This window comes from Lactuca sativa, chromosome 3 (genome assembly GCF_002870075.4).
Source record: "Lactuca sativa cultivar Salinas chromosome 3, Lsat_Salinas_v11, whole genome shotgun sequence".
NCBI lineage: Eukaryota > Viridiplantae > Streptophyta > Magnoliopsida > Asterales > Asteraceae > Lactuca > Lactuca sativa.
The window spans coordinates 251,300,383-251,372,471 of NC_056625.2; the positions used below are offsets into that span (position 1 = coordinate 251,300,383).

At 38.3% G+C, this 72,089-nt stretch overlaps 1 protein-coding gene and 2 long non-coding RNA genes across 4 annotated transcripts in view; all 3 read right to left on the reverse strand.

Annotated features, from left to right (window-relative positions):
• Positions 1 to 1,401, reverse strand: part of LOC111898161 (inosine-5'-monophosphate dehydrogenase 2) — a 3,423-nt gene extending 2,022 nt beyond the window's left edge. Inside the window, exon 1 of the mRNA XM_023894082.3 lies at positions 293 to 1,401. Within this exon, the coding sequence (XP_023749850.1) occupies positions 293 to 1,294 (1,002 nt within the window). The 5' untranslated portion in view covers positions 1,295 to 1,401. The remainder of the gene's footprint in view (positions 1 to 292) is intronic.
• A 20,955-nt stretch (positions 1,402 to 22,356) lies between these two features.
• Positions 22,357 to 24,372, reverse strand: LOC122197206 (uncharacterized). 2 transcript variants are annotated; one of them, XR_006189921.1, is made up of 8 exons: positions 24,301 to 24,372; positions 24,154 to 24,222; positions 24,007 to 24,080; positions 23,812 to 23,881; positions 23,580 to 23,711; positions 23,376 to 23,489; positions 22,716 to 22,774; positions 22,357 to 22,611 (listed from the first exon to the last, which is right to left on the reverse strand). It is a non-coding gene; the product is annotated as an uncharacterized LOC122197206 (long non-coding RNA). The 2 variants fall into 2 exon arrangements; XR_006189919.1 differs by having other exon boundaries at positions 22,716 to 23,489.
• Positions 24,373 to 24,475: 103 nt separating this feature from the next.
• Positions 24,476 to 27,377, reverse strand: LOC122197207 (uncharacterized). The gene is made up of 4 exons (XR_006189922.2): positions 26,603 to 27,377; positions 26,275 to 26,466; positions 26,022 to 26,200; positions 24,476 to 25,841 (listed from the first exon to the last, which is right to left on the reverse strand). It is a non-coding gene; the product is annotated as an uncharacterized LOC122197207 (long non-coding RNA).
• Between the last annotated feature and the right edge of the window lie 44,712 nt (positions 27,378 to 72,089).

Sequence of the window (72,089 nt, forward strand, 5' to 3'; positions counted from 1 at the left end):
AGAATTGTACTTTGAAAATTCTACCCAATTATAGCAATGTCATTCAAATACAAAGCAAATTTACTGCTATAATGGGGTAGATTCTTCAGAGTACAATGCCTTAACAAAAAAAAAACAATCAAAGTATAATGTTGTTGATGCTATAATAAAGAAATAAACAGAAGAATGTGGCTATTTCTTCCATTTAGGCATTTAGCCCAAAAGGTACCGGTTTGGAAGAGCAAATTACAAGTGAAAGGTGAAGAAAAACAATAAAAGCACCAAATTTAAGCTGATAGTTTTCAAACAATACCTGTCCCCTGCCAACAGCACAAACTTCTTGAGTAGTACAAATCGAACCAGACCCCATTCCAACTCTTAAACCATCAACTCCAGCCTGAATCAAGTTCTGGGCTTGATTCATCGTAACCACATTTCCACCAATCACATCCAAATCAGGGAACATCTTTTTAGCATACTTAATCATCTCAATCTGATAAATCGAGTTTCCTTGTGAACTATCGATCACAATCACATTAGCACCAGCTTTAACAAGATGTTCTAACCTCTGTTTATCACTCTCCCTCGTCCCAATGGAAGCTCCGACCAAAAACTCGCCATTTTCTCCAACAGAAGGAAGACCGGACTTTGGGAACCCTTTAATCCTCTCTACATCCCACTTACTCACCACATCTATCACCTCCCCTTCTCCGCTCACCAAAGGCACAAAATCCATCTCCTTCGTAGCTAAATACCCAGCAACATCTTCGAACTTATACGTATTCGGCAACGTTACCACGTTCTTCTGCATATAACTTGAAATCCTAGCTTCCTTATCAGCTAAACCCTCCCAAGTTAACTTATCAACAACGCCTAACAGCTTCTTATCACTTTTGGATCCGTTTGTGGTTATAAAAACGCAAGGGGAGGAATCGAAAATAGAACCAGATGAAATGGAATCATCCGGTGACAAAAATGGGATATCGGATGATGCAAAAGGGATACGGTGGGATTTGGCGGATCGGATTAAGGATGACTGCTCAGAAGCGGTGTTATTGGAGTGGATGATTCCTATACCACCTAAAGCCGCCATAGAAACAGCCATGGATGCTTCGGTGACGGTGTCCATCGGAGAAGAAACACATGGTACAGAGAGGTTTATGTTACGAGAGAGTTTCGTGTTTAGCTGAACGGCGTCGGTTGGGAAGTCGATATAGTGAGGGAGGAAGATAACGTCGTCGTAGGTGTAAGAATATCCTTGGTTGAAGAGCCTGGTTGCCGGAAAGCCATCCTCCATATCTCCGGCGGTGGTCATGGTTGCCTGCGGTGGCGTTGTTAGGGTTTTAGATATGACCAATAGACGAAATACAGATGGGTTTTGAAGGTTAGTTGCTATCTTATGGAACCGGATTTTATCAATTTATAGAACTAGGGCTTCTTTTTTGGCGTGACATATATACAAGCGCTAAAAAGCCTTTAAGCAACACGGAACAATCACACGTTTCTTTCCGGTCAACAACAAAGCTCGATTTCGAATTTTTACACTTTTCTCCATCAACGCTTTCCATAATGGCATAAATCACTCTCAAAACAATTTCTTTTTTATTTTAAGTTATGATTTTAACACTTTTAATCCGTCCTTTGAACTATAATATACTAGATGTAAAACCCGTGTATTACACAGGTTGATTAAATAAAATAAACTATTAAATTATAAATAATAAGTATTTTTTAAAATAAAATTTTGAAAGAAGGAATAAAGAAACATTAATTGCAATTTATTATAATATTTATTACATTTAATACTTTTTATATTTTTAATCTTAAATTATATGGTTTTTTAATTTTAAAAATTGAAAAAACCATAAATTGACATGTGGATATTATTTATTTAAAAAATATCACAAAATGACAAGTGTGAAAACTTATTAAAAATTTACATGTGACAAAATTATTTTCATTTATTATAGCAGATGTTAGGTCTAACATTATTATAAATAAGTTTTACTATTAATATTAGATAGTGTAGCTACCCATGCTTCGCATGGGTCGATGTATTTCATTTTTTTGCATGGGCAAGTGAGTTTATTGTGATATTCTATCATACCTTATGAAATACACTCAAGCAAACAAATTAAATTCCAGAGCTAATCTTGAAACTTGTTCATGAGATAATGAGTTAGCATTTGACAAACATCTTAGGCCCTAAGGTATAACCCGTTAACTTTTTTTAGTTTTACCCTTAGATATTGCACATGGCAGCGAATGAAACCATCAAAACAACATGAAAAACATGAAATTTTATTAAGTGTTCAGAAAAATTGAGAATAAAAAGACAAAGGATTCCCATAACATCCACTGTTTTGATTACATGAAAAAGAGTGGATGTTGTAGGGTCCCAAATGAATTGGCTTACCAGCCACTTCAACAACGTCCTTATCAACAACAGTGTCAACGTAGAAAGCAAATTTGAATGCGATAACCCGTACATTCTTCAAAATAAAATACAAAGAATTGCATATTTAGCAAACTTAAAAAAAAAAGGAGTTGTTTTCTTTACCTGGGAGGTTTTATTATCACTTTGTTGACTCTTTACATCCAATTTCTGTCTCATTCATCTTTTCAATCTCATTTTCCTTTTCTTTGATGTAATCTCTATTGTTTTTAACTTTCACTATCTATAAAAGTCAAATAATAACAAAGATAAAGAAACAGAATTTAAAAAAAATACAAATCAAAGATAGATATCATAGAACAGTCATGGTTTCCAATAAACCGAAATCCAAACTAAAAGATTAAAATTTCAAGGAGTCCCTACTCCCTATAACCTACTCAACCATTGCCCAGATTGCCAAATGTAGATTACCTCATCAGTCATGCAATTGTGTTTCACAGTTTTATATAACTGTAGTACTTACCCAAATTTTAGACGTTATGACTTTTGACAGCCTTGAATTTCGTGTACTCATTTTTCCCTTCTTCTACAATCGTTTAAAAATTGGTTGGGAACCTAAAAAAATATGAAAAATGTTTACTATATTTATTACAAAAATTTTTACTATATTTATTAAAAAAATATGAAAGATGTAAAACCCAAATAAAACATGATAGTAGTTTCTGGAAGCGATAACACCCAAATAAAACATGATATATACCTGATAAAATCGAGAAGGGATTATGTAGTTTGAGAAAATGCCATTAGCTTCAAATGGTGGAAAAGACACGGTCATTGTCTTCATAGTGCTCCTCTTCACCGACCAAACCGACGGAATTCATCTGAAATTGATGAATTAGAGGTAGGTTAAAAAGACGAGAGAAGAAGAAGAAAACATAACATTGTAAAGGAACCAACATAGAAAACCCAAACACACACAAAAAAACGGAAAAATTAACAAAAAAACTTTGAACGGACCTTGTGTTTGAAGTGGGTCTTTGAAGTAGGTATTTGGAACATGTTCCTGGGATAACATTTCACACCAAGAATCGTTGGAGGAAATGTATTTTAGCAAACTCTTTCATTGCTTCATTCACGTTATCAAATCAAAAACGACATCAACAAACGGTCGATAAGAGGCGGTGGAACCACCTCCGTCGCACACCCCGAAGACCATAATAGCCATACATAATCGATTTAGAAGACGGTGGTGAACGATCGCCTGTAGGGTGGTGGTGGTGAGAAGAAGAATCGAGAAGTGACGAAATAAGAACAGAGTTGAGCCAACTCTTAGGTTTCCAAGCGGGCGGCGGTGAGGGAGCAGAGGGTAGAAGATGAGCGGTGGTGGAAGGATCGGGAAGTTGAGGAAGAAAGAACATTTCGGGAGCAAAGAAAGGTTCGAGAAGCAAGCGGTGGGGGATTAAACTATAACCATGGTACACTAACTAACCCTATGAACAGTGGGGGGTAAGGTACTGTAGCTAAGGAAGGAGAATTTTAATATATATATATATATATATATATATATATATATATATATATATATATATATATATATATATATATATATATATATATATAAATTACTATTTTATATACTTAACTAATTTAGTTTATATAACCAGTTTATAATTATTTTTATTACATTATTTTATTCTATTTATTTATTTATTTCGTATAAATCTACTTTTATTAATAATTTGTCATATTTTTCCAAGGTCTTTTTTTTTTTTAATTTAAGGTGAATTACAGATGTTATTATCTTTTTATTAATTAATCACTTAAAATTTATATAATGATTAAACTATTTCTAAAATTAATATGTTACTTATAAAAATAAACAAAATGAACATTATCTATTTAATTATTACGTATCATATGAAAAAATAAATATTAAAACTATTTTAACAAATCAACACATAACAAGAGGTTCGTGACTAGTTTATATGCATCATATACACACACTTTTATATATATATATATATATATATATATATATATATATATATATATATATATATATATACACTCAAAATTATATAAAACAATATTTTGTTTTTCTAAGAGAACTTTGATGACAAAATATGCATGTAAATTTTTGTCATGTAAAATAACAATTATAAATATGTCATAGAAAATATGATCAACATATACACAAAATAATATACAGAATAATTCACAATACAGAATGCATGATATCTCATATCTCAGTATAAGCACATAAGATCAACATATACACAGAATAATACAAAATCATAAGTCGCAGAGACAGTATGCACGATAACACATATCACCGTATCAACAAATAAGACCCTCCTATCAATAATGTACTAAGACCCTCCGGTCAATAATGTACTAAGACCCTCCGGTCAATAATGTAAATAAGACCCTCCGATCAATAACACGAATAAGACCCTCCGGTCACACATAAATTACCACACAGGTAAGTATAGTGAAAAGACTCACCTCACAGAGTAAAACAATGTATTCCACACTCGAGTTGTTGGTCTAATCTGTGCCCCTCCATAGCCTCTAAAATCCACAGTTGACCAAGACCCTAAAATCCACGGAAGTCAACACTCAAGACTAACCCAACTCTAAAAGTCAACGGAAGTCAACACTCAAGTTAACAACCCATGTTGACTCAACTTGCCGAGTGCAGCTCATGAACTCGTCGAGTTCCTCTGAACTCAATAGACCGCAAAAACCCGAGTCGACTAGCCAAGTTGCTAGCCAACTCATCGAGTCCATGCAACATCTAGAAGATCAGGAAAAACCCTAACAACTCGTCGAGTTGTCCCACCAACTCACCGAGTTCACTCTAAATCCAAGGACGGTTAAAACCCTCTCAACTCATCGAGTTGTCTCATCAACTACCAGAGTCTGTAACGTGTCCAGACCATCGGGGTAAAACCCTAACCGAATCGTCGAGTCAGTTCACCGACTCGCTGAGTCCCTTCAGTCCAATATCTCATTCAGACGATTTTAGGCAGAAATGATGTCTCATCCTCTGGATCTAACCTTCTAGGGCCCTCTTATCACGTAAAGTTGCAAGCTTTACGTTCTTGCATGGCATATAGGGCTCAAAATGCCAAAACAAGCTCCATAAAAGGCTTTCATGCATGGAGACTTGTTCAAAGCTTGTTAAAGCTCGAATCTTTGGGCTCATGGGGTCCCAAAATGTCCAGATTTGGAGTCTTAACTCCAGAACAAGCTCGTAACACTCTAGGACTCCAAGAAAGGTGGGATAAATGTTCTAATTTCTCTAAGAACGAGATCTAATCAAAACAATAAGTAAGTTGTGGACTTTTTACCATCAAACAGAAGCTATGGACAAATGCACACCAGATCCAAAAGCTTCTTCCCACCCAAGGTCTTTTGCTCTTCAACTTTCCTCCAAGAGACTAGCCAAGAAGTTGTATGACCATGGCAATAAGAAGAGTGACAATGCAGGAGAAACTGAAGTCAAAAGGGAGGGTGATAACAAGAAGGGTAAGAGCAACAAGCGAAAAGGACGACAACACTCAGAGGCATCAAAGAAACAACAAACAGTGGCAGTTCATGCTGCTACTGCTCAGGTCCCCTCAACACCACATGCTCCAGCCTCATCCACACCAAATGCTCCCAAATAGTACTCCGGAACCCTACCCAAGTGAAACAAATGCAATTTCCACCACCATGGAGAATGCAGGGAGATGTATTGCACAAGTTGCAATCGAAAGGGTCATATTGCAAGGTACTGTAGAACTCATCCTCAACAGAACCAGCAACTAAATAGCAAGAACAACAACAACAACAACAACAACAACAACAACAATGTTGGGGCCAGTCACACCTGCTATGGGTGTGGGAGAATCGGTCATTTCAGATACAACTGCCCCAATGCTAACAACCAAGGAACTGGAGGATCAGGAAGGGTTCTGACCCTGGGTCAAGGTGAAGCAGTCCAAGACCCAACCGTTGTTACCTATACGTTCCTACTTAAAAACACATACACATGCATCTTATTTGATAGTGGAGCGGAGCGAAGTATTGTTAATCATAAATTCAAACACTTACTAAATCAACAACCCCAAAAGCTCAATGAAGCCTTCACGGTGGAAGTGGCTAATGGGAAAACCAAAACAACCAAAGACGTCTATGTAGGGTACACGTTAACACTAAACAATCACTCTTTTCAAATAGATTTGATTCCAGTAAATATTAGGAGTTTTCATGTGATCATTGGCATGGATTGGTTAATCCCCCATCATGATGATATTTTGTGTCGCGAAAAGGCCGTTTGCCTTCATATTCCAAATCATGAAACCCTAATAATCTATGGTGATAAACCTGACACCAATCTTCGCCTTATCTTGTGCATCAAGGCACAGAAGTGCCTACACAAGAAGAACTACGATTTTCTCGCTCACGTGGTGAATAAGACTAAGGGAGAGGTTAACATTCAAGATATCCTAGTGGCATGCGACTTCCCAGACGTATTTCCTAAAGATCTTCCAGGAATACCCTAGGAAAGGCAAGTTGAATTTCAGATCGACCTCGTACTAGGAGCCACTCCAATTGCAAAATCACCCTATAGGTTGGCTCCCACGGAAATGCAAGAATTATCAAGCCAACTAAGCGAACTCTTGGATAAGGGATTCATCAGGCCAAGATTCTCGCCATGGGGAGCTCCGGTTCTTTTCGTCAAAAAGAAAGACGGATCCTTCAGGATGTGCATTGACTATAGGGAACTGAATAAGCTCATTATAAGGAATCGGTACCCACTCCCTCGAATCGATGATCTATTTGACCAGCTCCAAGGAGCTAGCTATTTTTCAAAAATAGATCTGAGATCCGGTTATCATCAACTCAGAGTCCGAGAAGAGGACATGCCGAAAACTGCCTTCCGAACTCGGTACGGTCATTACGAATTTGTCGTGATCCCCTTCGGTCTAACAAATGCCCTCGCTGCATTTATGGACCTCATGAATCGAGTTTGCCGCCCATTCCTTGACAACTTCGTAATCATTTTCATCGATGACATTCTCGTATACTCTCGAAGTAAAGAAGAGCATGGTCAACATCTCTGTCAAATCTTGGAAACCCTGCGAGCTGAAAGGTTGTATGTGAAACTCTCCAAATGTGAGTTTTGGCTCCACAGTGTGAACTTCTTGGGTCATGTTGTCAGCAAAGAAGGGATTCATGTAGATCCTTCCAAGATCAAGGCCATTGAGGGCTGGCCAATCCCAATAACACCAACAGAAATTCGCCAATTCTTGGGTCTCGCGGGCTACTACCGCCGGTTTATTCAAAAAATTTCCAAGATAGCCAAACCTCTCACCGTACTGACGCAAAAAGGTGTGGCTTTCAACTGGACCAAGAAGCAAGAGGTTGACTTCCAAACCTTGAAGCAAGCCCTCTGTATTGCACCAGTGCTATCCTTACTAGAGGGAACCGAAGATTTCGTAGTCTACCGCGACGCTTCAAATCAGGGTTTAGGCTGTGTACTCATGCAACGTGGAAAAGTTATAGCGTATGCATCTAGGCAATTGAAAACGCATAAAGTAAATTACACCACTCATGGTATCAAGCTGGGAGCTGTGGTCTTTGCCTTGAAGATTTGGAGGCACTACCTTTATGGTACAAAGTGCACCATCTTCACCGACCACAAAAGTCTCTAGTATATTCTGAATAAAAATGAATTAAACATGAGGCAGCGAGGATGGGTTGAGCTGCTAAATGATTATGAGTGCGAAATAAAGTACTACCTGGGCAAGGCTAACATGGTAGCCAATTCCCTGAGCCAAAAAGAATACTCAAGTTGCCGGGTAAGAACTCTATCAATAACCATCAAATCCCACCTAACTTCACATATCAAGGAAGCCCAATTAGATGCATTGAAGCCAGAGAATGTCACCAGTGAAACACTACGCAGGATGGATAAGAACTTGGAAGAGAAGTAGGAAAGAACTCACTACTTCATGAATAGAATCTGGGTCCCTAAGTTTGGGGGATTCAGAGAAGTAGTCATGAACAAGGCTCACAAGACGCGATATTCCATCCATCCGGGTTCAGATAAGATGTATCTAGATATCAAGCAACATTATTGGTGGCCAAATATGAAGGCAGAGATCGCCACTTACGTGGGCAAGTGTCTCACTTGCGCAAAGGTGAAACTGGAATATCAAAAGCCCTCGGGATTATTACAACATCCAGTGATACCCGAGTGGAAATAGGAAAGGATTACTATGGACTTCATAACCAAATTACCCAAGACAACTGATGGGCTGGATGCTATATGGGTAATTGTCGATAGACTAACTAAATCCGTTCATTTCCTGCCAATAAAAGGAATCTTACAAGATGGAAAGATTGACCCGAATCTACATCAAGGAGATTATAAGACTTCATGGGGTGCCAGTGTCTATTATCTCGGACCGAGATAGTAGATTTACTTCATGATTTTGTGTGACAACCATCACTTTCTGGTAAACCCAAAGTCAAATAAAGTCGACAAGTCAAACCGGTCAACTCAATTAACCCTTCTATATTAGGGTTTACATTATGTTTACTATTGTACAACACACCATCCTAATACAAAGTATCACTTAGAGTTTTCACGTGTTCAGAAAAATCTAAACCCTAATCAGGGTAAGTGATGGAACTACTCGATAAAACATTATTACATACCCTCCGGGGGTGTATAACTCTCATAACGAGGCTTAATGGGGTTTACAAACATTGCATTAGGAGGCTAAACACTAATAAAAGCCACAAAAAAAGTCTACCTCAATCTCTCTCGCTATATATATATATATATATATATATATATATATATATATATATATATCCCAAATCTCTTTCAAAGTCTCTTTCAACTTTTCATGAACACTCGGGGCATCCCGACCCTTAACTTAGTCAAAAACCACTCAAAACGGGAAGATTATTTGAAAAACAACCGTATAGGGCCGAACCCTCTTAGAACCGCACCTCTTATAATCGAACCTCTTAGAGCCGAACCTCTCAGGACCGAACCTACTTAAGAACCGAACTCCCCCTTAAAGACCGAACGTACCCTTCGGCCCGAAACCTACTTCGATTCATCCCACCTTCGGTTCGAATTATTCACTTCGGTTCGGATCAAAACCCTTTGGACGAAAGCTTCACCTTCGCTTCCAATACACCTTTGCCTACGAGCTTCTTGGACCAAACCTACTTTCGGTCCTCAGCAGCATGAACCGAACCCTCGCAGATTCGCTTCTTTTTTCCCGATTTTCGAGTAGTTTCGCGTTTTAGCCCCGTTCATAACTTTAACGTGGGATTTTCACCCAAATCCATATTTTATCATTTTCAACCCTCTAACATCATGATTTATCCATATCTTGGAGATTTCTAAGATATAATCCATAATATTGATTAGGATAAAGTGCAAGTACAAGAAGGTACTTTTTACTTTCCCCATAAAACTATGACAACAAGTCATCCCCCATACCCACTCTATGACAACCTCTAGTCACTATTCACACCTTACCATATCAAATCACTATCCTTTTATGCACCTTCCAACACTCCATATGATTCCCTAACCAAATCTTAGACAAACATTACCTTTCCCCTCTAAGACATCACTCTTTCACCAAAAAGCAAACATATCTCTCTCTTATTTCCTCTCTCTCAAAACTCAAGATTTCAAAGGCTGATCTCAAGCTTTTCATCCACTTTTGGTAATTGTCTTCATCCTACACTTGAACATTCTACACACCTTCACTCGAATCATTGTTTTCTTACACAAATATCGACATATTTAACCTTAGGATCTTCAAATCCTCAAGCTTTCTCCAAGTGTTCTTGACTTGGAAACCTCTTCTCTTCAATATCCATCTCAAGTAATCACTCAACGTGAGTTCATACCCCTACATTTTCATGTTTTCTTCAAGTTTTAGGAGGGGGGGGGGGTGGGAGGGGAATACAAGTTAAAACACCTTAACATAACTCAAACTCATACTTCAGCTTTTCACAAAAAATTTGAGTTCTATTCACAGACTGTTTTGACCATCTTAAACTTAATATCTTTCAAAACTGTTTAATATGCAAGTAGTTCAGGTTTATAACTTTCTAATGACTACTTGCACGTGTTCATACTATTTTTTTTCTACAATTTATGGCGATTTTTACAAAACTGCCTATCATTTTAGAAACAACTTCGGACCAATTTGTGAAATTGAACATTTTCACACAAGTTAGAGACTTCAAAAAATCATAATAAAATTATGAACAAACTAGACACATATTCTAAACTCTCAGAGTTTACGGAATCACTTTTCTACTTTGCATGATTTTCCTGTGATATTTCTAAAACAAGGCAGAAAAGTTAAACACTAGTTAAACAGCTTACAATATTAACAACACTTTGTAACATGTTGAGCAAAGTGTATAACAATAAGTTTCTAAACGTTGAAGGTAATTCTTGTCATGTAACATCATAAATAGAAATTAGTCATTCATGATGAGATTTTCCATTTACTACAAACATATGTAATAAACTATAATAGGTATAGTTTATGGTACTTACACACCACAAAATCACTATGAAAAGTACTATATTTACTCCACAAAAAGGGTTTTCAATTACTTCAACGATGTATAACAACTATAATAGATATAGTTAATGGCTCCTTATACTACCAATACACTAGAAAAAGCGGGCCAGTTAGAACCAGTCAGAATTATGCAGAGTCGAAGAACCAGTCAGAATTATGCACAAGGAAGTGAAGCGTACGAAACAGAGTCGCATTCTGAGTGTGAAGGTTCGATGGAACGCTAAGCGTGGACCAGAATTCACATGGGAACGCGAAGACCAAATGAAGCAGAAGTACCCTCACTTATTCTCTCATTCATATTCCTATCTTTCAAAAGAATTTCGGGACGAAACTCCCTCTAACGGGGGATAATGTCATAACTAGCATTTTAGCTAGGAAATTCTCTACTCATGTAAACATCATCTACTGTGATACTTATAACTCTAATTTGATATTATGTACTATGCTCATTCAATGACAACAAACTTAATCAAGGTTCACAAGTGAAGGTCAAAACCTTATACAAAGCATTTTAGATAGTCAACTATGGGTTGAAAACCCTAAAAGTCTCGGTTCAAGTTTAACACGAACTAGGATTCTCTTATTGGGCCTAATGGACCAATAGACCTTCAACTTGACTATTTTGGGCCTAGGAACCCTAATTGTGCACTAATTGGACCTGCATTCATGAAACTATAGCATTTTGGGCCATGCGGGCCTACAATTATGCATCTAAACCCTAATGGGGCATGTGGGCCATAAATGGTTTCCTTCGTCCTATTGAGCAGTAAACCCTTTTAATTGGGCTTCATTGGGCCGTGAACCTTCATAAGGGGCCAATGGGCCGAAAAAATATTACTAGGCTTCATAAAAATTGAACAAAACCAAGAACGGTCCCAAACCATTCCATTTCCATTTCTTCTTAGCCCATTATCGGCCCAACCTTGTAAAAAAAAGGAAAACAAATGGAAGGATATTTGAGGTGCCACCTCATAATTACCTAGTGGTTTTCTATGCTAATTACCGTTCAAATAAACAACTAGTCTCATGTCTCTAAGCAACTATCACATCTCAATCTCTCATCTCTTTTCCCTCTCTTCTTATTACACTCGGTCGAACACACCCTCCAACCACCTTCCATTTCCTTTCAAACACATTCAAGACTCTCAAGAACTCCTCTCTACTCCTCAAAATTTTGTGACCATTGGTGGGTGCTTTTAAGAAGTTTGCATCAAGTCCTCATCCATAATTGGTAATCTACTCTTACTTAAGCAAGTTTAACTTCATAATTTTGTTAAAATTTGTTACTCATTTGCTCTAACCGTGGATCATACTTCACTAGAACCATCTAAGTTCAAAAATCATCTTAAGGAGCTTGCTAGGGCCGAGAATCACATTATCTCCTTCCATCTCTTCATCAAACCGAGAACAACAAAGCAATGTGAGTTCATACCCCCTTGTTTTCGGACTTAATATGTTTCAGGGGAGAATACAAGTTGCATATGTGGTAGATCTATGTATTTATGCATGTTATGTGTGTTTTTCTTGATTTAAGTTGTGATTATGTGATGAAACACTATAGATCTCGAAAATTCTAACCAAAATTTGTGATATTTGTAAACTAAAACACTTTATACAACTTGCTATAAAGATAAATGTGTTAAACATGTGAAGATTCATAAGAAACTAAACAAAATCTTGAAAAAGGGCCATTTTTGTCAAATAAACAAAAAGATGAGACCTTTTTGACATTTACGGTTTTTACAAGGGTCAAAAGAGTCATTTTATTTTAAAAGTGGGTCTTTATGATATTCATGACATTCAAAGGGCCAAAAGTGTAATTTTCGCATAATGGGCCATATTATGGGCCTTTACGGTTATTGGGCCCAAAATGTAAAAATTATGTCTTTTGTGGACTAAAAAGTCATTCTATACAAATTTGAGCCAAAATTAAAATTTACGGTTTTATGAGCTGAAAATGACACTTTATTCAAATTTGGGCCGAAAATGTGATTTTTATCAAAAATGGGCTAAAAATGTAAACTCTTATAATAATGGGCTGAAATCAGAAATATATATATATATATATATATATATATATATATATATATATATATATTTGGGCCAAAAATGTCATTTTATTAGAATTAAGCCCATAAATGTAAACTTTTAAGTCCTAAGGGACCCAAAGTGTCAATCTTACAAAAATGTGCCTAAAACCTTATATTTTCAGCTTAATGGGTCAAAATTGTCACTATTACATAAATTAGGCCTTTTTATGTTATTTTGGTAAACCATATAGCTTAAATAAATTAAGTACGACAAACGAACTAAATACATTAATAAAACAATTATTAGGTCTAATACTCTCGTGGCATGGTTAATGGGCCTTAGTGGTCCATTTACATGTTTATCGGGCCTAATACTTCCATTACATGCTTATTGGGCCTTTGTGGTCCAATTACATGTTAAATTGGGCCTAAAGCATAGATCCCATGTGTATTGGGCCTTTGTGGTCCATATACATGCTTATTGGGCCTGGACTATACCTCACTTGCTAGTAGGCCTTTAGTGTCCTTTTTCATACCTTTTGGGCCTGGAAATAACATACATGTTTAATGGGCCATAGCTACCCTTTTTCATGTCTGTTGGGCTCATTTCATTCATATACATATTATTTCTGGGTTTTGGCAAATAATAATACATACACGAAAGCATTATACATATTGTAATACAATACTTGCAAGGAAACAATTAAGGATCGAGTGAGACATGTCGGTTGACACCTTTGAGTGTATGATCGTAGCCTGTTGTTATAACCAAAGTCTCCTGGAGGGAGAGCGAGAGTTTGTGTATAGATCTATACGGGGGTGACACCCCCACACATGGGCAGTTGGCTACTGTTAGACTCAGCCAGTCTAGGGTGACAAACCTTACCTTAAACAAATCTGCGTTTGTAAACGCCAAGACAGGCGAATTAGTCATTATCAAGCATGGTTATAACGACTCACATAGAGATCAATACCATTACAACTTTACGGAATACAAATACAAAGCGTGACAATACAAAACATACATATACTAATACATAGCCTTCGGGTTTTAAGACTAGGATACTTTAAAATCAGAAAACATCGGGTTTTCTGGGAGAAATACATTTGTACATTACATTATACTTACAACTGAAATATACATATTTCTTCTGGATTATTTAGTTAAAACTTATATCTACAACGGAAACCACACATGCATATAATAATCGATTTAATACATCGCTTTCAAACTATTTTTCAGAAAATATCGGATTTTCTGGTGTTTTACGAACAATACAAAAACAAATTATTCAATCATGCTTATGAACTCACTAACATTATATATTTTGACCGTTTTCAAAATAACTTGTATTCCCAGGGAATAGTTAAGCAGGAGAATCAACAAGATTATGTGGATTTTATTTTTATGTACCGTTAATCATCATACATTTAATGTTTTGGGATATTTAATTTAAGATAATATACTTGATGTAAACTAAGACAGTTGTTATATTGTATGTGTGGTGATGTGTATGTTATGTTTCAATTATATACATTGTGATGGTATTCCAATTTAAAGTCACTCAAACCCCCGGACGTTTTCGACGTCTGGTTCGGGGGTGTGACAGGTTGGTATCAGAGCATTGTTTATAGTGAACTGACATATCTAATCATACATGATATGCAACTATAAAACACATTTGGACTGAATAACTCTAAACAAAACAAATAAAGTACATACTTATATGTGCATTTTAGAAAATTAGCATAGTAATAAACACTATAAGTCTTTTAGAATTTGATGTGTTGCAGTTAAACCTGGGCAGACATGTAATCGTATTAGGGATGAATGTAGCCTGATCAACTACATTCCTCCATAGTGCGACCAACATATGTTCAGGAGTAATTGTGATGATCAATGAACCTAAAACTTACCCTTTCAATACCCAAAAAGGAGCATATAAAAACCAAACTTAAAATAATTAAAATCCTACGGAAATAATCTATGTGTAATTTATTTCTAGTATTTATACACTTTCGTTCAGACGTTATGGCCGAATTTCATCACCCCAGAGATCCTTATTTCCCCAATTAGGGGAATGGTGGATGAGTGGAAGAGACGAAAGAAGAAAACCCCGAAGGAGACCCTGTAATGGGTCAAGGGGTTGGGCCTAGAGTGGAGCCGGAAGAATACATGGAGATAGATTACGAGTTTTAAGACTTTGACGAAGTTATAAAGAAAGATGAAAACACCGATGAAGTTTCCAGTGATCCCCCTACTTCGGAGACAATGTAGGATCGCACCGCAATACCACAAGATCCCATCAACAGGACTCATATCTTGGAGGAGGAGGTTGCCACTCTTCGACAACAACTATTAGTAGTAGAGGCGTGAGCCGTGCAGGCAGAACATGAAAGGGATGAGGTCGTCAGAGAGATGACTGAGATGGCTAATCTTGTGGCACAACATTTTGGCATATGACTGCACCACCCCCCTGACACATCTCAGCATGACTAGGATAAACCGTATTTTCCCCTGCTGTTGTGTTTCTTTTATGTATGCTACTTTGTGTGTCATCAACCTTATGTTTAAGTGATTACACTACTCATGTGTAGCATCTTGTTTGAAATAGAGCAATTAAATAATCAACCTGGAACCCCCAAGATGTGAATTTATAATTTATAATATTTTATAATGGCCCTAAAATCAATAATAGTTAGCGGGGTGTTGGTCTCGGGGAGCCAAATAATATAAGTTGGACTTTCGAGGGCTAAAGTGTATCTCCGGGATTTATTTTCTGAAGATTTTTAGGAGTCAGGGGCTGTTTGGTAAGATTGGGATTTAAATTTAAAGGATATTGAAATGTTGAGGGCTGAATGGTAATATTTGGACTTAATTTGAAAATATTATACAAGGGAGGGACTAGTTGAGTCAATTTTGATAGAAAGTTGGGAGCATGGAGACGGGACCTTAAACCCGATAACTCCCTACCTATTGGATGGATGTGCCTTAAGAAACTCGTCACTATGCTAAAACCCTAAACCTAAGAGACCATTTTAGCCGCCACCATTGATGAAGACAAGCTCGTCCACCGCCTGCCCTGTTGAGTTCGACCGTTGCCCCTCTCCACTACTTTGTCGTCGATCACCACCACCACAACCCTGTTTTCGGTAACATTGTGAGCGGTCAAGGGGACTATCGAGATCAAAGTTGAGATGCGAACGACTAGAAGGCTCTCGGTAAGATTACTCGCCGCCCACTCTCCCTTTTCTTCGTTCATTTTGTGGGTTGAACGTGGTGTATGTCCCTACTGCCGCTGTCGGCCTTGACTACGATCCTTTTAGCTCTGACGGCCTTTCTGCCGCCATGTAGGTGGTTGAGCGAGTACATGTTTGCATGTGGGGGCTATTTTCGGAATTTATGGTGTAATATGTACATTATTATCATAGAGAATCAAGAAGACCAAGAGGACCCGACACCACCACCACCACCGTTATGGGGAGACTGTCATCTCCAACCATCGGTTGCCGCCATGAGGTTCCTGATTGAGTGCGTATTCAAGTGTTGTTGCATTTTAGGCGGGTGTGTGTGTGTGTGTCGTTGCTGGCCGGAAAACTGAGGAAAACCCCATCACCACCATGAGGTGGTGGTTGCCACCAGGTGCCACCGTCGGCCACCACAAACGTGGTTATGTGTGTGTGTTTAGCATTATTATGTGTGTCATTTTAGAGATTAACTTTGTAAAATGTAATTAGAAATGTGAATAATGAAAAAGAAAGTCTAACCACCACCGTGAGGTGGTGGCTGCCACCACCAGCCACCATGTTGGGTGGCGGTGTGTTAGTTGTAGTTGATTCATTGGGATGTTTGGACAAAGGGACTAAAACCCTAATGGGCCCAAAGAGACCCTAATGGGCCTAATGAAGCCCTAATTGACACAAAAGCCCAAACATGTGACCAAGGGGCTAGTATTGGGTTGGAAACCCTAATTAGGGTTTAGAAAACCTTAATACCATGAAACCCTAATTTTGGGGTTAATCGGGACACGCACGGGAATTATTTAATAAACTTAAAATATTAATTATCAATCATTGGCAAATTAACCTAAGGCAATATTGGACTTAATGGATTAAGTGCTTAATGGGTTAAGTAGGAACACTTAACCCTAATCGTCATTTTATGTGAAAAACCATAATTGGGTTTGGATTTTTATTGGGCCATTTATCGGACTAAGCTGCTGTGGGCCTTGGTGGGCCAATTGGGAACATATGTATGGACTAAGGAAATTATTGGGCTTTAGGATAAGACCCATTAGAGAGGCTTGGGCCCAATTTGGAAAATTGGGCCTTAAGGATTATTAGCTATTGGGCCATCAGAATGCCAATTGTTTGGACTAGAATAATTGGTTGGGCCTTAAAGTAAGTTCATGAAGAGGTTTGAGCCTAATTTGGAAAATTGGGCCATATGTTGGGCTTTGGCCCATTACTTGAATATTGGACCTTTGGGGTGTGAGTTGGACCTTAGGCTTGGAACCCAATTATTAATTAGGTATTGTTTGATGTTGGCAGTTCAGGAATCTGTCAACCAGCTGTTGGAGTTGCATCCGCGATACTTCAGCAGTGCCAAGTGAGTTTCCTCACTATACCAATGGGTTTAAGGCACCAAGGCCAACCCATTTTATGATATGTGGTACACTAGCTGAAGTTGTATTATGTGGCATGTTAGCTGGTTATGAATTATGAAGTATGTTAGTGGTTTATGTGTTATGCTTGTATGGGAGCCCATTGGAGAGCCCATGACACCTGGATGTAAGACCATGTGGAGAGCCCATGGCTTTCCTACTATGCTGTAGTGTTTATTATATATTCACTATTCATATGTTTGGTATGCATGTATATGTGGTATGCTAGTGATCATGTGGTATGCTAATTGTCTTTGTGATATTTGCATGGAAGACCATGGGAGAGCCTGTGACAACCCGATATTTCGAATCAATGTAATGACCTAAAAAGTCAAGAGTTGTAATCTCTTTTGATATAATGAAATTATCGTCAAAAAAATAAAATGTTCAAAAGTCTCTACTGGATCTTAAATGATAGATATCGTGTCAAGGGTTTCAGAAATATAAAGAACACTAAAATCCGAGTTATAACGAAGAATTTACGACCAACCTAAGATTCATAGCAAAACCGTCAATACGGTTAAACGTATAACGCGAAGTTTTAATAAAATACTTTTTAACCTTAGGTATCTAAATGAAAGTCGTAGATACCATTAAACCGTAAACAAACATAAAAAGAACGTCCAAATCTGACTTCGTATGAGGAAGTTATGATTTTTCGAAGTTTCAGAGATAGCAGTAGACAGCTAAAAACTCGAAATAGAGATCGAGCGACTTATAGCCGACGCAACCTAAACGAGAATTGAAGGTCTCATCAATAGTAGTACAATGGTAAAAAGACTGACGAAACGGACATCGTATGAAGAAGTTAGGGATTTTTAACGGACTTTTCCAGTCCCGACCTGTAAAAATATATATTAAAAATGAACTGAAAATTTGCCGACGGAGTCTAAACGAGAGTTGTAGAGTATATTCTCACATTCGCGTGCATATAAAGAACATCGAAAACGGAGCTCGTACGCGAAAGTTACGACTTTTACAAGTTCGGGGCACAACATCTGAGGCTGGTCCGCAGGGAACGCCCTGCGCTCCCTAAGGGAACGCCCCGCGTTCGTGCTCGCAGACCTGTCCCTTTTCCATCCCATCCGAGGTTTGTAAGCGATGACGTATTTCAGCTTCGTAGCACGCTGTGTTCAGGGAAACACCCTGCGTAGGGGAAACGCCTCGCGTACCCAGCAGGAATGCCTCGCATTCGCATCTTTTCCAGCCCCTATATAAAGGGTGCGAGGGTGACAGGCAAAGGTTGCTAATTCACCACCAACGCTCCCGATTTTCACGCTTCTAACCTCTCGAGATTATCCCGACATTCCGATTTCATATTCAAGCCTTGACGGAAGTTCTACGCTCCCGAGGGTCTCGAGAATTCCCGAGAAATCCGTTTTCTTAAGTTGAAGTTCTGATCGGTTTTCGTCTCACCTTCTTCAATCTATCAGGTGAGTTCATACCCCTATAACTACGTTTTTAAATGTTTTGTAAATGCTTTTATACACTTTTAGGGGGGGGGGGGATACAAGTACACACACGGTTATCCCCGTGTGAAAAGCATCAATCTTATGCTATACTTTTGTTATATAATAAATCATATGTGATTTATAACTATCATACGAAAACATTCTCATACAACATATCATGATAACACTTTGTCTTTTTGGAATGAAACATGTTGTTATATAAATATCAAACACTTTATTTATATTTTGAGTATAAATGTTCAATAATGTTATTACAAATGTTATACTTTACATACAAAGTCGACACTACACTAGGGTTTATCATACAAACGAATCACACATTTGGAAAAACTATACTAGGTATAGTTTACTAGATATTCATGAGATTTTACGTTCTATAAGTACTATATCAAGGAAATACATTCATATACAAGAATAATTGGACTTTTCATACGTAAATCTATTTGATACTAAGTTTTGTGAGACATTCAACTTCACGTACTTTCAAGTATGCAGTTAAAGTCCTATATTATATACTATAATCTCTTGTAGGGAGAGCGTGATACTTGTGTATAGATCTATACGAGATTGACAATCCCGCACCTAAACTGTTAGCTACAGTTAGACCGGCAGGTCTGGGGTGACAAACGTCATAACAATCCAATGCCTGAAGAACGTTGTTACAGGCACTCTGGGTCAATAGCATGGTTATAAAACTCACATGGAGTATTAAAAACACGTTGATTTACAGGGTTATCAAATGCATTAGTGATTTTATACATACATAAATCTACTATTCTAGGCATGAAAAACACTATTGCATTACAGTTTTGGAACTTTTAAACTACCACACACTTATGGAAAAATATTGGATTTCTAGAAGCAATCATTCAAAAACAGTCGGGTCTTGGTAGAAGACTACTTTTATACTAGTAGGAAATATGGGATTTTCTAGGAGTTTTCAAACATCTACAAACAATTTCATTCAAGTTTATACAAACATTGACATTAAATACTTATGAACTCACCAGCTTAAACGCTGATCTACTCTTTCAAATTTACTTGTATTTCTCAGGGATTCAGTAATACAGGTAAACTTCAGCTTTTGGAGAAGTGACGCTAAGGCGTCAGTTTAAAACTCATTTTGTCATCATATTGTAATTTGTTTTGAAACAAGTATCATTCAACAATGTAACTTTTAAATTATATATATGATGGTTGTTTTACTTTCTTTACTATGTATTCAACTGTTACGATACTACATGAAGTCATCCGCCCTCGAACGATTCCGCCGTGCTGGTTTGGGGGTGTGACAGAGCCCATGGCACATGGATGTAAGACTATGTGGAGAGCCCATGGCTTTCCTACTAGAAGACAATGGGAGAGCCCATGGCACTCGGATGTGAGACCATGTGGAGAGCCCATGGCTTTTCTATTAAAGACCATGGGAGAGCCCATGGCACTTAGGTGTAATACCATGTGGGGAGCTCATGGCATCCTGGAGTAAGACCCTGGGGACGAGCCCACGGCATTCATAAATGTTTATATGCATGGCTATGTGATTAATATGGATAGGTGATTGATATTTGTTTATGTAGCTGTTATAGCTGATATGGATTATGTGGTTATGTGGATTGTGTGGGGTATGCTCTAGGGAACTCACTAATCTTCGAGCTTATAGTTTTGTTTATTGTTTCAGGTATCATCGATTTGGAAAAGTAGGGCCCAAATTGATCGCAATGCACATACCCGTGTTTTCCGCATTGAATGATTTTGGGATGGACTCTGATAAATGTTTTAATTAATAATGTTTTGGATGTTTGGAAATAATGATATCTATGTTTTTACTATATTAAAAATGAAATTTTTACCCTTGATTTTTGGGTCGTTACATCATGAGGTCGTCATGCTGTCGGATTATATATGTATTGTATGCCTCTCTAGGCAGATATTCATGTATTCAAAATGGTTATTATTAAGAGGAACAATTATGTGTTTTATCATGATGTTGTTATCTGTTATGTGTTCTAATTAAATTCTTTATTTCATGCTAATATATGAAATCACTTATATGCACAAATCGAATCACCGAGATCGTGGGATTCCAAACCTAAGCTACGCTAGGTACTGACCATCTCTCTGCTCCATGATAGAAGATGCCTTGAAGGAACCCACCAACAAACAATAACGCCGATGCACCGCCACCACCACCACCGCCTACACCGAAGATTAGCTCGGCTGCGTTCCAAGCAGCAGTTTCAGCTGCAGTTGCAGCAGCACTGACACACATCCACAATGGGAATAACGGTGGAGGAAACGGGAATGGAGCTGGAAGTTCGAATCAGGGAATGAACCAAGGACCTACAAAGGTCTGTACCTACAAGGATTTCATGAACGCGAAGTGACGAACCTTCAATGGGATAGGAGGAGTAATAACTTTAAAAATATGGATAGAAAAAGTTGAGTCAGTCTTCAAAATCCGTGGGTGCCCTGAGGAGTGCAAGGTGAAGTTCACAGCCTGCACATTTGTTGATCAAGCTCTCTCCTAGTGGAACGGACATGTAGACGCCATGACACTCCCTGTGGAAAATGCTATGTCGTGGGAGGAGCTGAAAGAAATGTTAATAGCAGAATATTGTCCAAGAAGAGAAGTTCAAAAGATGGAACAGGAGTTGTGGAACCTCACGGTTCAAAACTCCAACATTGACGCTTACATCTCAAGTTTTAGTGAACTATCACTTCTGTGTCCAGGGATGATCACGTCTCACTACTAGAAAAACAACCTTTTATGACGCGCAATGCGTGTCGTAAAACGTTCAGACAACGCGCAAATGCGTGTCAAGGAAGGCCCTATCATAACGAGAGACGACACGCTTTTGCGCGTCGTCTATTTACGAGGCGCATTTACGACGCGCATTTATCACACGCATTTACGACGCGCAGTTATGACACACAATGCATACCAAGGAAGGTCGTGTCATAAAGGAAGATGACACGCATTTTCATGTCGTAACCTTACGACGCGCGTATTTATGGCATGCAATGCGTATCGAGGAAGCCCCTGTCATAAAGGAAGACGACATGCATTTTTGCGTGTCATAATTTTAACTGTTTTTAAAATTATATATTTTTGATAGATTTACTAATTTTCAAATTAAATACCAAATTAAAAGTCACATAATACAAAATAAAATACCATAAACAATAAAGATAATTTATTGCAATATTATGTCAAATGAACATTCCTTCTTTGTACAATACAATTATTGTAAATAAAGTTGTATGATAACTTAAAACTAAATTATATAAATTAACTTACATCTAAGAAATGAAAAGTCAAATGAACATTCCTTCTCCTTTTTAATGTTTGTTTTTTCATTGCTTCCTCTTCACTTTCCTTTCCCCTATAGAAGAGTATTTTCAAACCTCCCTCATCAGTGATCGTCAACTTTTGTGCCAAAGGCTCTTCACCTGTAGTCACTCAAAGTAACTTAGTCGGGTATTTTATACAGATTAATACAACAACATCAGTAACTTAAATACTTAATGGGGGAAAAAACATGACAACTACTTACATAGAACCAACCATCTACTTCGTACTCGACTTCAACTCTTCTCCATCAGTTAAACTCAACTGCAATAATATACAAACAAATATAAATAAGTAAAAAAGAAAATCTCCAATTCATGTGTTGTTTTGGTTTGACTTTCTTAATACAGAAAATGTCTACTTGTTTTTTTTCTTCAATTTTTGCCATTATTATTTTATCCATACAGGGACCACAACAGTTAATGGGAAAAGAAGAAAGAAGGTGTAACATGACAAAGGGATTGTAACTTCAACACCAACTCGTGCAATAAGGGCATAAGAGCTCAATCTCTCATCCATGGCTACCAAAAAAGAACACATGAGTCAGATAATGCCTCAAAGAGAACCACAAAATAAGTCAAAATATAAGACAAGTAAAGAGATACCAACTATAAATAGGATTTATGTTACAATAAAGCATACTTTTATAAATACACAGACTCCCAAGGTTAAGAACAATTAGTTTAGATTGTATATATTATGTAGTTATAATTAATGAGAAAGTCAAATGAGGGCAAATTTGTTCGTTTTGTATAAAAGCTAGAAAACAGAACTATGCCTCGGATAAACGTAATGGCAGAAACAACACCTACATGTCTCTTCAAAATAGAAATAGGCATCCCATTTTCACAATTTATACACGTACCTTGCTATAGGATTAATACAACTATTTGATGGTAAACGGCTTGCTATATTGGTCTTTCCAGTTGCACAATATCTTCCTGTTGCTCCTCCTTCACAAACTAGATTACTTGCAAGACTGGAAAGTAGTAGAAAAGTATTTCCATAAGAAGAAGGATAAAATGGATGGGAAGCGAATAAAAGAAGGATAAAAAGGATGTGAGCTCACTTTAAGCTCATATTATATACAGATTTTTGAGTGAAGTCAACAATTGAATTGTTTGTCAAATCAACATTCAATTCACTGCTATAGGTGTTTCTCACGTCTAGTATTCCGTTAAGACCATTGTTGCTTAGCACCCTATGAATATAGATAAAATAAGTTGATGTTCTATTGTTTGAAATGATTACAATTGCATATGCAGATTAAATTGAGTAGAAAGCATTCAGTTGATACTCACAATTTTTTCCAACTGAGGTTGGAAGAGAGTTGATGGGATTTCTCCTTGAAGTTGAGTCTTCTCCATTAATCTGTTAGTAGAAGATTAAGGATGCTTAATAATAAATCCATCAATATTTTACAAACACACAGATTGAGGAACTACTTGGACTAGTCTTTCTGGTGAAAGACATGAAATGAGTGAAAGAAAGATTACAATGTTGTTAAAGATGGAAGTTCTGTGAACCATGTTGGAATATCTGATGCATCAAACTATTATTGCTCATGTCCCTGAGAATGGCATATGTCATGTTAGAAACTAGAAGATGATGATTTATGAAGTTTAAACTTTAAATTAACTTACACATAAAAGAGGGAAACCATTCCTGTGAGATTTGGAACATGTCCACTCAGTTTGTTGTTCAACAAGTATCTAAAAATGAATAAATCTCAACCACCAAATAAAACTATTATACAAAAAAAACATTGATCGACTTCTATTATCACTTACAGCTTACTAACACTTTTGAGATTCGTGATGTTTTGAGGCACTATCCCATCCAAGGAATTTGAGTCCAGGCGTCTGTGAAATAAAGGAGGGAAAGAGTAAATACATTGAATATTTTCAGATCTAGCTATAATGTTCAAGGATTATTAATTAATGATACTTACACTGCCTTAAGAGTACTCATAAGTCCTATCAAGGAAGGAATTTTTCCAGATAATTGATTGTTATTGAATATCCTGTTTGAAAAGTGTATATATATTTGTTAACCAATTATACTTGAGATCTTTCGTCAGGTAATCTGATACTTACACATGTATTAGAGTCATATCTGATCTGAACAGTTCAGATCGAATGTCACCAGATAACTGATTATCTACTAAATGGCTGCATAATTGTCATAAGATTAAGATAACACAGGTGAGAAAAATCACTATAAAAGCTTAATAACTGACAATGTACATAAGATACAAAACTTACAAGTGTTTTGCATTCTTTAACCTGTCAAGACCAGGGGCTGTTTCATTAGACATAGGAATGGGTCCCTGAAGCTGGTTATCACTTAGATCTAACCATGAAAGATTGGATAAATTACCATTTAAATTTAGCTGAGAGAAACTGCAAAAATAATAAATAATTTTTTCTCAAAAAAACAGTTAATGAAACAAAGAAAATAAAAAGAGGGGCTATAAAGACTAAAGAAACACAACAAAAGAAAATGTGTATAAAAGAGACCGACTAATTGTACTCTCCAGCTAAAGGGGTAGAGACCGACTAATTGTACTCCATTACACCTCCCTCACCTTCCTGGCCGAATGAAATAGCCCATGGGCAATCAAATACTAGATAATCATCTTCCATGTAATTCTCCAGCTCTTCTGTTAACCACTCATCTAAATTTTCTTTAAGATGTGTAGTGAGTGAGGTTTAAGGACAAATTTACCCTTCTGTTTGGAATTACTGCATGAAAGGATGTTGTGTGTTTATGAAGTGTATAAAAGAGGGGCTATAAAGACTAAAGAAACACAACAAAAGAAAATGTGTATAAAAGAGACCAACAAAAGAAAATTGTGGGTAGTTTAAGTCCTCTAACATCTATCAAGTTAAGAGCTTGAAGATTAGGGAAGGACTTATTCAACTGGATTAGTTCCTTATCATCTAATCATATGGACTCGAGTGTAAATGACTGGTACTTAATCAATAATTACAATACCTGAGTTGATTATACACATACCATGCCAGATTTTTGGCACATTTGGACCAACTGATGACAAAAACTTTGAGCAACACTATCTGGAACAGTTCTTGAGAAGTTGATACAAGCCCAGTAATTAACAACACTTCCATTTATAACTTTCGGTGTCATGAAAATAGTATAATATTAATTATATTATAAACAATTGAAATGTTATTATCCTAAGGTTTGTACACTTCCTTTTTTATTTGATATTTGGCAGCTTCCAAGAACACCTTGCCTGATAAATAGATTAGAAGTTTACCCTCTGTGGTAATTCAAGAGCTGGCCTTGATGAACTTGATGGATTTCCCTACAAAAGACAACAAACAACTGAAACTCATGAATAAAGAATGTTAGAAACATTATCATGTGGTACAGGAGCCAGATTGTTAATTGTCATACTCATACTACTTTTAACTAATATGCACAGAACCTTCAATAAGTATTTATAGTATCCCCATACAAACAACTAACTGAATGAGAATGACACCTTCAAAACAAGTGCCATTGTTGCTATTAAAACACTCTTCCGAACAATATTTATAGTATAAACTATATACAACACCAACCACCCTTCATCACGTGCCCAATGAACAAGCATTGCAAGAGCAATACTCTTTCCACAACTTTCAGGCCCATCTAATACTATTTGCTTCTGAAAACTGAAACCTGAGATTCATGAGAAACAACAAATATAACTACTACAATCAACTTCTGAAGCAATGAGCTAAAACCACACCTACCTTTGCTGTTAGTAGATTGCAAAGGTGGATCAAAAATACACCTGCAATTATGGTGGATCAATAATACACCTGTAATTATCTCGCAGATCCAAGAAGTTGTGTCTTACTTGCAATGCATCTCTCATTGATTCATCAAACTCCTTCTCCATTCTAACTGGCAATCTCTCCGGCAACACCTCCTCCAGTTTCTTCCTATTATATGTCAAAAGAAAGCCAAGTTCCAGTATGAATCCACATCAAATTCAATGCCTAGCTTTTGGGGGATTCAATCAATGGATAAAATTTAGATTTGCAAATGTACTGGTAAAATGAAAGGAATAGACAATACCTAAACTTCATCTAAGTATAGGTGTCCTTTCTACTGAGTTCAAATAAAGAAGCAACGGAAGTAAACAACGGTCGTCCGTTGGGGCCGATGTCAAGTGACATATCGCGCTTATCTTCATCGAGGAGGCGCCTCTGGTTTCTTTCATCCGAGATGAGGTCATGAGCTGCATCATCGATAGAGGAACCAATAGCCTCTTCCTGTTTCAAATTTTTTTTCACACCGGCTTTGCATTTAGGCTGAGCTTTCTTATTGCCCGCCTTTGCACCCAAGGATTTGGCTTTCTTTGCCGCGAAGGCTCTGGAAGATGTCAACTGAGAAGATTTCAAATTTGATGCTGCAATGGAGATCGGGATGAGAGTTGATTCTCAGCCTTACAAAGGCTTTGTGCTCTAGTTCTTTTCTTAGAATATCAGCAGAATGAAAGAAGATCGACTTCAGTAGATAGCAGAATGAGTGTGGATGGGTCCGCTTTATCATCATAAAAAATCTCCGATCTTTATGATAGTATAGGATCTCCAGTCTCTTCTGAAAAAACCCTAAAAAGACAAATCACAATCAATCCAATAATTGGTGATTTTGATCAAATAATCAATGGGGAAGGATCAGTGGTCAACGACAAAGGTGGGGAATGAGATGTTTGATGAGACCGATAAGAAGGAGGTAAGGAGTAGTGGATAAGCGGATCGGATAGGAGAGATATGAACCGAGAGGGGAGAGTCGTTTGAGAAGATGAAAGATAGAAAAAAGGTAGAAGGCGGATTTTCAAAAATTTGGGGATTTCGTTTCCCCTGTCTAAACGCGTATTTCATTTTTAAAATTATAAAGCGACAGGTATAGAGGACGCGCCTTTAAGATAAAGCGCCCTTTGAGTTTTTGTTTTTTTTTTCTTTAGACACTAGTTCAATGGCACGCAATAATGCGTGACGTAAATCTATAAATTTTTTGAAGATATGGCACTATTTTAAGGTCACTCTCTTTTGCGGAACATAAATCAATGCGTGTCGTGGTTTGCGCGTCGTAAAAGGCTGTTTTTCTAGTAGATCTGAAGGCCTGAAGGAAAGAAGATTGAGAGGTTCATCTGGGGATTAACCTCCCTAATTAAAGGAAATGTGATAGCAGCGAATCCTAAAACTTTTGATAGTGCCAAGAGACTAGCCAAGAAGTTGTATGACCACGACAACAAGAAGAGTGACAAGGCAGGAGAAACTGAAGTCAAAAGAGAGGGTGATAACAAGAAGGGTAGGAGAAACAAGCGAAAAGGACGACAACACTCAAAGGCATCAAAGAAACAGCAAACAGTGGCAGTTCATGCTGCTACTGCTCAGGTCCCCTCAGCACCACATGCTCCAGCCTCATCCACACCAAATGCTCCCAAATAGTACTCCGGAACCCTACCCAAGTGAAACAAATGCAATTTCCACCACCATGGAGAATGTAGGGAGATGTATTGCACAAGTTGCAATCGAAAGGGTCATACGGTAAGGTACTGTAGAACTCATCCTCAACAGAACCAGCAACTAAACAGCAAGAACAACAACAAAAACAACCGCAACAACAACAACAACATCAACAATGTTGGGGCCAGTCACACTTGCTATGGGTGTGGGAGAACCAGTCATTTCAAATGCAACTGCCCCAATGCTAACAACCAAGGAACTGGAGGATCAGGAAGGGTTCTGACCCTGGGTCAAGGTGAAGCAGTCCAAGACCCAACCGTTGCTACCTATACGTTCCTACTTAACAACACATACACATGCATCTTATTTGATAGTGGAGCGGAGCGAAGTATTGTTAATGATAAATTCAAACACGTACTAAATCAACAACCCCAAAAGCTCAATGAAGCCTTCACGGTGGAAATGGCTAATGGGAAAACCGAAACAACCAAAGACGTCTATGTAGGGTACACGTTAACACTAAATAATCACTCTTTTCAAATATATTTGATTCCAGTAAATATTAGGAGTTTTGATGTGATCGTTGGCATGGATTGGTTAATCCCCCATCATGCTGATATTTTGTGTCGCGAAAAGGCCGTTCGCCTTCATCTTCCAAATCACGAAACCCTAATAATCTATGGTGAGAAACCTGGCACCAATCTTCGCCTTATCTTGTGCATCAAGGCACAGAAGTGCCTACTGAAGAAGAACTACGATTTTCTCGCTCACGTGGTGAATAAGACTAAGAAAGAGGTTAACATTCAAGATATCCTAGTGGCATGCGACTTCCCGGACGTATTTCCTAAAGATCTTCCAGGAATACCCCAGGAAAGGCAAATTGAATTTCGGATCGACCTCGTACTAGGAGCCACTCCAATTGCCAAATCACCCAATAGATTGGCTCCCGCGGAAATGCAAGAATTATCAAGCCAACTAAGCGAACTCCTGGATAAGGGATTCATCAGGCCAAGATTCTCGCCATGGGGAGCTCCGGTTCTTTTCGTCAAAAAGAAAGACGGATCCTTCAGGATGTGCATTGACTATAGGGAACTGAATAAGCTCACTATCAAGAATCGGTTCCCACTCCCTCGAATCGGTGATCTATTTGACCAGCTCCAAGGAGCTAGCTATTTTTCAAAAATAGATCTGAGATCCGGTTATCATCAACTCAGAGTCCGAGAAGAGGACATTCCAAAAACTGCCTTCCGAACTCGGTACGGTTATTACGAATTTGTCGTGATGCCCTTCGGTCTAACAAATGCCCCCACTGCATTTATGGACCTCATGAATCGAGTTTACCGCCCATTCCTTGAAAACTTCGTAATCGTTTTCATCGATGACATTCTCGTATACTCTCGAAGTAAAGAAGAGCATGGTCAACATCTCTGTCAAATCTTGGAAACCCTGCGAGCTGAAAGGTTGTATGCGAAACTCTCCAAATGTGAGTTTTGGCTCCGCAGTGTGAACTTCTTGGGTCATGTTGTCAGCAAAGAAGGGATTCATGTAGATCCTTCCAAGATCAAGGTCATTGAGGGCTGGCCAATCCCAACAACACCAACAGAAATTCACCAATTCTTGGGTCTCGCGGGCTACTACTGCCGGTTTATTCAAAAAATTTCCAAGATAGCCAAACCTCTCACCACACTGATGCAAAAAGGTGTGGCTTTCAACTGGACCGAGAAGCAAGAGGTTGCCTTCCAAACCTTGAAGCAGGCTCTCTGTAGTGCGCCAGTGCTATCCTTACCAGAGGGAGCCGAAGATTTCGTAGTCTACCGCGACGCTTCAAATCAGGGTTTAGGCTGTGTACTCATGCAACGTGGAAAAGTTATAGCGTATGCATCTAGGCAATTGAAAACGCATAAAGTAAATTACACCACTCATGGTCTCGAGCTGGGAGCTGTGGTCTTTGCCTTGAAGATTTGGAGGCACTACCTTTATGGTACAAAGTGCACCATCTTCACCGACCACAAAAGTCTCCAGCATATTCTGAATAAAAATGAATTAAACATGAGGCAGCGAAGATGGGTTGAGCTGCTAAATGATTATTAGTGCGAAATCAAGTACCACCCGAGCAAGGCTAACATGGTAGCCAATTCCCTAAGCCAAAAAGAATACTCAAGTCGCCGGGTGAGAACTCTATCAATAACCATCAAATCCCACCTAACTTCACAGATCAAGGAAGCCCAATTAGATGCATTGAAGCCGGAGAGTGTCACCAGTGAAACACTACGCAGAATGGATAAGAACTTGGAAGCGAAGGAGGAAATAACTCACTACTTCATGAATAGAATCTGGGTCCCTAAGCTTGGGGGATTCAGAGAAGTAGTCATGAACGAGGCTCACAAGACGCGATATTCCATCCATCCGGGGCCAGATAAGATGTATCTGGATATCAAGCAACATTATTGGTGGCCAAATATGAAGGCAGAGATTGCCACTTACGTGGGCAAGTGTCTCACTTGCGCAAAGGTGAAAGTGGAATATCAAAAGCCCTCGGGATTATTACAACATCCAGTGATACCCGAGTGGAAATGGGAAAGGATTACTATGGACTTCGTAACCAAATTACCCAAGACAACTGATGGGCTGGATGCTATATGGGTAATTGTCGATAGACTAACTAAATCCGTTCATTTCCTGCCAATAAAGGAATCTTACAAGATGGAAAGATTGACCCGAATCTACATCAAGGAGATTTTAGGACTTCATGGGGTGCCAGTGTCTATTATCTCGGACCGAGATTGTAGATTTACTTCATGATTTTGTGTGACAACCGTCACTTTCTGGTAAACTCAAAGTCAAATAAAGTTGACAAGTCAAACCGGTCAACTCAATTAACCCTTGTATATTAGGGTTTACATTATGTTTACTATTGTACAACACACCATCCTAATACAAAGTATCACTTAGAGTTTTCACGTGTTCAGAAAATCTAAACCCTAATCAGGGTAAGTGATGGAACTACTCGATAAAACATTATTACATACCCTCCGGGGGTGTATAACTCTCATAATGAGGCTTAATGGGGTTTACAAACATTGCATTAGGAGGCTAAACACTAACAAAAGCCACAAAAAAGTCTACCTCAATCTCTGTCGCTATATATCTCTCTCTCCCAAATCTCTTTCAACTTTTCATGAACACTCGGGGCATCCCGACCCTTAACTTAGTCAAAAACCACTCAAAACGGGAAGATTATTCGAAAAAGAACCGTATAGGGCCGAACCCTCTTAGAACCGAACCTCTTATAATCGAACCTCTTAGAGCCGAACATCTCAGGACCGAACCTACTTAAGAACCAAACTCCCCCTTAAAGACCGAACGCACCCTTCGGCCCGAAACCTACTTCGATTCATCCCACCTTCGGTTCAAATTATTCACTTCGGTTCGGATCAAGACCCTTCAGACCAAAGCTTCACCTTCGCTTCCAATACACCTTTGCCTACGAGCTTCTCGAACCGAACCAACTTTCGGTCCTTAGCAGCATGAACCGAACCCTCGCAGATTCGCTTCTTTTTTCCCGATTTTCGAGTAGTTTCGCGTTTTAGCCCCGTTCATAATTTTAACGTGGGGTTTTCACCCAAATCCATATTTTATCATTTTCAACCCTCTAACATCATGATTTATCCATATCTTGGAGATTTCTAAGATATAATCCATAATATTGATTAGGATAAAGTGCAAGTACAAGAAGGTACTTTTGACTTTCCCCATAAAACTATGACAACAAGTCATCCCCCATACCCACTCTATGACAACCTCTAGTCACTATTCACACCTTACCATATCAAATCACTGTCCTTTTATGCACCTTCCAACACTCCATATGATTCCCTAACCAAATCTTAGACAAACATTACCTTTCCCCTCTAAGACATCACTCTTTCACCTAAAAGCAAACATATCTCTCTCTTATTTCCTCTCTCTCAAAACTCAAGATTTCAAAGGCTGATCTCAAGCTTTTCATCCACTTTTGGTAATTGTCTTCATCCTACACTTGAACATTCTACACACCTTCACTCGAATCATGGCTTTCTTACACAAATATCGACATATTTTTCCTTAGGATCTTCAAATCCTCAAGCTTTCTCCAAGTGTTCTTGACTTGGAAACATCTTCTCTTCAATATCTATCTCAAGTAATCACTCAAGGTGAGTTCATACCCCTACATTTTCATGTTTTCTTCAAGTTTTAGGGGGGGGGGGGGGGGGGAGGGGATTACAAGTTAAAACACCTTAACATAACTCAAACTCATACTTCAGCTTTTCACAAAAAAGTTGAGTTCTATTCACGGACTGTTTTGACCATCTTAAACTTAATATCTTTCAAAACTGTTTAATATGCAAGTAGTTCAGGTTTATAACTTTCTAATAACTACTTGCATGTGTTCATACTATTTTTCTACAATTTATGGCGATTTTTACAAAACTGCCTATCATTTTAGAAACAACTTCGGACCAATTTGTGAAAATGAACATTTTCACACAAGTTAGAGACTTCTAAAAATCATAATAAAAATTATGAACAAACTAGACACATATTCTAAACTCTCAGAGTTTACGGAATCACTTTTCGACTTCGCATGATTTTCCTGTATTATTTCTAAAACAATGTAGAAAAGTTAAAAACTAGTTAAACAGCTTACAATATTAACAACACTTTGTAACATGTTGAGCAAAGTGTATAACAATAAGTTTCTAAACGTTGAAGGTAATTCTTGTCATGTAACATCATAAATGGAAATTATTCAATCATGATGAGATTTTCCATTTACTACAAACATATGTAATAAACTATAATAGGTATAGTTTATGGTACTTACACACCACAAAATCACTATGAAAAGTACTATATTTACTCCACAAAAAGGGTTTTCAATTACTACAACCATGTATAACAACTATAATAGATATAGTTAATGGCTCCTTATACTACCAATACACTAGAAAAAGGGGATCAGTTACACTGCAGAAAAGGTTTTTCATTCATTCTACACGTAAACTCGTTAACGTAAATTGTGAGACGTGTCTTCATTGTACTCTTAGAGTACGGGTTAAAATTCCTGTAAATTATAACCAGAGTCTCTTGTAGGGAGAGTGTGATAATTGTATATATATCTATATTGGGATTGACAACCCACACCCAAGCTGCTTGCAACAGCCCGACCGGCTGGTCGGGGCTGATAAATGTCATAACAGTTCTGAAGCCTGAAGAACGTCGCAGCAGGTCTACTCTGTCATAGTATGGTTATAGCGACTCACATAGGGAGATAACGACACATATAGTTTATGAGAATTTCTACTTTAAAAAGGGTTTTTATCTATTTAAAACTGCATACATCGTTACAAAGTAAGAAACACACACATACATTCGGTCTTGGGATTTAAGACTACATAACATTTTATAAGGAGAATATTGGATTTTTCTTGAGTATACATTACATTTACAAACAAAGGTTTTCAAACTCTACATCCAAAAGCTTATGAAATCACCAACTTAATTGTTAACACTCTTTCAAAATTTACTTGTATTCTCAGGTAATCAATAGAAATCGGTGACTACCAGCTTTTGAGGATGGAACGCTTCGGCGTTAATCAAAACATATTGTCATTATTTTGTAATCGATTTTGAAGCATGTAACTTTCTTGATTATATTTATAGTGGTTGTATTTACTTTGAGCACTATTATACTCGTTGTTGTGATATACATGAAGTCCTCCACCTCCATACGTTTCTGCCATCCTTGGTTTGGGGGTGTGACATTTTGGCAGTCGCTTCAGAAGGCAATGGTAACACAATTAGACATGAGCACTGCCTACCACCCCCAAACCGATGGTCAAAGCGAATGCACCATCCAGACACTTGAAGACATGCTTTGAGCCTGTGTGATTAACTTCAGTAAGTCATGGGATATTCACTTGACTTTGGTTGAATTCTCATACAACAACAGTTATCACACAAGCATCAAGGTTGCTCCTTTTGAGGCATTTTATGGTCGCAAATGCAGATCACCTCTGTGTTGGGCTGAGGTGGGTGACACCCAACTAGCAAAAGGGCAATCACCAACCAGCACTCTCATAGGACCATAAATCATGCATGAAACTACTGAAAAGATAATCCAAATCAGAGCCCGACTTCAAGCATCACGAGATAGACAGAAGAGCTATGTTGACAAACGACGAAAACCGCTGAAATTCCAAGTCGAAGATCAGGTGTTATTGAAGGTCTCTCCCTGGAAAGGGATGATTCGTTTGGGAAACTGGGGAAATTGAACCCACGATACATTGGACCATTTGAGACTCTTGCCCAAATTGGTCCAGTGGCTTATAAGCTGCAGCTACCTGCTGTGCTCAACAATGTCCACCCCGTGTTCCACGTATCGAATTTAAAGAATATTTATTAGATGAAACTCTTGCCATTCCTTTGGAAGAGATTGAAATTAACGAGAATCTCCTTTTCATCAAAGAACCAGTCAGAATTATGCACAAGGAAGTGAAGCGTACGAAACAGAGTCGCATTCTGATTGTGAAGGTTCGATGGAACGCTAAGCGTGGACCAGAATTCACATGGGAACGCGAAGACCAAATGAAGCAGAAGTACCCTCACTTATTCTCTCATTCATATTCCTATCTTTCAAAAGAACTTCGGGACGAAACTCCCTCTAACGGGGGGATAATGTCATAACTAGCATTTTAGCTAGGAAATTCTCTACTCATGTAAACATCATCTACTGTGATACTTATAACTCTAATTTGATATTATGCACTATGCTCATTCAATGACAACAAACTTAATCAAGGTTCACAAGTGAAGGTCAAAACCTTATACAAAGCATTTTTAGATAGTCAACTATGGGCTGAAAACCCTAAAAGTCTCGGTTCAAGTTTAACACGAACTAGGATTCTCTTATTGGGCCTAATGGACCAATAGACCTTCAACTTGACTATTTTGGGCCTAGGAACCCTAATTGGGCACTAATTCGACCCACATTCATGAAACTATAGCATTTTGGGCCATGTGGGCCTAAAATTATGCATCTAAACCCTAATGGGGGCATGTGGGCCATAAATGGTTTCCTTTGTCCTATTGAGCTGTAAACCCTTTTAATTGGGCTTCATTGGGCCATGAACCTTCATAAGGGGCCAATGGGCCGAAAAATATTACTAGGCTTCATAAAAATCGAACAAAACCAAGAACAGGCCCAAACCATTCCATTTCCATTTCTTCTTAGCCCATTATCGGCCCAACCTTGTAAAAAAAAGGAAAAAAATGGGAGGATATTTGATGTGCCAACTCATAATTACCTAGTGGTTTTCTATGCTAATTACCGTTCAAATAAACAACTAGTCTCATGTCTCTAAGCACCTATCACATCTCAATCTCTCATCTATTTTCCCTCTCTTCTTATTACACTCGGTCGAACACACCCTCCAACCACCTTCCATTTCCTTTCAAACACGTTCAAGACTCTCAAGAACTCCTCTGTACTCCTCAAAATTTTGTGACCATTGGTGGGTGCTTTTAAGAAGTTTGCATCAAGTCCTCATCCATAATTGCTAATCTACTCTTACTTAAGCAAGTTTAACTTCATAATTTTGTTAAAATTTGTTACTCATTTGCTTTAAACCGTGGATCATACTTCACTAGAACCATCTAAGTTCAAAAATCATCTTAAGGAGCTTGCTAGGGCCGAGAATCACATTATCTCCTTCCATCTCTTCATCAAACCGAGAACAGCAAAGCAATGTGAGTTCATACCCCCTTGTTTTTGGACTTAATATGTTTCGGGGGAGAATACAAGTTGCATATGTGGTAGATTTATGTATTTATGCATGCTATGTGTGTTTTTCTTGATTTAAGTTGTGATTATGTGATGAAACACTATAGATCTCGAAAATTCTAACCAAAATGTGTTAAACATGTGAAGATTTAAGTTGTGTTTTTCTTGATTTAAGTTGTGATTATGTGATGAAACACTATAAAGATAAATGTGTTAAACATGTGAAGATTCATAAGAAACTAAACAAAATCTTGAAAAAGGGCCATTTTTGTCAAATAAACAAAAAGATGAGACCTTTTTGACATTTACGGTTTTTACAAGGGTCATAATAGTCATTTTACTTTAAAAGTGGGTCTTTATGATATTCATGACATTAAAGGGGCCAAAAGTGTAATTTTCGCATAATGGGCCATATTATGGGCCTTTACGGTTATTGGGCCCAAAATGTAAAAATTATGTCTTTTGTGGACTAAAAAGTCATTCTATACAAATTTGAGCCAAAATTAAAATTTACGGTTTTATGAGCTGTAAATGACACTTTATTCAAATTTGGGCCTAAAATGTTATTTATACAAAATTTGGGCTGAAAATTTGATTTTTATCAAAAATGGGCTAAAAATGTAAACTCTTATAATAATGGGCTGAAAACAGATATATATATATATATATATATATATATATATATATTTGGGCCAAAAAATTCATTTTATTAGAATTAAGCCCATAAATGTAAACTTTTAAGTCCTAAGGGACCCAAAGTGTCAATCTTACAAAAATGTCCCTAAAACCTTATATTTTCAACTTAATGGGCCAAAATTGTCACTATTACATAAATTAGGCCTTTTCATGTTATTTTGGTAAACCATATATCTTAAATAAATTAAGTACGACAAACGGACTAAATACATTAATAAAACAATTATTAGGTCTAATACTCTCGTGGCATGGTTAATGGGCCTTAGTGGACTTCCATTACATGCTTATTGGGCCTTTGTGGTCCAATTACATGTTAAATTGGGCCTAAATCATAGATCCCATGTGTATTGGGCCTTTGTGGTCCATATACATGCTTATTGGGCCTGGACTATACCTCACTTGCATAGTGGGCCTTTAGAGTCCTTTTTCATACCTTTTGGGCCTGGAAATAACATACATGTTTAATGGGCGATAACTACCCTTTTTCATGTTTGTTGGGCTCATTTCATTCATATACATATTATTTTTGGGTTTTGGCAAATAATAATACATACACGAAAGCATTATACGTATTGTAATACAATACTAGCAAGGAAACAATTAAGGATCGAGTGAGACATGTCAGTTGACACCTTTGAGTGTATGATCGTAGCCTGTAGTTATAACCAGAGTCTCCTGGAGGGAGAGTGAGAGTTTGTGTATAGATCTATACGGGGGTGATACCCCCACACCTGAGCAGTTCGCTACAGTTAGACTCGACCAGTCTAGGGTAACAAACCTTACCTTAAACAAATCGGCGTTTGTAAACGCCAAGACAGGAGAATTAGTCATTATCAAGCATGGTTATAACGACACACATAGAGATCAATACCATTACAACTTTATGGAATACAAATACAAAGCATGACAATACAAAACATACATATACTAATATATGGACTTCGGGTTTTAAGACCAAGATACTTTAAAATGAGAAAACATCGGGTTTTATGGAAGAAATACATTTGTACATTACATTATACTTACAACTGAAATATACATGATTCGTCTGGATTACTTAGTTAAAACTTCTATCTACAACGGAAACCACACATGCATATAATACTCGATTTAATACATCGCTTTCAAACTATTTTTTAGAAAATATCAGGTTTTCTGGTGTTTTACGAACAATACAAAAACAAATTATTCAATCATGCTTATGAACTCACCAACATTATATATGTTGACCGTTTTCAAAATAACTTGTATTATCAGGGAATCGTTAAGCAGGAGAATCAACAAAATTATGTGGATTTTATTTTTGTGTACAGTTAATCATCATACATTTAATGTTTTGGGATATGTAATCTAAGATAATATACTTGATGTAAACTAAGACAGTTGTTATATTGTATGTGTGGTGATGTGTATGTTATGTTTCAATTATATACATTATGATGGTATTCCAATTTAATGTCACTCGAACCCCCGGACGTTTCCGCCGTCTGGTTTGGGGGTGTGACATTTTGAAAGAGTGTCAACAATTAAGTTAGTGAGTTCATAAGCGTTTGTATGAAGAGTTGAAATCCTTTCTTCATAAAAGTAGTGTTTGTTCCAAAAAAATCCAATATTTTCCTTATAATCATGAGTGGTAGTCTTAAGACCCAAAGACCGAAATGTTCAAGTATTTTCGATATTTATACTAGTATATGTAGTTTTAAAATATATAAAACCGTTTGAGTAAAAGTATGCCCATAGATTATATGATCTGTTGTTTCCCCATGTGAGTTGTTATAACTATGCTAAACGACATAGATGACCTGTTACGATGTTCTTCAGGCGTCAGAATGTTATGATATTTGTCACCTTAGACCTGCCGGTCTAGCTGTTGCAAGCAACTTAGATGCGGGATTGTCAGTCCCAATATAGATCTATACACAATTATCACGCTCTCTTAATTGAGACTCCAGTTACAATGCATGACTCTTGTAGGTACACTAAAGTTGTATGTGAAGACTTTAGCTCAAAAATTTGATTCAACAATTTTACGTGTTGTGAAAATGAAAACCTTTTTGTAAGTGGGATAATAACTTTCCAAAGTGAATTTCATAGGGAAAACGATCCATAAACTATACCTATTATAGTTTATCATAAATGTTTTGTAGTGATGAGAAACCTTTATAAGTATGATTATCACCTTTCCATGAAACAAAATAGCATGATAAATAATCAAAATACATCTCATAAATGTTATACACTTTGCTTAGCATGTTACAAAGTGTTGAAAAATCATAAACCATTCTTAAAGAGTTTATTATAGTATTTTGTTCAAGATGCTCATTTTTCTATTCTTTAACTTTTCTGTTCATGTTCTTGGAAAAATTATAGAAAATTCAACGCAAGTCAAAATTTGGATCTGTAAACTCTGATAGTGTGAAAATGAGCATTCTCACTGACTGGTCCAAAAACTGTTCTGAAATGATTGACAGTTTTGTAAAAATCACCAAAAATTGTAGAAAAATCGTATGAACGCATGCGAGTAGTCCTTAGAAAGGTATAGACCTGAACTACTTGCATATTGTACAGTTTTGAAAAAAATTAAGTTTAAGATGTGTAAAAAAGTCCGTGAAGAACAAATCATAACTTTTCTATGGAAGGCTTATGTTTAAGTTTATATTATGTTTTGGTGTTATAACTTATATCCCCCCCCCCCCTAAAACTTGAAGAAAACTTGAAAATGTAGGGGTATGAACTCACCTAATGTGATTTCTTGTTGAGTGGAAGGTTGAGGATGAAGAGTTTTAAGTCAAGAACACTTGAAGGTGCTTGGAGATTTTGATGATCCTATGAACGATAGTGTGTGAATATGTGTGTAAAAGATTCAAGATTGTTGTGGAGTTATGTAGGAATATTAGAAGTTGTAAGGAATACTTCCCAAAAAATGAGGGAATAACCTACGAACACCTCTAAAGACGTGGCTGGAATGGAGAGAAAATGGGAGCTCTCTTTTTGGAAAAGGTGGAGTTTGGAAGAATTATTGAAGTAATTTTAAACCTCCTATATGTTTCCTTTTATGGAAGGAAAGATGATGCAAGTGGATTGGTTGGTATGTGTGAAGGGATAATGATTTGACCAATGATGTTGAGTCTAAGAGGTTGCGCCATTGGGATTTAGTAGCTCGGTCCATTTGTTTTCACGGTCTGGGCTTGTCCAGCCGTGTTTTGATTTAGGGTTTAGTATATATAGTGCATGCATGCATTATATTAAATGATGCTTTTTGATTTTTTTTGATAGATCTGGTATTGTAACCATAGCACACCTCTACAGTAGCAATTTGAATTCTTCTAAGGTGGAGCATATTAATCATTCTACACACGTTTGATTCATCTTTGTGTTTATTGTTTTATGTTCTTGTCATTATCCTTTTAATATTTGTTTGAATCTATCGATCTAAGAGAATATCAATCTCATCAATTGGTATCATAGCAGGAGACTATGTAATATATACACATCTCTTTTGTTGGAAGAATATCTTTTAGGGTTTCCGATTTTATCGAATTTGTAAGAGCCGTCATCTCTTCATTGACGCTGTTTCTTGCTTTTGATAAAACCCTAATTCAATCTTTACAAGTCTGATTCTTAGCAGATATCTGAAATAGATCATTATGTCTCTCGACGATTCACAAACCAATCTGATCAATATCTCCAACAACATTGGTTCCACAACTAGAATCCCGATTCTATACACTCAAGATTATGAAGTCTGGACGCATCACTTTGAAGACTACGTTGTTGGTTCTGAAGACAACGGTTATCTTATCTGGGAAGCAACAACATTGGGTCCTTTTGTTCATTCTGAAACAAATAGAACCATTAAGACTCAAAAGGAGTACAACAAAATCTTAACTGATGTGGAAAAGATTCCTCAAGACGAGAAAGATAAGTTAATGTTAAAGCCACGAGAATGATCAGATTCGCTTTACAATCTGATACCTTTCATTTGGTAAGCCCATGCACCATGGAAAAGAGATCTGGGATAAACTTAAAGTGTTGTATTCCACTGATGAGGACCTAGAACATTCTATCCAAACTTTGTTGCTCTCTGAGTTCGGTGCTTTTCAACCAAAGCCAGATGAAAAACTTATTCAGACATTCGATCGTTTCAACCATCTCTTGAGCAAGATGATCAAGCATCGTATTGGAAGAGAAGTGATCGAATAGAAGGTCACATTTTAGAATGGTTTAAGACCCGAATGGATGGCTGTGACATCAACTGTGAAGGCTCACGAGCAATTTAAAGCCTATTCATTGGCAAAGATGGTGGGTATTTTCAAGTCTCATGAAAGTGTTTTGACAAAGGAAGCGAAAGTGGTATCTAGTATGGGATCGTTGGCCCTTCTCTCTAAGGAGAAGAATGTGGTAGAAGAAGAAGAAGAGTCAGAAATGTCAGAATGTGATCTGACAAGTGAAGAGTATGCAATGATGGTTTCTAACCCGAAGCGGTTTGCTCGCAAAATTTCCCCATTGCCATGAACCGAAACTGACAGGGAAGCTGCAGCTCAGAAAAGGAAAAAGAGGATAACAAAAGTAATCCTCCAGAAGAAGAAGAGAAGAACGAGAGCAAACTGGTGGGAGACTCCGGATACAATTGCAATTTCTGCCATGGCAAAAACCACTTTGCCAAAGATTGCATGTTAAGAAAGCTATCAGAGAAGAAGGAGGGTGAAGATGATGAAGCATACCATATGCGCAAGATGGAGGAGATAAAGAAGAAGAAAGCTACTAAAAATTCTATGAATGCTTTGATTGTGCAGGAGAATGTTGTTGATGATGAGTTCGGTGGCGTGGAGGTCTGGTCTACAGACTCAGAAGATGAAGAGGTACGTAAACCCACACATGGCAGAGCTTTTGTGGAAAAAGAAGGTAGTACTGAGTTCGCTAGGAGATGCTTGATGGTGACAGATCAAGTGTCACATATGATGGGCTACACAACCGAAGGTGAGCATGATGAGGCGAATCAGAATGAAGATAAGTGTTTTGCAGCCAAACCTGTGAGTGAAAGGATCAACGACTGTGATCAGTTGATCAGGAAGGTACAATCCATTCTCGAATCACTTAAAATACCTGTAACAAACTATGAAAAGGAATTAAAAAAATTAAATTTCAAATTTTCTATGCAAACACGCCTCACAAATGCTAACTTAACCGATCAACTTAACAGGGTGACATCCAAGAGTGAGGAGCGAAGGATGTGGATCGAGAAGACCAAGTTAGATTTAGTTAGAATGACAGATGAGTTGATATATTTACAACATGACAGTTTGAAGTTTTTAAAACAAAGGAATATTTTTTGTTTAATTGCTAAACGTATTTACACTAATATTACTCAGTTACATTTGAATTGTGACATTGGCAAAAAGGTTCACAAAATGATTTTGCCGTTCCTTGAATTTAAGGAGGATGAAGTCGATGTAGATTGCTACAATTGTGAATCTATTGTATCATCAGATGAGGTTTCAGATGCTTACAGGATTGGTCTGGACAAAATTAAGTCCTTTATCAAGTCCAAAGACCATAAGGACATGCTTAGGAATTTATTGGACGAAAATGACAAACTAAAAATAAAGACCGAAACTATGCAAACATTTGACTCATTGAGTACCAAATTAAGTTCAGAAAATAAGATGAATGTTGAAAATACTTCTGGATTTGATGAGGACAGTGATATGAGTGAAATTTCTGTAGAGGATGAGGTTGACTGTTCAGAGTTCCTCAAAAGCGAACCCAAACCGACAAAACCTTTCATATATGAAAACTCAGTTGCATTCGGTTGTATGTCCAAAGACAAGTCCAAAGTCCTTAAAGCAAAGGCGGTTGTATATAAAAAGGTGCAAACAGTACCAAATCAAGTATATGCCACCACTGGCATTACCAAGAAGCAAACAGTTGAGCTAACATCCTTGGTAGATGAAGAGAATGCTGATGGGTGTGATAATTTTTTTTGGTCAGCTCCCATTGACAATGCAGACCAAACAGTAGGTGTGTCTGAGCAAACTTCATGGCGAGTCAAGGGTAGATATGTGGCTGAACCTCTTAACAGGCCTTCAAGCTTTGATATGCCAAGTACAAGCGGTACTAAAGAAATTCAAGGTGAACCGGTAAAATCATCTAGTGAATCATCTCCAAGCGAAGCTCGTAAAGATGAACCGAAAGCAAAGGCAAATATTCACAAGTCTTAAAAACAGCTTATTGAGCAAACACATCAAGGGAACAGAAGGTATCAGAAGAATCTCAAAGAGATAAAGCACTTTTGGAATTCTCAAAACACTAATCATTTTCACAAGGTATCGAATCCATAGGCAAAAGTAAGTCCTCAGAAAAACAAAGGTCACTTTACACACTGTCAGTCTTGCAGCCAAACAAACCGAAGAAACAGTTTCGGTGCTGAATCAAACAGTAATAAGAACCGAAAGACCGGCTTCGGTTCTAAAGTCCATCAACAACCGAAGCCGAACCCAATCAAGGATATCAAAGGAAAGGGAAAACTAGTCTCTCATCCTGAAGTTCATGTCAAGAAGACGTCAGCTAACCCTAGGAATCTAAAGACTAGTTTAAATGAGAATCAAAACAAAAATAAATAGTCTGAATCAAATAAATCAAAACAAGAGAACAATAAAATCAAGGTCTTCACCATCAAAAGAAAAGATGAAACCACTTTAATAAAAAGAACATATTTGGTTGATCTTTTTGATGCAATTCCCTGTCCTGTAAAAGGCTCACGAGGACCCAAGAAACTTTGGGTTCCTAAATCTGCTTATTTTTTGCAGGTTATAAGTGACAAGAAGTTCGACGACGAATGGTACATTGATAGCGGTTGCACACGTCACATGACAAGAAGGAGGGAAGAGCTAAGGGATTTTCGGTCCCTTAAGGATGGTGGATATGTCGAATATGGGAATAAATCATATGGCACGATCAAAGGCTACAGAATGATTACAAACGGTGAATTCTCAATTCAGAAGGTAGCATGTGTAGAGGGATTGCAACACAGTCTCATCATCGTCTCTCAACTAGTCGTGGGAACCAGCTTGAAAGTTTCATTCGATGATGAAGGTTCTGAGATTGTAGAAAAGAAGTCGAAGAATGTTCTGTTAAAATCCAAGCGAAAAGGAGAGATCTATCCTCTAAATCTGAACCCAATTCGAGGAAAGTCGGGTGTATGCCTTTTATCAAAAGCACACTTAGACGAAAGTTGGCTCTAGCACCGAAGGCTCTCACATCTAAACTTTAAGGATATCAATAAGTTGGTTATCGGTGATCATGTACGAGGACTTCCCCTTCTCAAATTTGATAAGGAACACTTGTGTGCTGCATGCAAAATGGGAAAGCAAACCCACACGTGTTAACACAAAGATCATTGAACCACTTGAACTTCTACACAATGACTTGTGTGGTCCTTCAGCAATCGAAAGCATCGGTAGTAGTAAGTACATTTTGGTAATTGTTGATGACTTTTCACGTTTCACTTGGGTTTTCTTTCTCAAACAGAAATCAGAGGCAACTCCTAAACTGAAAGCATTTATAAAGCAAGTGGAACTTCAACTGCGAAAGGTGGTTAGAAATTGTGACATCCCCATTTTCTCGGCCAGAAAAGACCGATTTTGTTGATGCTTTGTTTGAAAATCAGAGTAACATTTTAAATAAAAGTGTTGCGGAATTTGTCCAAAAACAAAACATGATAAAGATTTATCAAAAGCATTTCCAAGGAAATGTATTTCATTAAAAGACTTGGGATGTCATGTTTGATACAGATCAAAAACATAAACAGTACAATATAAGCCTTACTACATTATTTCGTATCTACAGACCTATATCCATAATCCCTCATCCCAAAACATCACATCTATGCTCATGCACCACTACCTGTAATACAAGAAACTGAGCGGGTCAGACTGGGGAGCCTGGTGAGCACATAGGCTTTTCAACCCACAATAAATAAGTTTATTAATTTCATCAATCAACAATAACCCGATTACCCATTCCCATTATCCTCACTTACGTCCCTAAACACCTATCATAAGGGACCTGGCCTAAGGATCATCATCGGGATGGACACTACTGCTGAGGGGATTCCTCAGCACTAAATGTCCTAAAGGCAACCATGTGGGGGATGGAGTACACCGGTGAACACATCGTTCACAAACACCTACAGGTTGTGAGTCTGCTAGTGTTCCACTAGACTGTCTAGAAGAGTCTGTGGTCGTCACCCATACTCCGCTAGATGACAGAATCAACAACATCAACATCGAGGCCTCTCATCATTTTATCACACATCACCTATTACATCTACCCATGTTTTACCCCAACATTTTCGTAGATATAAAATACATATACAATTTAAATCATTGAAAACATGTATAACAATGTTCATCCAGCATAGATAGCAAGTATTCAGATAATATGCACACATAGCACGTAATTTATATAAAATACTTCATATCTATGTGTAAGCTGAAAGTAACTATGCACTCACCTGAAAGGTGGTGACTCAACACTCGGACAGTGCTTCAATACTCTCAAAACAATTTTCCTTCGATAAAACCTAGTACCAATACCACTAGGGTTTAGTCTAACAATAACCGCGACAATTTAATTAGTCTGACTATTATTATTATATAAGCGTTAATAACAGTCAATATAACTCATAATAATAGCATAAATAATTATTTTAAGGACCTAATAACATTCCTATAATTATTTGAAAGCTATATTAAAAATTGTGTAAGCGTAGCTCACTTACAGCGGATTTTAACGAAAACCGGAACTTTATTTGGAGTAGCGTTTCGAAACTGAAAGGCTCTTTTTCTCGGGACTCCGGGAGCCTCGGGGCTTCCTTAGGGTGCTAGCGGTTCACCTAGACTTTAGGTGACTCAAAAGGGGCTAGAGAGAGAAAGTTCTTAAAGAGAGAATGAGTTTTGGTGCAAGAAAATCGGCTGCCTTCACACCCCTTTTATAGGTGCGAGGCCTCGCAAGTACGCTGGGCGTAAGGAGGTTACGCGGGGCGTAGTCCTCGGATAAGGCTTCCAGGTCGGATCCAGCTGGCTCGCACGCGCCTACTCTCAGAGTGGATAAGAAGCGAACGTACGCGGGGCGTACTAGGCCTCGGACGCGGGGCGTAGCGAAGCGACATGTCACCATCCGAAGCGAGCACCGTGAGCCGCAAGCGACAGCTGTGATCTTGCCACGTCATCGATTGAGCAACAGGCTTCACAAATTCGAATGAAATCTTTAAAAATTCGTAACTATCACATACGAGCTCCGTTTTTGACGTTCTTTATATCCACGCAAAGGTGGGAACGTACTCTACAACTTTCGTTTAGAATCCGTCGGCTAATTTTGACTCTATTTTAAAAGTTATATTATTAACAGGCCGGGACAGGATTGGTCCGTTAAATTTTCATAACTTCTTCATCCGACGTCCGTTTTCGCCCATCTTTTTCTCGTTATACTACTCTTAACGAGATTTTCGATCCTTGTTTAGGTTGTGTCGGCTAAAAACCGCTCGATCTAATATTCGAATTTCGGGTCGTACACTGCTAATCCGAAACTTCGAAAAATTATAACTTCTTCATATGAAGTCAGATTTAGGCGTTCTTTTTATCGATGTTCTTAGTTTAACATATTCTACGACTTTTGTTTAGAGCACTAAGGCTAAATCTCGCTCTATTGTAAATTCACTATTTACGCTTCCTGGTATCTAGCCGGTTTTGTCGCGAAACTTCGACGGGTCATAACTTCTTTGTTATAACTCGGATTTTGGTGTTCTTTATATCACTGGAATCCTTTTTTCAACCACTACAACTTTATGTAGAGATATCGGGCTTATCTCACACTTTAATTTTGACGCTTATTTTTATTCTTTATTAATTATACATTTATAATTAAATAATAAGCACATAAATACACATAATTCACATAATACTCAAATATTTCATCTTTATTACTTCAAAAAGAGTTACAATAGTTTATCTAGACTATTACATCGTCAAAAATGCTTAGCCCTGAAACCCGGATGTTACAATTCTCTCCCCCTTAGGTTGATTCCGTCCCAGAATCATGCATCAGCAAACAGATGTGGATAGCGACTCATCATGTCATCCTCTGTTTCCCAAGTGAGATTTGGCCCATTCGAATGTTTCCATCGGACTAGCACCAAGTCGACCATCTTGCGTCGTAACTTCTTAGTCTTACGGTCAACAATTGCCTCGGGCTCCTCGATCAGCCTTTTGTTCTCATCCATCCTTAATTCTGAGATTGGAATTATATCGAGAACATCTCCCGTGAATTTCCTCAAATAACACACATGGAAGGTGTTATGAATACCATTGAGTTCTTGGGGAAATTCCAGCTTGTAAGCTTGGTTCCCTATCTTCTGAAGAGCTTTTAACGGTCCAATAAACCTTGGACTCAACTTTCCTCGTTTCCCAAATCATATAAGTCCCTTCCATGGTGATACTTTTAGCAAAACCAAATCCCCAACTTCGAAGATTATAGGTCGTCTTTTCTTGTCAGCATAGCTCTTCTGACGATCCTGGGCCGCTAACATTCTTTCCCTAATCACCTTCAACTTCTCAGCATTCTCATGGACTATCTCGGGGCCCATAAACTGCTTCTCTCCAGCTTCAAGCCAACAAGACGGCGTACGACACTTCTGTCCATACAAGGCTTGATAAGGTGCTATCTTGATGCTTGAGTGAAAACTATTGTTGTAGGAAAATTCCACCAAAGGTAAGTGCTCGTCCCAATTCCCTTGGAACTCAAGGGTACATGCTCTCAGCATATCTTCTAGTGTTTGAATCATTCTTTCGCTCTGACCATCAGTTTGTGGATGGTAAGCAGTACTCAAACACAACTTTGTACCTGTGACATCCCCAAAATCTCGACCAGAAAAGACCGATTTCATTTATGCTTTTTAAAATAATTTCTGAGTAAATCCTTTTGATTTAAAAGTTTTGCGGAATTTGTTCCCAAAACAAAACATGATAAAGTAATATTTATCAAAGCATTTCATCAAGAGATGCATTTTCATTATATAATCAAAACTCGGGATGTCATGTTCCGATACAGACCATAAAGCATAAACGATAACATTACAAGTCATTCAATATATATATACATATACAAACTTGTAAACAAAACAACTTGATGATTCAACCATCTTATGCCCTCGCGCCACTACCTGTAATACAAATAAAACTGAGTGGGTCAGGCTTGGGAGCCTAGTGAGCATATAGGGTTTTCAACCCATAATAAATTAATTATATTTAATTTCACCAACCAATCACTATCCCGATTACCCATTCCCGTTATCCTCACTTTACGTCCCTAAAACAACATCTATCTCAAGGGACCTAATCTAGGATTTTCATCGGGACGGACATCACTGCTAAGGGGTTTCCTCAACAATAGATATCCTAAAGGCAACCATGAGGGGTATATAGTACACCGGTGAACACATCGTTCACAACACCTACAGGTTATGAACCTGCTAGCGTTCCACTGGACTGTCTAGAAAAAGTCTGTGGTCGTTATCCATACTCCGCTGAATAACTAGATCAACAACAACAACAACATCGAGGCCTCTCATCTGTTTATTTCACACCAACTATCTACCCATGTTCTACCCAACATATTAGTAGATAAAAATATATATTTTTATACATAGTTTAAAACCTGTATATCATTTTCATTCAATATATATTCCACATAACAGATGAGGCACACCCACATAACACGTATTTCATAGAAAGCAATTCAGATCTATGAGATGGAAGAGGGTGAATATACATTCACACACATAACAACAAAATTATACACATAACACGTATTTCGTATAAAATACTTCATAATCATGCGTTAGAAGAAAGTAACTACACACTCACACATATAAACAACAATATACTTAATACACTCTAACCATGCTTGTATTATTATCGTGTTTATGAAAGGTAGTATACACTCACTTGATCAAAAGATGATCGGACAGCACTACGACTTGCAGAAGTAGTAATCCTCAGCAGATCTGGAAGATCTCTACAAAAATCGAACTTCTCGCGGGCAGAGCTTCAGCTCGGGAATCGCACTTCTCGGGATCTCGGGATCGTAAAATTTCCTTCTTAACTTGGATATGAGATCCGGGGTGTCGGGATGGCTTCGAGGGTTTACGCACAGAGCTTCGGCACAAAAACGAGGAGAAATGAGCAAATAAGCCCGGAACCCTCGCATCCTATTTATAGGAGGCTGGAGCCTCGGAGTATGCGGGGTGTACGCCTGTACGCGGGGCGTACTCGTCCGAAATCGTCATGGCGTTCGTCATCCGAAGAACTCGAGTGAGAAGGTCGTCATGCTTCGCTGTACGCAGGGCGTACAGCAGTACGCTGGGCGTACTTCAGATATGCCCGGTGACTCCCCTTCGGATAATACCGGGTTTAATAATTAAATTTAAATACAAAATATTTAATAAACTTCAGAAATTCATATCTTCTTCATACGAACTCCGTTTTTGACGTTCTTTATATCCACGCGTAGGTGAGACTACGCTCTACAACTTTCGTTTAGACTCCGTCGGCTAATTTTGAATTTATTTTTATTATTTATTTTTAATAGGCCGGGACAGAAAAACTTCGTTATAAATTCATAACTTCTTGGTTTGACGTCCGTTCTCGCCTAACTTTTCATCGCTTCGATACCAACAACGAGACCTTCGATCCTCGTTTAGATTGCTTTGGCTAAAAACCGTTCGATCTCAAATCGAGTATTTCAGGCTGCATATCGCTGAGTCGAAACTTCAGAAAATCATAACTTCCTCATACGAAGTCAGATTTGGGCGTTCTATATATATTCGGAAACCTCGTTTCAACTACTACAACATTATCCAAAGATATCAAGTTTATTTTACACTTAAATTTTGACGCTTATTTTTATTCTTAATTAATCAAACCACATAATTAAGCAATTAAGCACAAAACACATATTACTCAAATAATACACTTCTATTATTTCAAAACGGGTTACAAAGGTTAACCTAGACTATTATATCAACATTAATGACAGGCCCAGAAACACAGGCGTTACAATTCTCTCCACCTTAGAATGATTCCGTCCCCGGAATCACACATCAACAAACAAATGCGGATAGCGACCCATCATGTCACTCTCTGTCTCCCAGATGAGATTCGGCCCATTCGTGTGTTTCCATTAGACAAGCACTAACTCGACCATCTTGCGTTGCAACTTCTTAGTCTTTCGGTCAACAATTGCCTCTGGTTCTTCAATCAACCTTTTGTTCTCATTGATTCTCAACTCCGAAAGTGGAATCATGTCGGGAACTTCCCCCGTGAACTTCCTCAAATAACACACATGAAAAGTGTTATGAATTCCATTCAGTTCTTCTGGTAGTTTGAGCTTGTAAGCTTGGTTCCCAATCCTCTGAAGAACTTTAAATGGTCCAATAAAACTTGGACTCAACTTTCCCCTTTTACCATATCTTATAAGTCCCTTCCACGGCGAGACTTTAAGCAAAACCGAATCTCCAACTTCAAAAGTCATCGGTCTTCGCTTTTTGTCAGCATAGCTCTTTTGACGATCTTGAGCTGCTAACATTCTTTCCCTAATTATTTTCAACTTTTCAGCAGTTTGATGAACCATCTCCGGTCCCATAAACTGCTTTTCCCCAGCCTCAAGCCAACAAGACGGCGTACGACAATTCTGTCCATACAAAGCTTGGTAAGGTGCCATCTTAATGCTCGAGTGGAAACTATTATTGTAGGAAAATTATACCAAAGGTAAATGTTCATCCCAATTACCTAGAAATTCCAAGGTACATGCTCTCAGCATATCTTCAAGTGTTTGTATCGTTCTTTCACTCTGACCATCAGTCTGCGGATGTAAGCTGTACTTAAACATAACTTGGTACCCAATTCCTCTTGTAGACTTTTCCAAAACCTCGAGGTGAAACGGCTATCACGATCCGATACAATCGTTAACGGAACACCGTGAAGCCTCACAATTTCCTTCACATAAGAATTTGCAAGCTTCTCCATAGACCATTTTCCTTGGCTGCTATGAAATGCGCACTCTTAGTGAATCGATCAATGACCACCCAAATCATGTCGTGACCATTCTTTGTTCTGGGCAGTTTAGTGACAAAATCCATAGCAATTTCTTCCCACTTACCCATAGGCACAGGCAAAGGTTCTAAACTCCCGTACGGTTTATGATGTTGTGTCTTTACTCTCGCACAAGTCACACACTCAGCCACATACTTTGCAACATCAAGCTTCATCGTCGGCCACCAGTAGTAGGGTTTCAGGTCCCTATACATTTTAGTGCTACTAGGATGAATCGAGTACATGTTTTTGTGAGCTTCTTCCATCAGAAGATCCCTAATTCCTCCTGACTTAGGTACCCAAATACGATCTTGGAATACCTTCAGTCCATGACCGTTTGTACCAAACACCAACGTTTTACCCAAACGTTCCTCCTTTCGATCATTCTTCTCAGAAGCTTCGCTTTGAGCTCTCTTTATACTGTCCACAATTGTCGAGACAACTTCTATTCTCAACACTCTTGGCCTTTTCCTTTCAAGATTGACTTTCCGACTGAGAGCATCAGCAACAACATTAGCTTTACCGGGGTGGTAAAGTATCTCGCAGTCGTAGTCTTTAAGTAATTCTAGCCAGCGTCGTTGCCTCATATTCAATTCCTTCTGAACAAAGAGATATTGGAGACTCTTATGATCAGTGAAAAGTTTGCACTTCGTGCCATAGAGGTAATGCCTCCATATCTTTAGAGCGAAAACTACCGCTGCCAACTCCAAATCATGAGTCGGGTAGTTCTTTTCATGTTCTTTTAGCTGTCGAGACGCATATGCTATCACCTTTTCTCTTTGGGTCAAAACACAACCCAATCCAACCCCAGGCGCATAGCTATAAACAGCGAAGTCTTCAACTCCATCGGGTAGAGAAAGTATCGGTGCCTCGCATAGCTTCTTCTTTAGCTTCTCGAATGCTTCTTTATGCTTATCACTCCAAGCATAAGTAGCTCCTTTGTGGGTCAAAGCTGTCAACGGAGTAGCGATCGAAGAAAAGCCTTGGATAAACCTTCGGTAATATCTGGCTAATCCTAAAAAGCTTCGGATCTCCGTGGGACTTTTCGGTTGTTCCCACTTCATTACAGCTTCGATCTTCGCTGGATCAACCATTATCCCTTCTTGGTTGACCACGTGACCCAAGAATTGGACTTCTCGAATCCAAAAATCACATTTGGAGAACTTAGCATACAGCTTCTCCTTCTTCAAGACTTCCAACACTTCTCGCAAGTGTCTGCCATGCTCCTCCTGGCTTTTCGAGTAAATCAGAATGTCGTCTCTGAACACTATCACGGATTTATCAAGGAAAGGATTACAAACCCTATTCATTAAATCCATGAATGCTGCCGGAGCATTAGCTAGTCCAAACGACATAACCAAGAACTCGTAGTGTCCATATCTAGTTCTGAATGCAGTCTTCTCGATATCTTGCTCTCTTACCTTTAGCTGATGATATCCTGACCTTAGATCGATCTTCGAGAAATAGCTCGAACCTTGCAATTGATCAAACAAGTCATCAATCCTTGGCAACGGATATCTATTCTTTATTGTTGCCTTATTCAGCTCTCGGTAATCAATGCACATTCTCATACTTCCATCTTTCTTCTTCACGAATAACACCGGAGCTCCCCAGGGCGATGAACTAGGTCTAATGAAACCTTTGTCCAATAACTCCTGAAGTTGCATCATCAGCTCCTTCATCTCCGTCGGTGCTAATCGATAAGGTGCTTTTGCAATTGGTGTTGTTCCTGGTGACAAGTCTATTCTGAACTCCACTTGTCTATCAGGTGGTAATCCAGGAAGATCTTCGGGAAATACTTCCGGATAATCACACACCACGGGAATATTCTGCATCACCTTCTTTTCCTTCTTAGCATCAATCACGAATGCTAAATATGATGTACATCCCTTGTTCAAACATTTTCTGGCTTTCATTAGGGAAATGATTCTAGAATTCACTCTACGTTTGTCTCCATACACCATAAACGAATCTTTCCCAGGCGGGTTTACTTTCACTATCTTCTTCTTGCACAAAATTTCGGCATCATTGGCGCTAAGCCAATCCATTCCCAATACGATGTCGAAACCATTAAGCTCGATAGGCAATAATTCCTCGTGGAACTTATTCCCATTCAGATCAATTAAGATGTTTTTCATACGATGGCTAACAGGTACAAACTTGCCACTAGCAACTTCGACTAATAAGGCATTATCTAGTCTAACAACAGGCAAAACTAGTTTTCTACCAAATTCATGCGATATAAAGGAGTAGTTGGCTCCAGAATCAAATAAAATTTGGGCAGGCAATGTGTTTACGAGAAAGGTACCTGAAGCGACATCAGCTTCATCTTTAGCAGCTTCTTGTGTCATCTGGAATGCTCTCGCCTTTGGCTTTGGCGGAATGTTGGGTCTAGCTGCCTCTTTCTTCTTCGGGCAGTCCCTCGACATGTGTCCGTCCTCACCACAACCATATCAAACTTTCTTGGTGAGAGTGCACTCATTGACATAGTGCCCTGGCTTTCCACACTTGTAGCATGTGGCCACTACCTCACATTTTCCATGATGCTTCTTCTTACATTTGTCGCACCATTTCGCTTCTCCTCCACTTCCCCTCGAACCAGACTTCGAGAACTTGTTTTTCTTATTGGACCCTGAAGTTCCATCGAACTTCCTCTTTTCACCAACTTCTATCCTTTCCAGACCCTTTTCCTTCTGTTGGGCCTCCACATTCTTAGCTGCACGAACAGCCGTTTTTAGAGTAGTTGCCATCTTGACTGTCGGACCAAAATCGGCAGGCAGTCCATTAGCAAACCTCTCAATCTTGGAGAGTTCCGTTGGCACTAGGTACGGAAATAACTTCATTTTCTCAGTGAATGCAGTAGCATAGTCATCTATGCTCATTTTCCCCTTCTTCAAGTTTTGGAACTCATTGCTCAGATCTATCTCTGAACAATACTGCACCCTTAGTTGTTCCAAGAACTCCTCCCATGACATTTTCAGGGCTTCTCCTCGTGGAATAGTATCTGCCAACAACTTCCACCAACTCAAGACTCCAGTCTTCAGTTGTCTAACTGCAAAGACGGTCTTCTGTTTGTTGCTACAGTCGGAACTTTCAAATACCATCTCCATTTCGGAGATCCAATCCATTATTTCAACAGGCCTTGGGCTTCCAGAAAGACTTGGCGGCTTGGCGCCCAAGAAATTCTTGTACATTCGCCCATCCTTGTTGTTTCTCCTTTCCGGATCGTTCCTTCGTTCTCCTTGAGTCCCAACTTGACTCATAATGCGACTATTGTTCCCTTCCTCCGATTGCTCGGGAATCAATTCGGGTTCCTCAGTAGGTAGGATAGGTTCATCCCTATTATCATGCAACATCTGTCGCATCTCATCCCTTTGTTCGGCTAATATAGCCCGAATCATGGCTTGCACCGCAGCCATTGTTATCGGTTCTGGTGTTGCTGCTACAACAGGTATTTGCTCAATCACTGGCGGTTGATTCCTGTTTTCATCCACGTTTCCAACGCCACTCCTTGTTCTCACCATTTTTGATCTACACACCGAATAAGGTGAAATTTAGATCTTCATTCACGATAGATATTTAAATCATCCTTATTACTCCGAAACCTTTACATGCGAGTTCTAATAACGTAGGCATACGCTTAGAATCCTACACACATAAGGTTTCCAGATCCGGTCGGCAACAGACCGTAGATCCGAACAATTAATATCATATATGACAACATATAACATTTAGCACATAAAAGCATTTTAGGCAACTTTCCTAAAATAAACTAGTGCTCGTGTCTAAAATCCAACAGACACACATCTCAAAATTCCACTTAGCATTCTAAGTTTAAGTCTAGAAGTCCTACAAATTCCTAGTTCGCTTAAACTAATGCTCTGATACCAACTGTGACATCCCCAAAATCTCGACCAGAAAAGACCGATTTCATTTATGCTTTTTAAAATAATTTCAGAGTAAATCCTTTTGATTTAAAAGTGTTACGGAATTTGTTCCCAAAACAAAACATGATAAAGTAATATTTATCAAAGAATTTCATCAAGAGATGCATTTTCATTATATAATCAAAACTCAGGATGTCATGTTCCGATACAGACCATAAAGCATAAACGATAACATTACAAGTCATTCAATATATATACATATACAGACTTGTAAACAAAACAACTTGATGATTTAACCATCTTATGCCCTCGCGCCACTACCTGTAATACAAATAAAACTGAGTGGGTCAGGCTTGGGAGCCTGGTGAGCATATAGGGTTTTCAACCCACAATAAATTAATTATATTTAATTTCCCAACCAATCACTATCCCGATTACCCATTCCCGTTATCCTCACTTTACGTCCCTAAAACAACATCTATCTCAAGGGACCTAATCTAGGATTTTCATCGGGACGGACATCACTGCTAAGGGGTTTCCTCAACAATAGATATCCTAAAGGCAACCATGAGGGGGATAGAGTACACCGGTGAACACATCGTTCACAACACCTACAGGTTATGAACCTGCTAGCGTTCCACTAGACTGTCTAGAAAGAGTCCGTGGTCGTTATCCATACTCCGCTGAATAACTAGATCAACAACAACAACAACATCGAGGCCTCTCATCTGTTTATTTCACACCAACTATCTACCCATGTTCTACCCAACATATTAGTAGATAAAAATATATATTTTTATACATAGTTTAAAACCTGTATATCATTTTCATTCAATATATATTCCACATAACAGATGAGGCACACCCACATAACACGTATTTCATAGAAAGCAATTCAGATCTATGAGATGGAAGAGGGTGAATATACATTCACACACATAACAACAAAATTATACACATAACACGTATTTCGTATAAAATACTTCATAATCATGCGTTAGAAGAAAGTAACTACACACTCACACATATAAACAACAATATACTTAATACACTCTAACCATACTTGTATTATTATCGTGTTTATGAAAGGTAGTATACACTCACTTGATCAGAAGATGATCGGACAGCACTATGACTTGCAGAAGTAGTAATCCTCAGCAGATCTGGAAGATCTCTACAAAAATCGAACTTCTCGCGGGCAGAGCTTCAGCTCGGGAATCGCACTTCTCGGGATCTCGGGATCGTAAAATTTCCTTCTTAACTTGGATATGAGATCCGGGGTGTCGGGATGGCTTCGAGGGTTTACGCACAGAGCTTCGGCACAAAAACGAGGAGAAATGAGCAAATAAGCCCGGAACCCTCGCATCCTATTTATAGGAGGCTGGAGCCTCGGAGTACGCGGGGTGTACGCCTGTACGCGGGGCGTACTTGTCCGAAATCGTCATGGCGTTCGTCATCCGAAGAACTCGAGTGCGAAGGTCGTCATGCTTCGCTATACGCAGGGCGTACAGCAGTACGATGGGCGTACTTCGGATATGCCCGGTGACTCCCCTTCGGATAATACCGGGTTTAATAATTAAATTTAAATACAAAATATTTAATAAACTTCGGAAATTCATATCTTCTTCATACGAACTCCGTTTTCGACGTTCTTTATATCCACGCGTAGGTGAGACTACGCTCTACAACTTTCGTTTAGACTCCGTCAGCTAGTTTTGAATTTATTTTTATTATTTATTTTTAATAGGCCGGGACAGAAAAACTTCGTTATAAATTCATAACTTCTTCGTTTGACGTCCGTTCTCGCCTAACTTTTCATCGCTTCGATACCAACAACGAGACCTTCGATCCTCGTTTAGATTGCTTCGGCTAAAAACCGCTCGATCTCAAATCGAGTATTTCAGGCTGCATACCGCTAAGTCGAAACTTCAGAAAATCATAACCTCCTCATACGAAGTCAGATTTGAGCGTTCTATATATATATTCGGAAACCTCGTTTCAACTACTACAACATTATCCAAAGATATCAAGTTTATTTTACACTTAAATTTTGACTCTTATTTTTATTCTTAATTAATCAAACCACATAATTAAGCAATTAAGCACAAAACACATAATACTCAAATAATACACTTCTATTATTTCAAAACGGGTTACAAAGGTTAACCTAGACTATTATATCAACATTAATGACAGGCCCAGAAACACAGGCGTTACAGTACCCAACTCCTCTTGTAGACTCCTCCAAAACCTCGACGTGAAACGACTATCGCGATCTGATACAATTGTAAGAGGAACACCGTGAAGTCTTACAATTTCCTTCACGTAAGCATTTGCGAGCTTATCCATAGACCACTTCTCGTTGGCTGCTATAAAATGTGCACTCTTGGTGAAACGATCCACGACTACCCAAATCATGTTGTGTCCGTTCTTCGTCCTGGGCAATTTAGTCACAAAATCCATGGTGATGTCTTCCCATTTACCCATGGGTATAGGCAAAGGTTCCAAACTCCCATACGGTTTTTGATGTTGTGCCTTAACTCTCGCACATGTCACACACTCGGCCACATACTTCGCAATGTCGAGTTTCATCGTCGGCCACCAGTAGTAGGGTTTTAGGTCCCTATACATTTTAGTGCTACCGGGATGAATCGAGTACATGGTCTTGTGTGCTTCTTCCATCAGAAGGTCTCTTATTCCTCCCGTCTTAGGTACCCAAATCCGATCTTGGAATACCTTCAGTCCTCAACTGTTTGTACCGAACATTAACGTTTTGCCTAAACGTTCTTCCTTTCGGTCATTCTTCTCTAAAGCTTCTTCTTGAGCTTTCCTGATACTTTCCACAATCGTCGAGACGACTTCGATTCTCAACGCTCTTGGCCTTTTCCTTTTCAAGGTTGACTTTCCGACTGAGAGCATCAGCAACAACATTTGCTTTACCGGGGTGGTAAAGTATCTCACAGTCATAGTCCTTGAGTAACTCTAACCAGCGTCGTTGCCTCATGTTCAATTATTTTTGATTAAAGAGATACTGGAGACTCTTATGATCAGTGAACAACTTGCACTTCGTGCCGTAGAGGTAATGCCTCTATATCTTTAGAGCGAAAACTACCGCTGCCAACTCCAAATCGTGAATGGGGTAGTTCTTTTCGTGCTCTTTCAATTGTCGAGATGCGTATGCTATCACCTTTTCTCTTTGGGTCAGAACACAACCCAACCCGACTCCAGATGCATCACTATAAACCGCAAAGTCTTCAACTCCATCGGGTAGAGAAAGTATCGGTGCTTCACATAACATCTTCTTTAGCTTCTCGAATGCCTCATCGTGTTTCTCACTCCACGTATACGTAGCTGCTTTGTGAGTCAAAGCTGTCAATGGAGCAGCTATTGAAGAAAGGCCTTAGATAAATCGTCGATCATATCCGGCTAATCCTAGAAAGCTTTGAATCTCCATGGGACTCTTTAGAAATTCCCACTTCATCACAGCCTTGATCTTTGCGGGGTCAACCATTATCCCTTCTTGGTTAACCACATGACCCAAAAACTGGACTTCTCGTATCCAAAAGCCGTATTTGGACAACTTAGTGTAAAGCTTCTCCTTCTTCAATACTTCCAACACTTCTCGTAGATGCTTGCCATGCTCCTCCTGGGTTTTCGAGTAGATGAGAATGTCGTCGATGAACACTATCACGGATTTATCGAGGAATGGTTTACAAACCCATGAATTCATCAAATCCATGAATGGTGCTGGAGCATTGGTTAGTCCAAACAACATAACCAAGAACTCGTTGTGTCCATATCTCGTTCTGAATGTAGTCTTCTCAATATCCCGATCTCATACCTTCAGCTGATGATATCCTGACCTAAGATCGATCTTTGAGAAGTAGATCAAACCTTGCAGTTGATCGAATAGGTAACAATCCTCGGCAATGGATACTTATTCTTCACCGTTGCCTTATTCAGCTCTCGGTAGTCTATGCACATACTCATGCTTCCGTCCTTCTTCTTCACGAATAACACCGGAGCTCCCCAGGGTGATGAACTAGGTCGAATGAAACCGTTGTCCAACAGAAGTTGCGTCATAAGCTCCTTCATCTCTGTCGGTGCTAATCGGTAAGGTGCCTTTGTTATCGGTGTTGTGCCTGGTAACAAGTCTATACGAAACTCGACTTGTCTATCAGGTGGTAATCTGGGAAGATCTTCGGGAAAGATTTCCGGATAATCACACACAACTGGTATATTCTGCACCTCTTTCTTTTCCTTCTTAGCATCGATTACGAATGCCAAGTATGATGCACATCCTTTGGACAAACATTTCCTGGCTTTCATCAGGGAAATGATTCCAGAATTCACTCTGCGTTTGTCCCCGTACACCATAAATGATTCTTTTCCGGGTGGGTTTACCCTTACTATTTTCTTTCGACATTGAATCTCAGCATCATTGGCGCTAAGCCAATCCATACCCAAAACGATGTCGAAACCGTTTAACTCTATGGGTAATAGCTCCTCGTGGAATTTGTTTCCGTTTAGGTCGATGACGATGTTCCTAATATGATTACTAACAGGTACGAATTTGCTACTGACAACTTCTACAATCAGGGCATTATCAAGTTTTCTACAGGCAATGCTAATTTCCCACCAAATTTATGCAACACAAAGGAGTAGTTGGCTCCAGAATCAAATAGTATATTTGCAGGCAAACCATTTACAAGAAAGGTACCTGAAGCGACGTCTGCGACCTCCTTCACAGCCTCAAGCGTCATCTGCAAGGCTCTCGCCTTCGGCTTCGGTGGTACGTTGGGTCTTCCTGCCTCCTTCTTCTTCGGGCAGTCCTTCAAAATGTGCCCTTCTTCATTACACCTATAACAGGCCTTCTGGATGAGGGTTCATTCATTGGCATAGTGCCCAGGCTTTCCGCATTTGAAACAAGTGACTCCTCCATCACATTTTCCCTGGTGCTTCTTCTTGCATTTGTCGCACCATTTTGCTTCAGTTCCTCCTCCTTTCGAACCAGACTTCGAGAATTTACCCTTCTTACCAGACCTCGAGGATCCGTCAAATTTCCTTTTCTCTCCCACCTTCGCTCTCTCCAGACCCTTCTCTCGTATGTGGGTCTCCACATTTTTAGCAGCCCAGATGGCAGCTTTCGGAGTGGTATTTTGCTTGACCATTGGACCAAAGTCCGCTGGTAATCTGAGGGCAAATTTGTTAACCTTGGAGAGTTCAGTTGGGACGAGGTGAGGAACAAGCTTCATTTTCTCAGTAAAGCTTGCAGCGTATTCAGTAACACTCATTCTTCCCTTCTTCAGATTCTGGAATTCATTGTTGATCTCCAGAAGATCCTGCTCAAAGCAGTATTGCATCTTCAACTGTACCAGAAAATCCTCCCACGGCATCTTGCTTGCTTCACCTTTGGGCATTGAATCAGCTAATAGCTTCCACCAGCTTAGTACTCCAGATTTTAACAGAGGAACCATGAGAGTGGTCTTCTGCCTGTTGCTACACTCGTAACTCTCAAACATCATCTCCATTTCAGAGATCCAGTTCATGACTTCCACCGGCATCGGGCTTCCAGATAGACTCGGTGGCTTGGATGCCATGAAATCCTTGTATTTGCATCCACGTCCGTCATTTCCTCCATCCTGGTGGTTTTGCCTAATTATCGGTGGGTTGGCTTGACCAACAGACCCACTGTAGTTTCCTTCCTCAATCTGCCCTTCGTTCAACTCGGGTTGTTCGATCTGAATAGTCGCTTCCTCTTAATTTTGCTGGAGCAAACGTCTGGTTTCCTCCATTTGACAATCCAACATCGCCTGGATCATCGCTTGCACTCCGGCCATCGTTATTGGCTCAGCAGTGGCTTCCACAACCGGTATTTGCTCAATTACTAGGGTTTGGTTTCTGTTCCCATTTGCATTCACGTTTCCGCTACGGGTCCTTGCTATCTTGATCTATACACTGAATAAGGTGAATTTAGATCTTTATTTAGGATAGACGTTTAAATCGTCCTTATCACTCCGAAACGTTTACATGCTAGTTCTAATATCGTAGTCGTACATATAGAATCCTAAACACATAAGGTTTCCAAATCTGGTCGGCAACAGACCATAGATCCGAACAATTAACAACATATCAGGCACAAAGCATTTAGCACATAAAAGCATTTTAGGCATAATTCCTAAAATAAGCTAGTGCTCATACCTCACAATTAGCATTCTAAGTTTAAGTCTAGAAATCCTACAAATTCCTAGTTCGCTTAAACTAATGCGCTGATACCAACTGTGACATCCCCATTTTCTCGGCCAGAAAAGGCCGACTTTGTTTATGCTTTGTTTGAAAATCAGAGTAACATTTTAAATAAAAGTGTTGCGGAATTTGTCCCAAAACAAAATATGATAAAGATTTATCAAAAGCATTTCCAAGGAAATGTATTTCATTAAAAGACTTGGGATGTCATGTTTGATACAGATCAAAAGCATAAACAGTACAATATAAGCCTTGCTACATTATTTCGTATCTACAGGCCTACGTCCGTAATCCCTCATCCCAAAACATCACATCTATGCTCATGCGCCACTACTTGTAATACAAGAAACTGAGCGGGTCAGGCTGGGGAGCCTGGTGAGCACATAGGCTTTTCAACCCACAATAAATAAGTTTATTAATTTCATCAATCAAAAATAACCCGATTACCCGTTCCCGTTATCCTCACTTTACGTCCCTAAACACCTATCATAAGGGACCTAGCCTAAGGATCATCATCGGGATGGACACTACTACTGAGGGGATTCCTCAGCAATAAATGTCCTAAAGGCAACCATGTGGGGGATGGAGTACACCGGTGAACACATCGTTCACAAACACCTACAGGTTGCGAGCCTGCTAGTGTTCCACTGGACTGTCTAGAAGAGTCTGTGGTCGTCATCCATACTCCGCTAGATGACACAATCAACAACATCAACATCGAGGCCTCTCATCATTTTATCACACATCACCTATTACATCTACCCATGTTTTACCCCAACATTTTCGTAGATATAAAATACATATACAGTTTAAATCATTGAAAACATGTATAACAATGTTCATCCAGCATAGATAGCAAGTATTCAGATAATATGCACACATAGCACGTAATTTATATAAAATACTTCATATCTATGTGTAAGCTGAAAGTAACTATGCACTCACCTGAAAGGTGGTGACTCAGCACTCGGACAGCGCTTCAATACTCTCAACACAATTTTCCTTCGATAAAACCTAGTACCAATACCACTAGGGTTTAGTCTAACGATAACCGCGACAATTTAATTAGTCTGACTATTATTATTATTATATAAGCGTTAATAACACTCAATATAACTCATAATAATAGCCCAAATAATTATTTTAAGGACCTAATAGCATTCCTATAATTACTTGAAAGCTATATTAAAAAATGTGTAAGCGTAGCTCACTTACAACAGATTTTAACGGAAATCATAACTTTATTTGGAGCAGCGTTTCGAAACCGAAAGACTCTTTTTCTCGAGACTCTGGGAGCCTCAGGGCTTCCTTAGGGTGCTAGGGGTTCACCTAGACTTTAGGGGACTCAAAAGGGGCTAGAGAGAGAAAGTTCTTAGAGAGAGAATGAGTTTTGGTGCAAGAAAATCGGCTGCCTTCGCACCCCTTTTATAGGTGCGAGCCCTCGCAAGTACGCTGGGCATAAGGAGGTTACGTGGGGCATAGTCCTCGGATAAGGCTTCCAGGTCGGATCCAGCTGGCTTGCATGCGCCTACTCTCGGAGTTGAAAAGAAGCAAACGTACGCGGGGAGTACTAGGCCTCGGATGCGGGGCGTAGCGAAGCGACATGTCACCATGCGAAGCGAGCACCGTGAGCCACAAGCGACGGCTGTGATCTTGCCACGTCATCGATTGAGCAACATGCTTCGCAAATTCAAATGAAATCTTTAAAAATTCGTAACTATCGCATACGAGCTCTGTTTTTGACGTTCTTTATATCCACGCGAAGGTGGGAACGTACTCTACAACTTTCGTTTAGAATTCGTCGGCTAATTTTGACTCTATTTTTAAAAGTTATATTATTAACAGGCCAGGATAGGATTGGTCTGTTAAATTCTCATAACTTCTTCATCCGACGTCTGTTTTTGCCCATCTTTTTCTCGTTACGCTACTCTTAACGAGATTTTCGATCCTCGTTTAGGTTCTGTCGGCTAAAAACCGCTCGATCTAATATTCAAATTTCGGGTCGTACACTACTAATCTGAAACTTCGAAAAATCATAACTTCTTCATACGAAGTCAGATTTAGGCGTTCTTTTTATCGACGTTCTTAGTTTAACATATTCTACGACTTTTGTTTAGAGCACTAAGGCTAAATCTCGCTCTATCGTAAATTCACTATTTACGCTTCCCGGTATCTAGCCGGTTCTGTCGCGAAACTTCGATGGGTCATAACTTCTTTGTTATAACTCGGATTTCGGTGTTCTTTATATCCCCAGAATCCTTTTTTCGACCACTACAACTTTATGTAGAGATATCGGGCTTATCTCACACTTTAATTTTGATGCTTATTTTTATTCTTTATTAATTATACATTTATAATTAAATAATAAGCACGTAAATACACATAATTCACATAATACTCAAATATTTCATCTTTATTACTTCAAAAAGAGTTACAATAGTTGACCTAGACTATATGCTTAGCCCTGAAACCCGGGCGTTACAGAAATGTCTGAAGTGACAACGGGCTGGAATTCAAAAATCAAGAATTTGAATAATTTCTTGTTGATAAGGGAGTATCTCACAACTTCTCTGCTCCCTACACTCCACAATAGAACGACATAGTTGAAAGGCGAAACTGCTCCTTATGTGAAGTAGACCGAACCATGCTCAGCTTCGCCTCCTTGCCTTTATATTTCTGGGCTGATGCAATAGCTGCTGCCTGTTATACCTAGAACCGATCCTTCCTCAATAAGGGATTTTCCATCACTCCATACGAAATCTTGAATAATCGCAAGCCAAATGTCAATTTCATCCATGTGTTTGGTTCAAGATGCTTTATTTTCAACTCCAATGAAAACCGAAACAAGTTCGATGTCAAGGTAGATGAAGGGATTTTTCTTGGTTACTCACTAACCTCAAAGGCATATAGGGTTCTGAATAAGCGTTCAAAGAAAATTGAAGAAACCTGTTATGTAACCTTTGATGATGATTAAGTGAACAAACTTCAATCAAGTAAAGGACCAAAAGAGGAAATCTTTCCAGCATCCGGTCAAGTCTCGGTCCCAATTTCCAATCTATTTGAAGAATACATGTTGCTCTTTGATGAACCAGAGAGAGCAATTAATTATGAGACAAAGAAAGTTGACTACAAGATCGATAACTTGAAGAAAATTATCGATGAAACAACAAAAGAAATGGAAAACGGACATCAAGGACCAACCGAACAGCCAGGTCCAAGCGAACCTCCAAAAGAAAGATCTATATTCCAAGGGGAGGGTTCATCCACATCAGATAACCCTGGTTCGTCTTTCCAGGGAGAAACTCCATCACCAACAAAGACCCATGACATCCCATTCGAGGGGGAGCATTCTAATCCTGATGTTGAAATTGTCTCATCATTCGAGGGGGAGAATCATAATGTGAATGATGATTCAGATTTTCAATCAGAATTGGAAGAGGAAATCAATGCCGAATTGGATCCAGCCTATGATCCAAACTACCCTCCTCTCACAAAATGGACAAGAGATCATCCAAAAACTCAAGTAATCGGTGAATCATCTGAGGGAGTTCTTATTCGGTCTCAAATAAAAGCGAAGCAAACTGCTCTGTTCTCTCAAGTAGAATTTTGCATGTTTAATTCGTTCGTCTCAAAAATAGAACCGAAAACAGTTAATATTGCACTTGATCATTCAGATTGGGTACAGGCAATGCAAGACGAACTCAATGAGTTTGAATGAAACCGGGTTCGAAGGTTGATTCCCACACCTAAAGATGCATCTGTAGTCGGGTTAAAATGGATTTTTAGAAATAAGATGGACAAAGAGGGAAATGTAATTCGCTACAAAGCTAGGTTGGTTGTGAAGGGATATTGTCAGGAAGAAGGCATGTACTATGAAGAAACCTTCACTCCTGTAGCAAGGTTAGAATCATTGCGAATCTTTTTGGCATATGTTGCACACAAAAACTTTGAAGTGTTTCAAATGGATGTCAAGTGTGCCTTCCTGAATGGAGAACTAGAGGAGACTGTATATGTTGAGCAACCACCAGGTTTCGTGAATGAAAGGTATCCTGATCGCTGCTATATTTTGGATAAACTCGTCTATGGTTTAAAGCAAGCTCCTAGAGCGTGAGCACTTAATGTCCAAGTTTAAACAAGGTTCGGTTGACCCAACCTTCTTTCACAAGAGAGAGGGAGAGCACTTAATGATCGTCCAAATTTATGTTGATGACATCAACTTCGGTTCCACGAATCCTAGCCTAACAACTGAATTCAGGAAGTTGATGGAGACTAAGTTTGAGATGAGCTCAATGGGTCCGATTAATTTTACCTTGGCTTGAATATTAGACAGGGACCCGAAGGCATATTTATCAATCAGGATGCTTACACGAAGACCTTGCTGGCTATGTTTGGCATGATGGGAGATTCCAAAGTAAAAGTTCCTATGGCATTTGGAACGAAGTTAACACTATCTTTGGATAAACTGGATGTTGATATGACTCTCAATCGACAAATGATAGGGTCTCTAATGTATCTAACAGCTAGTAGACCAGACATTATGTTTTCTATTTGTTATTATGCCATGTTCCAAGCTAATCCACGCGAACCTCATATGGTGGCTATTAAGAACATCTTTAGATATTTGAAGCGAACCTATTCTCTCGGTTTGCGGTATCCTGCTAAATCAGGATTTTTCGTTTAAGCATTCTCTGATGCTGATCTTGGAGGATGTGGTTTAGACCGAAAGAGCACAACTGGAGGATGTCAATTACTAGATGGTAAACTCGTCAGCTGGCAGTCCAAGAAACAAACATGTGTTTCACTCTCAACAGCCGAAGCTGAATATATTGCTGCAGCATCTTGCACTTCCCAAGTCATTTGGATCCAAAGCCAATTAAGAGATTACGCCTAAATATGAAGAAGATTCCTCTTTATTGCGACTCTAAAAGTGCCATCAGGATCTGTCATAATCCAGTGCAGCATTCCAAGACGAAACACATATCACTGAGATATCACTTTATCAAGGATCACAAAGAAGATGGGAATGTTGAAATTCACTTCGTTCGGTCCTCTGATCAATTGGCTGACATCTTTACTAAGGCCTTTCCTGAAGCATCGTTTAATAAAATACTACAAGGCTTAGGAATGATGGAAGCTAAGTCAGTTCCAAAACCACACTCATTTCATTAAATATAACTTTCCCTTTTGATTTCCTAAAATTATCTAACAACCGAAATGAACCGAACGCTCGGTTTATTTCGGCTCCTGATTTTTTGGACACCGAAATGAATCGAAGGCTCGGTCTATTTCAGCTCCTGATTTTTCGGGAACCGAAATGAACCGAAGGCTCGGTCTATTTCGCCTCTTAAAAATTTTTCAAAGCGAGTGATTGTTTCATCTTATGGTTTGGTACTTACATATCCTTTATATTTTACTTTCTCTTCAATTCGTTACCAAAACTCAAAAATATTTTCTTTTCTGTTTTTATTTCTTTTTCAGAAAATTTATAACACTCAAAAATATTTTCTTTTCTGTTTTTATTTCTTTTTCAGAAAAATTTCATAAAATCCAAAATTATTTTCTTTTTATATTTCAGTATCACAGATGCACTTACATGATGGAGCTGGGGTAGGTATAACATTCTTTATCTATGTACTAGCTAAGTGTCCCTAGAAGCATGTTGCTGCATATCGATCGAAGCCTCCAAGACTTTGAGTGAAGCCTTACTGATTCGATATATACCAATCGTTTCTTCCCAATTTGGCTGATAAAATCACTCAAGTCATGAGCTACCTTACTCTTCTCACATTGAGTTAAGAGTTATATGTTTGGTCCATTTTAACAGCAGAGGTACTGTCGGTTCTTTAACCACCTACTCTTGTTTCTTCATTTCATTTCGATTCATAATCGTAACCCTTGAGACTCTCAGCATTTACCACCGAGGTTTATGGTTACACAACATCTGTATTGATGATCTTAGTTTCGTTTCACCACATGCTAAGTGAGACCCCAAATCCAATGCCTTAATCGAATTGACGGTGAACATTTCACAGTTCTAGTTTTTCACTCATGAATTAACGAAACCAATTTGATGGTCTGTTCCTTGAAATCTTTTTCATTTTTGCGAGATCTGTATGAATTTGTCTAACACCAAGACTTTTCTTCCAAAAAGATCCAATTTTTTTTTTATTTCAACATTGTTATCACCAAGCCACTGAATATACTATCCAACCTACTTGTTCAATAGGCCACACTCGTCTCACAAGTACTTCATCCAACTTTCGGTCTTATGTCAAGTACTGAAGTTCGGTTGAAGCAAAGCTACCCCTTAAAGCCTTAATTTGAAAAGATGCCTTTCAATGTTTCTTAATAAACATTTGATCGTATTTCAACGGGAAACCACATAGACACTTCTAAATCTCTCTTGACTTTGAAGGAATCGATTCGTGCCCGGGATCCATAATTTCATGTCTAAATAGACATCACTTAAATCCCACAAATACTTTGCTTTACTTCTTTTCTATTAGCACACTCTTGCACGAAGATCTTTATGATTTTCACAACTCTTGTTTGTGGTACTAATGGCAATTTTTCAAATTTGATGCTTCGGTTGTAAATATTGTGGTAGTACTCTGTGTTAAGGCGTGAACATTGCCAACCCTATTTGAAGCGAACGGGTTTATCATAGTTTGAAAATCGATTTGAAACGTTTTCGTAATTGGAAAGGCGGGAACAAGATAAGATTTCCAATCAAGTAATTGGATAGGAATTGCAACAGGTGCGTGAATTTGAAACGATTCCTATTTTCACGCCTGGTGACGTCTTCCTAGGGAAACATAACTGTCAAATCGTGCTTTTACAGGCGTTGATTCAGAAGATCGTATCATCATTACTAGTGATTCTTTCTCTCTCCTAGGAATGGTATATAAGATTTTTCTCATACCTCTTGTACCTTTTTACCTCTTCTGAATTCTTTCAAGAACACATCGGCGAATTTCACCTATTCATCATCTTCTTCTCACCTGCAACAATGGTTGAATCTTCGTCCGTTCATGAGCAAACTGTTGGGTTTTGAGCATTCTAACACTTCTAAGTGTACATGCAACCCTAAATACCTTGGATCTATGTTTTCTCTATTATACATGCAAATATGAGCTTTTCAAGGTATTCATCCTAACTAGCATAATAACGTTGATTCATATGAATATATCAAGTTAGAATTACATACCTCTTTGATGTAGAATGTCTTCATGAAGCTTGAGTGTCTAGTGCCCCAAGTGTGACACCTCAAATGGTTCACACAACATCATATGCACTTGGAAAGACTTGACAGAATATACACACTTCATGAAAATCGGCTAGCCCTTTCTATCACACATAGTGGCCAATTTTTCCCAAGAATATGATCTTTATATAGTGTCACAATTAGAGTAAACCCTAACTGTCATGGCTTTACATTTCCTTGGATCCATGGGTTCAAATACACCATGGATCATCCTATGGGTTTTAGCCCAACTTGATAATCTATGGAGTCTTAGCCCACTATACAAGTATGGATGATTTACATAATCAACCCATATATTTAATTAGTCTTCTTTTGATCACTTAATTAATTCTAGATTAATTCTTGATCAATACGAATTAAATAATCTTATTAATATATTAGAACTTATAATATATTAATAAACCTTAAGTGTTATTTCTCTCATTTTAGTCTATCCAAATGCATGATGCCATGCAACCCAAATGGACCATGCCGGGTCGGGTCAAGTCTTACCAATTATAGTTATGGACTTAGACATTAATCCAATAGTCTCCCACTTGGATAAGTCTAAAACTATTATTGCAAGTATGACTTCAAGAACTGAATGGAAATCATAGCTCTCAAAAGCTTCTGTCGAATTCTGACCTTGCTGATGATCTCTGACCTTTGTCAATGACTTGTCCATTAGATAAGGGATCATATATTCCTCCATTCTAGATATCATATGGACTGAGACATGGATTATAATCATTCTCTCTGTCCATTTGTTGTTTCCCGATTTTTGATTTATAACCACTAACTAATTGAACAAATCAAATCATTCCAGGCCCGGCCGAGCACTTACATTTGTCATCACCAAATCATCGAGGGGCCCACAGATATTGCTTTTATCCCGAAGGTAAAAGGAATGGATAAACATCGACTCATATGGCTTTTTCAACTACTTGTTGAATCATACACAAAGGCACGTTTTATAACATCGAGTTACCAATGCGTTTTCGTGCAATCAATGTATAACCAACTCATAGTAACAACTCATATCTCTAGGTTTGAAGAATATAAGATATTATCATCTCATGATCACTCGTGATAAAATCCATGAAGTGATTCAAATGAGCGCGGGTTGAATCCAATACTCAGAACTTATGAGCACTCATGAGTGTTGTAGCACCACTTTGTCCAACATCTTAGACCTATACAAGCCAACTCATGACAGTCTTGATTCATATCTACTTCCAACATATGACCGACTGTGGATTGTTTGAATAACTTAGTCATTCAGGAAGAGCGACCTAGTTATTCAGGAAGTCAAAACATGCAAAATGAAACACAAGAATAATTGAATCCAATATGGTCTCAGAACTTATGAATATAAATAAAACACCTTTTATTTATCACCATATGATTACACATTATTCATTGCATACTGTTTTAGCTATCAACTTTATACTTGAATTAAAAACAATAGTTGTCCCATGCTCCAAGCATGTACACTATGTTTTTTTTCCTTAAACACTAGTCATGCCATACACCAAGTATGCAAACTAAGTTTGTATATGATCTTTACTTTGTGAAAGAGATCGATTGAACATAATTCCAATGATTCTCATTTCATACTCCTAATTCCTTACTGCAAATGCAAGAATTCCAAATTCATGCCATTTATTGAAACCTGTTAGATTCTAAACTTATACGCATTGATCCTCTTGTAATGATTATGCACAAAGTCACAAAGACTCTACACAAACATTACAGAGCATTCCAAAGGAGATCAACTCCTTGGAAACATCCTTCTTATATTAAGTTTCCTAATCTTACACAGATTTATTGAACAACTTCCACCTATGGGATCATTTCCATATTCCCCTTTTGACTATCACTTCTGAACAAGAGTTGCCTTTTTCCAGAATATGTCAATATGGTCCTTCCAACAATTAACACTATACTTCCAACTGTCCCTGAGCAACCAATCTTTGGTAAACCTTAGATTGTCCTCAACAATTGCTTAATCCTTTTAGTCATATCCAATTCTAGACCTTTTCCCTTCTTAATGCCCCATACATTTGGAAAATTTTAGAAAGGATGAATATTATAGCACATGCAATTGATCCTATATCCGAAGCATACGGGACACGATTCATGATGTCTCACATAAAAACATGATAGATCAGTCCTTTTGCTACAATATTTCTATTTGCCAAGTTCTCATAATTTTAGATTATGAAAAGGGATGTCGTAATCATAATCGAATTTTAGAACACAAATAATAGACCCATATATAGAATTTCCTTATGTTGAGATGAAGTATAATTTCCTCTCCTTGACTAAATACGATTAAAACCTCAATCTAAGCTTTTAGATTTGAGATGAAGTATAATTTCCTCTCCCTTAATTATAGCAAAACAACTCTTTCCCAATTGAAACCTTTTGTTTTCTATAATTAACATTGCTAACTTGCAACCTTTATCATAATTATCATGCTCCCACTAACATGATGATTATTAGCATAACACTTATGCTCCCACTAGCTTTGACTTGTACTCAGAAATCAGCTGAACTTCTAGAAAAATAATACTTTATTGACTTTCTTACCAAACTTCAGATTTCTAATACTAGATTCCTTTGATAAAACTTTATCAATATCATACACCTTATCTTAGATAGCTAACATGTGTGTCTAAACAATTTTAAGAACTATGAAAAGAGATGTCGTAATCATAGTCTCGATTGTTTAGACCTTTTCCATCTGCTTCAAATCTACTTGGTGGAAGTGTTACCTCACCATCCTTTTCATGAATCGGAGAGAAACCTTATGACCCTTAGATTTTATGGTGTATGTGTTCTTATCCATGCGAATTGTCAAAACCATATTCACAAGACAAAGATAATGACAAATCCAAACTCATATGGACTGAACTCAATCTGAATTCCTTGCCACATGGCAGCTCAAGGGCCTACCATTGCTTCCAAGTTGTTATGCAACCAATTGAGAACTCTAAGAACTCATATGCAAAGCCAACTTTAATTGGAATGGGCACATAAATAAAGTATGTCAACACGATAGGTTATAAACCACACGTCGTGTGCTAGTGTTAAACCACATGTTTTAATTCTTGATTAGTTCTTAAGACTTTCAAGACCTTTAAGACTCCCACTGTCCTCTTGACATATAAGACTATCCTGCCAGATATTCAAGAGATAGTGCGGATTCTTTATCAAGACAAACACTTCACACAATTGGCCTAAGTTGATCTTTGTTTTTTCCAAAACATCACAACTTACCAATTTCAAATGTATAAGAGTAGAAAACTTTTACTCTTACATTTGACAAGTGTTTTAAACCTTCTTTAAGAAATGTTAGTCAAGTTACAATCTTAGAGTATAACTCTAAGAATTGTTTTTGGAACGAAGTATGAATCATCCTCTTGATTTAACCACTTCAACAATTCATAACTTCTCTTCTTAACTATCAGAATGCACTTAGAGGATGAATTGTGATAAGGTCTCAAAATCATCAAGATGATTATATAAAATGAGACTAAAGTACTCACCCATCTTTTTAGATTTGAGAAACTTTTATCCTTCTGCCTAAGTTGATTCTTCTTATTCGCTCTGCCAAACATTGGAACCTTTTCCAATGTCTCAGAATTACACTTAAGCTTGTAAGTATAACCATATTTACTGAGCTATAGTAAATTATGACGAATTGTCTTATCGATCTTTTGTGGAGGACTTAACGAGCGCACAAGAATGTGTACTCGATCCCTTAGTCCTTTACTTGACTCACACATCCATGTGAACAAGTAGTTAGTCTTAATTTTTCCAATGCTTGAAAGTTCTCATCCATCATGCTATACAACTTGCATGATTCCAAGTCTCGGTCCAATTGAAACCTTGGGTGACGAGAATCTTTCCTTATTTGGTAAATTTAGACATTACCACAAATGAAAGAATCAAATTCACTTTCCAATATTGCTATCAGTGGAATCTTATAAGCAACAATTTTCCATAAACACCATTGTAAGGATACATAAAATAACTAAAAT